The sequence below is a fragment of the Drosophila subobscura genome, chromosome dot (genome assembly GCF_008121235.1).
Source record: "Drosophila subobscura isolate 14011-0131.10 chromosome dot, UCBerk_Dsub_1.0, whole genome shotgun sequence".
Taxonomy (NCBI): domain Eukaryota; kingdom Metazoa; phylum Arthropoda; class Insecta; order Diptera; family Drosophilidae; genus Drosophila; species Drosophila subobscura.
In genome coordinates this window covers 318,613-383,790 of record NC_048535.1, presented here as the reverse complement: position 1 = coordinate 383,790, position 65,178 = coordinate 318,613, and the positions used below count along the sequence as shown (strand labels likewise).

The 65,178-nt window shown below is 38.3% G+C and overlaps 3 protein-coding genes across 9 annotated transcripts in view; 1 reads left to right on the top strand and 2 right to left on the bottom strand.

Moving 5' to 3' along the window:
• The window catches only part of LOC117902949 (N66 matrix protein), a 2,787-nt gene extending 645 nt beyond the window's left edge, over positions 1-2,142 (top strand). The window contains exon 3 of the mRNA XM_034814571.1: positions 1,403-2,142. Coding sequence (XP_034670462.1) covers positions 1,403-2,115 — 713 coding nt within the window. The 3' untranslated portion in view covers positions 2,116-2,142. The remainder of the gene's footprint in view (positions 1-1,402) is intronic.
• A 3,228-nt stretch (positions 2,143-5,370) lies between these two features.
• On the bottom strand, positions 5,371-20,065 carry LOC117903002 (plexin-A2). 6 transcript variants are annotated; one of them, XM_034814738.1, is made up of 9 exons: positions 19,940-20,065; positions 15,254-16,766; positions 12,979-14,224; positions 10,577-12,910; positions 9,394-9,589; positions 8,937-9,323; positions 8,743-8,873; positions 8,512-8,657; positions 7,120-7,287 (listed from the first exon to the last, which is right to left on the bottom strand). In XM_034814738.1, the coding sequence occupies exons 2-9, from the start codon at positions 16,478-16,480 to the stop codon at positions 7,120-7,122; spliced, it is 5,835 nt and encodes a 1,944-aa protein (XP_034670629.1). In that variant the 5' UTR covers positions 16,481-16,766; positions 19,940-20,065. The 6 variants fall into 6 exon arrangements, with proteins under 6 accessions (XP_034670628.1, XP_034670629.1, XP_034670630.1 ...); XM_034814739.1 differs by having other exon boundaries at positions 19,928-20,056; XM_034814742.1 differs by lacking the exon at positions 19,940-20,065 and adding an exon at positions 19,751-19,896.
• Positions 20,066-25,735: 5,670 nt separating this feature from the next.
• On the bottom strand, positions 25,736-49,306 carry LOC117902945 (paired box protein Pax-6). Of its 2 annotated transcripts, none has more exons than XM_034814559.1 (9): positions 48,376-49,306; positions 48,066-48,246; positions 39,969-40,206; positions 35,220-35,390; positions 35,088-35,158; positions 27,884-28,147; positions 27,669-27,817; positions 27,003-27,211; positions 25,736-26,936 (listed from the first exon to the last, which is right to left on the bottom strand). In XM_034814559.1, exons 1-9 carry the CDS (start codon positions 48,627-48,629, stop codon positions 26,842-26,844), a joined length of 1,632 nt encoding a protein of 543 aa, XP_034670450.1. In that variant the 5' UTR covers positions 48,630-49,306; the 3' UTR covers positions 25,736-26,841. The 2 variants fall into 2 exon arrangements, with proteins under 2 accessions (XP_034670450.1, XP_034670448.1); XM_034814557.1 differs by having other exon boundaries at positions 35,076-35,158; positions 48,376-48,629.
• Positions 49,307-65,178: the final 15,872 nt, after the last annotated feature.

The window sequence follows — 65,178 nt, the reverse complement described above, 5'->3', positions numbered from 1 at the left end:
TGTTTTACTTATCGCTTGCTGGCTAAAAAGGACCCAGCTTCTTTTCACCAGCTTTCAACCGACCTCGACGTCCGCCTCAATAGTTGCCTTTTCAACAACCACGTCAAGCAATTTGCACTATTTCCTTCGGATTAACCTATTCAACCACATACAAGGCTTATGTGGGAAATTTTCGCGCTTTGTGGGGGCGGGGCTAATTTTTGAAATACACTGGTATCAGTGTGAGCATACAGCAGTCTGAAAGCAAAATTTGGTGGCCCTAGCTCTTATAGTCTCTGACAACTAGCCGACAAACAAGACGGACGGACGGACGGACGGACGGACAGACAGGGCTATAGAATCTGCTATTGAAGCTGATCAAAAATATATATACTTTATGGGGTCAGACGTTTCCTTCTGTGCATGTTACATACATCACCTTTGTGCATAAATACAATATACCCTATTTACTTTTCGAGTACCGGATATGAAAATAAGGTTCAGATATACTGCCTGAGTACCGGCCAGTGTGACGCGTACGAAGCGTCACACACGTTCCTACTCGTTTTATAATCCTACCGTGCCAAACTACACTTACTATTATAATACAAATCTACCATTTTTTGGAAGCTATACTTAGGTCAATATTAGAGTGTGTTATGTTCACTTCCGAAATTTTTCTCTGATTTCTAAATCTTTTTTGTTCCCCATTTTATCAGCCTTTCTGGAATACACGGACTTAAAAAAAGATACCGAAATCGAATTCATATCAGAGTCAGAAACATCGCACACATTTCACAACCGTTCTGCTCGGCAAGTTATATTGCCTAGGCCTATGCCAATGCCAATACCAGGACTAATGCCAATGCCAATGCTTATTCCTGGTCCAGCTCCAATTAATGATCCAGTTACAGGCCGGGTATATTATCCTCCTATTGGACAGTCTCAGTATATGGGGCAACCCATGAACAGAGCAAGGCGGCCTGTTGCAGGATTAGTGCCCATTATGCCAATGATTCCGCAAACTGGTATGGGTCCGGTTAGGACGGGTGGTAATAACATAATTGTTGAACCGTTATTAATTCTGCCAATGGGCATGGGGACATCACCTGGCATGGGAATAAATGCGAACCAATATTTTGGGCCTAGCGGATCATACCCAACATATAATCCCTATAATACTTACACCACCACTCGACCCAATTATGACTATGAAAATTATAACAAAAACCACATTAACTATACAAATACTGGAAACAACAACTATAATGATTATAATTCATATGGATAGAAATTGTACTCGATTTTCCCACCTCAAACAAATCAACCAATTAATATCTTTGATATAAATAATTTATTATAAGTATGTATGTCTTAAGTTGCGTGGACAGTTATTGACTTTGTACTATGTCTGGTTTTTTAGGTGTTACACTGGAACGTAGGAAACGTGAAGGCGAACAAGATCGTGTTGGGTATGGAATGGGCGGAAGTGTAAAGTTCCCAGGCAATGGAAATGGAGGTGGTACTAATGGGGCAAATGGAATGAACGGAATAGGTGCTCGAGGACAAAATGGTAACGGAGTTGGTGGGCCAAATAGAATGGGAGGACAAAATGGAATGGGCAACAACGGTATGGGACCGGGAGGACAAATGAGCAACATCGGAATGGCACCTGGAGGAATGCGTGGATCAAATAGAATAGGAGGGCAAAATGTAATGGGTAACAATGGAATGGAAAACAATTTAGTGGGCAATAGCGGAATGGGTAACAATAAAATGGGCAACAACGGAATGGGACCAGGAGGAATGGGTGGACCAAATAGAATGGGAGGAACACTTGGAGTAGGTAACAATGGAATGGGCTACAATGGAATGGGTGGACCAAATAGAATAGGCGGACAAAATGCAATGGGTAATAATGGAATGGGAAACAACGGAATGGCTGGGCCAAATAGAATTGGAGAACTTGGAAGGGGTGGTGGCAGCAATGGTATGGGTCCTGGAAACTGGCGTGGTAATGACAATGATAATAGGGGAATTGACACCAATGGAAAATATCGACAAGGATACCGAAGGGCCAATCCATCAAACCAAACCTATACATATATCAGCTCGCTATCAACTTCAGATATCTAATACAAATGAATTCTATTTGTTGTTGAATGCAGGCAAAAGGTTTTACTTTGTAGACCTTTTCAAAACTTGTTCTCTGTTAGAGTTATTCACGTTACTACAAATAAATTAATTGCTATGCATCCCAATTTCTACAGTTTAATTAATTTTTGTATAGTTTTAATACCCGGAACTCGAAATGTAAGTAGGGTATATTGTATTTGTGCACAAAAGTGGATGTATGAAACGCAGAGAAGAAAACGTTCTCGACCCCATAAAGTATATACATACATATGTATGTATATTCTCGATCAGCTTCAATAGCAGAGTCTATATCTGTCTTTCTGTTTGTCTTCTTTGTTGGCTAGTTCTCAGAGACTATAAAAGCTAGAGCCACCAAATTTTTCCTCCAGACTGCTGTATGCTCACACTGTTACAAGTGTATTTCAAAATTTTGCGCCGCCCCCTTCCGTTGTGAAAGTTGTGAAGTTGTTTAAATGCGCCCTGAAAACAAAATTTAATTTCTATCTACAGCAAGGAAGAAAGCAGAAGAAAAGAATTAAATCTGTGACGCGAAATTAAACATTGTTAATCTTTAAAAAAAAAATCGTCTTCTTATACTCTACAAATAACACTAAAACACTTTTTCTGGAAAAAAAAAATATAAGCTTTGATTATGCTTGCTTATTGTGGTCATTCTTTCTTGCTCACACACTCTGCCTCATGCAGTGTTCGTCACTGGGGGAGGGTGACGTGCTAAAACGGCGTGTTGGCGGGATGTATTTTTTAAAGAGTTTTAAAAGCCTATCCATAGATTCTAATGAGAAATATCTTAAACGAGGACGAACGAATACGTCTTTTCCTGAGTTTTTAAAGTTTAAATTTCGTTAAAAATACCTCAAAAAATCATATTTTTTTAAAACTAAACACAAAGTGTTTAGCTCCCATTTTTTTACAAGCAGATCTAAGATTCTTATGTTATGTGAAAAAACAACTTGCTACCTCTGAAAAAACAACAAAAAATACCAGCTCTTATAAATTTTTCAAAACAAAAATTGATATCTGATAGTCCTTCTCTACGGAATGGCGTTTTTAGTTTTCTCGTATCTTCAAAATTGTGAACACCGTAGATTTTTCGCGATTTGCGGGGGCGGGGCTAATTTTTTAAACACACTTGTAACAGTGTGAGCATACAGAAGTCTGGATGCAAAATGTTGTGGCATAAAATGTCAATTTATCAGCCATTTTAAGAGCTTTGAGTATGTTTGAAACCTGATAGGAATCTTATTGATTAGAAGAAAGTGCCAATACACTCGCATTTGGTTTTTGCTTTCCAGCTTGTTTAAAAAGTCTCAAAAAAAGTTGTGTAGTTTATAATTGTATATTTGAAAATATTTTACACGCACGTATACACACATAGATTCAAATACTGTAATCATAATTATACATGTTTTATAGGATACAACGGCGCAGCATCTGTAGTTTCCAGTGTTTATCGGGAAATCAATTAGTTACCGAATCAAGTCATATGTCCCATGTATGTATGTATATACAATAATGGATTCATATTTTTTTCATAGCTTTACCCTTGCAAATGACATTGAACGGATTTTGCACTAAAACAAATTAACCGTCTAACGTTGACAAATTGATAGATAAACTTTTACCATGTGCCTGTCCTATTTTGCAAGGATACATAAAAGTAATCAGCAATGTTTTCGTTGAAAACTTTTTGCACATTTGTCTAGTTACGACTTTTTCGTTGCCTGATGCACTCATTCTGCATTTTTATATAAACAATTTCCATGTGTACAGTGTAATCACGGAGTAATGCAGAACACATTCTCTTTAGAAATTCTCAATTCAATGCTTAAGACGTTTTTATAAATGTACAAATATTTGGTAATAATTACATGGTTCAGTTTTTGAGAGATATGTTGATAAAAGGTAGGGCTTAAATTTAATTAAAATATGCTGTCTACACTGCACGTGCTATTGCTTTTACTTCAAAGTGCAGTTTCTTCAAAGTGTACAATAATACCCGTGTTAGTACTACATTCAATATTGGAATCATGTATTTTAACGCACAACCACAAATATAGTATACATTTTAAGTTGTCAATATTGAAAAAAAAAAGAATCAGCAGGCAAATATAAATAAAAACATAATCCCAATCTTCCATAAATATTTACTGAGATATATATTATTGCCAGTCTATCTCAAAAACGTTCATATATTGGAATTTGCTGTAATGATACTCGGATCGGTGATCTGTGTTTCAACCATTGAAGCATTTTAAAGAGAGTGTTATAAGCCAAAAACCAACTTGACTTAAATTTAAAAACCAAATTTAATTGAATTTAGAATGATTTTATTAAAAACATGCATCGAAGGTTCTGTTTAAGAAAATTGCATCATTATCCGATTATTATTTCATATCAGTCTTTAGTCATTGTTTCAAAAATCTACAAATCATGTGATCAGTTCTATTGCATACCCTTGCAAAGGGTATTGTATCATTTTAGCTAAAATGTAGTATACATGGCACCAGCAATAAGCAACTGCTCGTAATTGTTTACATACGATTTATTTTCATAAATATTGACTGAAGTCTGGATTAATATTGTCTTTTTTCGAACTGCAGTGTTATCAGTAGATACGTACTAGCCCATGTCGTTTTATAAATAATACCCGTGTTAGTACTACATTCTTATAATCATAAGAAATTTGGAGAACAAATCAGCAGTTTAAATGTGAAATATATATATTTGCAAGGGTATTTCAGCTTCGGCTTGCCGAATTAAGATGTTGTTTTATTATACATAACTATATTGGGATATTGATTTGGTGGGCAATTTTTCAAATAATCCATTTTTACTAGTTATGGTAGTTACGATTATTAATGGGCATAATGGATAATGTGCTTTGATTCGGGGTTTTTCTGTATAGTGATTGCGGTTTCTTGCGGCTTAGGCAGCCTAACATAAAAAGTCTGTTCTAATTTTTATGTTATATTATATGTGATAGTGGACCGCTTCACAGATGTAAAGAACCCAATAAATATATACATCGTATATTTTAAATATTATTATTATTTTGCACACATAAATATTTGTTTCTCTCTTATTATTTGAAAATGCTAATTACATACATACATACACAGATACATCAAATATAGATTACTATAACATTTACGTATTACAATTGTCTTATCTGGCTATATACTCTTAATTTTTTTTAATGGTGTGTTGTTAAATTGACCTGTTGGAAATTTTATGTTTAAGAAAAGCACTAAAAACAGAAGCACAGAACAGAATAGAAGCACAGATAATACCCATACAGTTACTCCAATTTTTTTTAATACAATTGTTGAACTTCAAAATGACATATAAACATTTTAAAATCAACTATTAAGAGTCACGAACGACATGAAAAAATCAAGTAAAGACAAAGAAAAAAAACCTATTTGAGTATTAACAAATACTATCTTATGCCCTGGTGCTAAAGGTCGTCCTGTCCTAAAAACATTATAACATTAAGGGACATTTTACATATGCGTCGTGCTTACAGTTGGCCGCTAATCGTTTTTTTTTTCAGCAACATAATCACTATTTTCGTAAAATAACACAAAAATTTCTTAAACAAAATTTAACATTTGACTATTCTGAGGGAATATACATACACATTTGGACAATTCTGAATTTAAATTCTAGTATAAGAAAACGTTTTTATGTTTGTTTAGAAAGAGAATAATAAACTAAGTCTTGTAATAATTTAATCTGTACATGAGTTGCATATGAGCAGTAAATTAATACTAACGAAATACATCATAGTGAGGATACAAAGGATACAACTCTTGAACATTTTGCAAAGCCTGGGAACCAGGTAACATAGTATTCATTTGTTAACATAGGTGTTTTAGGTGTGTAGTACGAGTTGCAGTTCTTAAATATTGTATTAATTACATAAATTATAAATTATTTAGCAGAAGTTGAGCGACTTTACATTTCACTTCTATTATTCAGTACTGTTACTTTCAAATTGCACCAACTTTGACATCAAATGGGCTTATATGTTGTTGAATCTGTTGATCTGTTGGTTAGATATCTTGTCAAAATGGAATGTGACTTGTTACCATTTAATGTAGGGACAGAAACTGAACAGAAGAATATATAAATATCGTTCATCACCAATGTCAGCAATTTAAAAACAATTTATAGGTAAACATTATTTTATATTTAATTAAAATTAAAATCAGTCGATTTTTGCATTTGGATTATTTTATGTCGAATATCTGATCTTACCTTACTTATATCCATACATACATACAATACAGACATATGTTATGTAATTGTTTTGTTTAATGAGCAACGACATATACAAATTTTTATAGATTCTTCTTTTCAATGACATGAGAACTAAAGCAACTATTGGTAGTTTTCTTTGACTTTTTATCTGATACGTTGATTTTGCATTGTTTCATTGGCGAGGGCAAAACGAGTAGCGAACGATTCACGGCAACACCTACGGTTTGAAATTTTGTTTGTGTTCATGTGAATATAGGGCATATGGGCTTTTTATGGGACTGTTTAGGTTTGGCGGTTTTTTTTAAGATTTTACAAATTTTTGTATTGGTCAGATGGTCAGACGACAATAAATGTGAAAATTGGCCCTATGGCATATATTTATTGATGTAAATTAATTAATTAATTATCCATAATTTTTTATATGAATACACATTCGTATATGTTTACATCCACAATAGACACAAATTAAATAGTAAATATCATCTAAACATACAGCTTATAGCAAGGTAGCTCACATTCACATGGGATACACACACAACACACATAAATACATACACATGCACATATATATTTCCATATTGGGTTGGTATGTAGGGAAAGACCCTTTTTTCTGTTAAATGATTCATGTTTCTAATAACTAGAGGCTTATAGACAGGCCATTTCATAAATCATTTGCATCGCTTTGAGACATCGCCTTCAGGAGAACTCCTTGGGACTCTTCTATTCGGCTGACATAATGTTATGAACTTGTTCCAATTTGAAAGCCAATCGCTGCTTCTGCGAAAACTCATCTTCCTCTAGAGTAACAGTGAGCTGTTCATTGTATTTCACAGCGTAAGTGTACAGCTCATGCAGAGCACAATTGGTGTTAAACTCTGTCGTATGCAGCTGAAATAAAATGAACGGAATTAATTTTAAACGGAAAGGGGCGAGTGAGACGCTTCTTACGCGTCACAACTTCTATACCCGGTGCTCAGTACTACATCTGTACCTTAGCAGATTTGATCAAATTTAACATTTTTTCTTCATCTGTCATCCACACCTACAACACTTATCACCCCAACACGCTCTTTTAGCTCGCCCCCCTCCCCTAGACATACACAAAGCAGTGTGAATAAGAAAAGCTGTTGGACGGGGTGGGTTTAGCCACTGAAAAGTAATTTCTTCATTCTGTCTATAATAATGATCCAATCTGATCCCAATTCAGTGATCTGATAGATATGGCCATTCCCTACGGAATCTTTCTTTAATAAAAGTAAAAAAGCTAAAAGTTTCACGATGTCGGAAAAAAAGGTAAAGCAAACCCGAAACTTTCAAAATAGACCACGGAGGATTGAAAACGTGTTATCAGGTCTGATGAGTCCAAATGTAATCATATTTAATCAGATGGGTAGCAGTATTGTTGGCGTAAGCCCGAAAAAAGGCTTCAAGGACATTATATCAAGCAAACCGTGAAACATACCGGTAGATTAAAAATGGTGTGGGGATGTTTTAAATGGTGGTACGATGTCCAGACTTGGCCATCTAGAACAAAATTGATAGTATTATGCGAAAAGAGCATCTTTGGCTCTTAGAAAGTTCTTGTTCCTCATTTGCGACATAATAAGTCTAGCGTTTGGGTCCAAGGGAGGGCGACCTTGGACTTGCTGTTTTGGGTCAAAATTTTGCATCTCTAAAAAAAAGGTGCTGGGCGGGGTGGGGGTAGCCACTGCAAATTAATAATTATTCTGGCTATAATAATAATCCAATCCAATCTCATTTCGGTGATCTGATAGATATAGTCACTCCCTATGGAATGGCGTTTTTAGTTTTCTTTTATCTTCAAAATTGTGGATACAGCAGATTTTCGATCTTAGAGGGGCGAAATTTTGAAATACATTTGTAACAGTTTGTTATCAAAGCAGTCTGGAGCAAAATGTGGAGGGTCTAACTTTCTCTCGGCTTTTGATACTGATCAAGAATATATATACTTTATGGGGTTGGAAACGTTTCCTTCTGTGCGTTACATATGCATGTACATCCGTTATTCCCCACAAATACAATATTCCCTGTTTACTCTTCGAGTACCGGTTATAATAAAATATTTTGGTAAATTAAAAGTTAGTTACTTACCCTTGATTCTTCAGCAAGCATAGCGTTCATATCTTGGTCTGAGATAGGCGACATATCTCGAATATCTCTGTAGTAGCGATCTACCCACTTGCGATACTCTGGAATGTCTTTAGCATATAGTAGTTTCGAGCTTGGAGAGTCTTTGCCTGCAAACAAAACAGAGTTTAAAAGCATTCTCTTTTTCTTTTCCTTTCTTCTTTCTTTTCTTTCAAAATCTTTCACAATTCGTACCCAAACGATGATCTGAAGTAGAGCAGGAGTCCATGAATGTTTGTGCAACAACTGATAGGCAGGAATCTACAATATTCGACTTGTGTATGTCGAAGACGAAGTTTGGATTTTTTATAAGGTTTACCCAAAAACTGAAAGAGTATCAGAGTGAGTGTCTCCCCTCATAAAATTATACCAGTTATAAGCATACATACCGCAATGGTAGACTGTTGCTCTTCCACGTATGCACCACCTCAGGATCAGTTATCCCGTGCAATTGGGCTTGATCGTCAAGGAAATCAAACATGTATTTAATTGCCAATGGCAGAGCTGATCCACGATGAGCAGTGCTGAATATTGTCTCAAAGAGATCGTCCACAAACTTTTGCAGCGTGCCCTTAGTGGCCAACAGTCTGGTTAGATAGATCTCGGACACCAGTTTATTGACTCGTTCGCCTTCTTTCTGCATATCACTGTCGTGATGTTTCACCAAATGCCAGTACCTTATACCGCTATCCTGCATATCGTTGTTCAAAGGGCTGCCGGCGCGGCTAAATGTCGGAGAGGAGGAGGTGTACTTCGATATATTAAGAGTTTCATACCTAAGATTGACAATAATATGTTAAAATAAATGTATTTGCTGAACGATGTTTGAAAAGTTGTTGTGTTTACTTGTGAGATTTCTCATTTTTATCCGATAATATACTGAAGTTATAGATTGAGCTCTGCTTCGGGACCAAGCTCAATCCAGCACCATCTGGAACGTTGTAGTGCTGCAATGTGTTTAACTTCTTCCACTCGCTCTCAGTCTTTGAAGTGACGTCTTCATCGTACAAAATTACTCGTCCCGTAGCACCTGTGCGCCACTCTTTTGCAGCAAGATAAGGTAATTGAAAATATTCGTATTTATATTATTTGTATATTTCTTAAATTTCTTAGTCATTGATCCCAGAGTAATCTTTTTGTGCAGCGATTGATACTACAGCAGCAGCGTGCACACAGCAAGTCGAAAACGAGAAGGGACGTGTAAGACGCTTCTTACGCGTCACAACTTTTATACCCTGTACTCTGTCAGTATATCTGTACATTGTTTTTAAACCCGGTACTCGAAGAGTAAATAGGGTATATTGTATTTGTGGGGAATAACGGTTGTATGTAACGCACAGAAGGAAACGTTTCCGACCCCATAAAGTGTATATATTCTTGATCAGCATCAATAGCCGAGTCGATTGAGCCATGTCTGTCCGTCCGTCTTGTTGAGCGCCAGGATCTAGAGCCACCAAATGTTGCATCCACACTTGTGTATGCTCACACTGTTACAAGTGTATTTCAAAAAGGAGCGAAAACCTACCAAATCTACAATTTTGAAAATAAAAGAAAACTAAAAACGCCATACCGCAGGGAATGGCCATCAGATCACCAAATTGGGATCTGATTGGATCATTATTATAGCCACAATGAAGAAATTAATTTGCAGTCGCTAAACCCACCCCGTCCCGCAGCATATGTTTTTTGCACATTCACTCATTCACACTCTGCTTCTGCCTCTGACACGTCTCTGCCTCTGCCAATGCCGCGTCTCTGCCCTGACTCTGCAGTGTGCGGCTCTAGGAAAGGGGGGCGAGCTAAAGGAGCGTGTTGGCGTGAGCAGTGTTGTTGATGTAGATGACAGATGAAGAAAAAATGTAAAATTTTACAAAACACCGCTAAGGTGCAGATGTAGTACTGAGTGCCGGGTATAAAAGTTGTGATGCGTAAGAAGCGTCTCACACGTCCCTTCTCGTTTTGGTTTACAATCTCGGTTCGTTTTGAAAGGTGTCGAATAGTCGAATAAGCATGACTGCGGTCTACTTACCTAGGTCTAAATCTTCTTTGCGAGGTCTCTGGCTGGATGGTATGTTTCTGTAGATTGTCTCCAAACATTTTTCCTTTACTTGACCAATTGTATCGCAGTCCAAAACCTTTACGGACACGTTTTCGGTGTGGGAGGGCAGCATGTCAAGGTTGTTGCAGAAGATTGGTTGCTGTATAATGCTGGCATAGACATTCATTGGCCGAAAATCGATGGACTGCCGTATGAGTTTCTCCTCACTAAGTGAATATCTGGCTTCGTGAGTGCATGCATCCACTGGCCCCTTATCCACTTGTCCCTTCACAGCACGGAAGAGCATGTATAGAGGCTCTCCTGCGCACTCTTTTAAGAACTTGTAGAGCAGAAAAGTAAACCAAGCACTTAGCATTTTCTCAGCCACACTTTCGGTTCGCCGTAGTAACAATTTGGGATGACTTTTCCCTTCTATGCACTTCTCGATTAAGTCGCCCAACAAGGTCTTCAGAATATCTGTGCAGTATTCAAGCTTTGACTGTAATGTAACCATTATCAACGAGGCTACATTGACTCGTTCTCGCATCGAGAAGTATCGATTCGACTCAAGAGTACGGATGAAGAGTAGTAGGAACGTTTTGTTCATTATGAGTTGCCCGAAAATACGCAGGCCCTTTTCCTTGCGCAGGAGTTCTGGTCTTTCCCACTGCAACACAACGTGATCTTCGTGGTTGGGAAAGAGAATCTTCATGGCATACGATCGGTAGTCCAGGAAAGGAATGCCTCCAGAAGTAAGATCACCTGTGAGGTCAGTCATTTCAGTCTGGAGTTCAGCAAAGGCTTCTTTGCATTCGGCAGCCACTCGCAACTCCAGTATGTCCATCTGTTCTTGCATGTTGCGCAGTACTCGGTTCGACTCTGAGCTCTTTTTCTTATAGGCCACCAGCAAGGCCACGAAGATGAGCAGCAGGATCACAATGCTTGCTATTACCGCGAATATGACGTTCTCTCCCCAGTCCAAAATTATGTTGGAAGACTCATAGCTCAGTATCCCAATGCGGTACTCCAGTGAAGATCCGATGCGAACAATCACTTCGGGTCCGTTGGGGCTCTTAGTCGCGGTGGCTTCGGGCGGAGGTCGACACGTGAGTTGCTGACGGGAGAGAGACGTGATGTTGCAGAAACCGTTTCCTATTCTCACCTCCACATCGCTCTCCTTACAGGCGCGGTCCAAATTTCGACCGTTTATGGTTAGGTACTCGCTCTTAAAGTACTTGACCCTCTCCTCAAACACGAAGTACTCTGGGTTCGGATACAGCTCGAAGTGGTTGTTGTGTATCTTTGACAGATTCTGCACACGGAGCACATTGTCCATAAGAAAACCGTACTCCAGGAGCATTGGGCTTTCGGCGTCCAAGTTCTTGCTGTCTGCCTCAATAATCGGTGATGCACACTCCATTTCTACATCCGATTGGACTCGGCACTGGCTTGCATACATCTCCGTGTTGTACACCACATAAATGCTGGGAGACTGTATGCTCGTGAATTGTGTGCCAATCACCGAGATGCGAATACCCCCGGCCGGTATGCCCTTGGGCACTTTGATCTGACCAGTGGGTCCAGAGCTGACGTGCTCAACAGTGGGATCCAGCACATATTTGAAATTGTAATCGTTGAACTCGCGGGGGCCGTTATCAAACGACATCTTCAGTCGCCCCTCGATTATTCCTGGCGACGGGGAGGTGCGACATATGGCTTGCGAAGAATCTGCGCTCAAAATTTTACAGGGCAAATGGTCGTTGATGGATGCTTGAATGCGGGAGCCGGCATTCAAGTGCTTTCCAGAAATGTGCACTTCGGTGCCACCGGACGTAGGACCAAACTTTGGATTAAAGTCTAGTATTTTCGGATCAACAAACTCGTAATCCTCCTTTGACTCACCGCGGTAGTCCCCTATTTGAACCACTATTCTTCCATTTCTGTACATCTGCTCGCCTGGACTATCTACCGTGCACACAATTTGCTTTGTGTCGATGTAGAACTGCGGGAACGGCATACAGTTGATGCCAGCTATACGAACTCCCGAGTAGATGTCGTTATAGTTCTTGCCCAGATTGATTCCTCGTATCGTTATGTTTGTGCCGCCTTCCCACGGACCCGTTTTCGGGTCAAATGCGTGAATTTCTGGGTTGGGGCAAATTTCGCTCCGATTCAACCAATCCGTTTTGCCCTCATTGTTCTTATTGCACTGCTCCTCTACCTCACACGTATTGGTGGACGAACACCAGCCGCAGTTGTATTTGTCCGCCAGTGCCAAGCAAATTCCACAACTGTCGGCCATGTCTCGGCATCGATAAATTACAACTGAAACATGATTATTTTAATATCGTTTGAATACATTTAAATTAGCCCGAGTTTGGTTAAACGCTTACCATGGATATTGTGCGGATTATCAAGGGGCTTCGATCCACCCCAAATAACAGCAAAGGTTGCCGTCAAGTTAGGCGATCTGGAGGTATACTGAAACTCCATGCTGTCACAGTAGATGGTGTCGCCAAGCAACTGAGCATTTAGGCTGGTTACACGCCCCTCAATATTGAACTGGCAAACGAATCGGGTCTGCACAATAAACTGTCCGATTATGTGGACTTTAACCTTAATGGATTTACTCGTTCCCGCAGCCACAAGCACTTCGCTTCCGTCACCCGTTGCATTAATCGTCGGACAGAATCCAGGTCCCGACCTATAGCTTGGACCTATCCGGCTCACCCCAGTTACTAGTATGTCGTTGCGGCAATTCTCAGCGGTGTCATGCGTGCACCTATGTGCCTCAACGCACCAATCGCATGGGAACTCTGAGGAAACACAGCGGGTGCAAGAAGAGTGGGTACTGCAGTCGAAGAAGGTGAAATCTGTGGACACCAGGTCCGGTCCGTTCCTGGTGCGCACAGACAACTTGGCTGTGAAATGGTGTTTTCCCTGCTCAATTTGTGGCAGCATGTCTGTGCGGGGTGTGGTACAGTTCACTCCGTTGCGTTTCTTGGTGGCGTTGGTAAAGAGCGCCTTGTCCTCAGTGGTAAAGGCACATATTAGATTCTCCTTTAGCTGTGGCAAGTGATCGATGATTAGCTCTAGGGTACGGGCGGTAGTGCGTTGCAGTTGATGCGGGACCACACTCGTTATCGTTGTGCACTTGCCAGTCTTGTAGCTAACCCAATACAGCGGATCGTTGGCATCGTCCTGGCAATTGGAGCGCGGACTGCACTTGTTCTCCAAGGAGCACCAGCCACAGTACGGATCTCTGGCGCCCAAGCACTCTCCGCAGGTCTTATAGTCGGAGCAGTCGAAAACTTTCACCTTGCTCACTCTGCGATCAGACATGGCGTAGATGTAGAGATTTTGGTTGTCAAACTTCATGTCTTGATTGATAGCCGAGCCGACATCCACGGGAAAACTGGCGTACTCGTTTGCAACGGACGACGATTCGACGACAACTTTCTTAAGGTATCCGTCCACTGTTCCAACAAAGACAACAGTGTATCCGCTTGTGCTAGTGGACGCCACTGAGGTAAGTCTTGTGCTGAACATTGCCACGGGTACGGAGGTGATTGGGTTCTCTCCTCCCAGCGGAGAATTCACGTCCAATCCACAGAAATCCTCTCCAATAGTTTGCAGCTTCTGTAATTGCCAAGCAACAAGTTGTTACATACACAATAATTCTTATAATTATAATTAAAAGAGGAGTGTTGGACGTGTGCAAACGCTTCACAATTTTTAAAATTCCATTTTAACTATCACACAATTAGGAGTGAATGTCAAAATTTCGCACAGGTATTTCACAAATGTCTGGGTGCAAATGTGTTTGCTCGGATCGAAAAATTTTGCTTCTGTGTGTTATATAATTCGACCAAAAATCTAAAATATCCCCAAACTCTTTGAGTATCGCGTATAAATACGGGTGCTGTGGCACGAATTACGAATTTTTCGCACACCAATTTTTCTGCCTGGCTCTAGCGCTGGGTCCAGGCTCTCGAAAAATGATCGTTCATTTATTTTAGATCTGCTCGCATGTGTAGATTTTTTTACAGTGCTGTCGAAACATACCCTTGACTTTATGAGTCGCAAAATGTTTGCCCCCAATACTATATGCTACATGCAAGCGCATTCTATTTTTAAATTTTTACGCTCTCAAACGTGAGCGACCGAGACAGGGGTTGATTTTATGGCTTTTCGTCGCTCGTCGCAATTTTGCTTGCATTTTGGTGTGACCATTTCATATCAGTAATACTGCAGCGGTAAAAGTAAATAATTAACATTGTTCTTTATTTGCGATTTTTAATTGTCAGCCACTGCCATTGCCGCGACTCAACTTTTAGAATCGATACTCAATCAGTATGTACGTGAGCTTATGGCGAACTTTCAAATATTTTATATGTCCAAATTTTGCTAACTCTACTCTACATCTACATCTCTCTCTTCTCACCACAAAACGCTAGTCTAGCACATTCTTCCTCTCCTCCTCCACGGTAGGTGGAGGCGGTAGGTTAGCAAAGGAAAATTTAATTATTCGTTCTAACTTATCATTCAATAATAATCATTCTTTATGATTCTACGTTTTCGATTTTCGTGTACATACATATCTTCAAAATTGTGGACGCACATAAACTAAGGTTTATTTTACAAACATAGTAGAGATGTTGTACATACCGTTAAAACGCACGGCATACTTGGCGAGATAAAGTCCAGTCCGCGCATTCCATTGCCATTGAAGCACGATTTTATATTTTGCATAAATTTACGACGAATGGATTTCAAGGAGTATATGCAGAGGGCCGAACTGTTGGTGGGTGCGTTTCCATCTCCTTTTGAGAACACAGCAAACAGAACGTCGTCTTGGATGGAAATTCCCAAGCTTTGGGCCAGATCCGAGCTGGGCTTTCCCAAGAAGCCCGCCTGCACCAGGTTGAATTTAGTGCCGCCCTGGGCCTCGCTGATGCACTCGACCGGGATCTCAGTATACGAATAATAGTTGGAGTCCTCTTGACATATCCGGACTAGTTTCGTTATGTACTCCTTCGGGGACGAGTGGTGGTTGTGCTTTAGTTGGGTGGTCAGAAAATACGAGAACCGCTCCGAACTAAAGCCATACACATAGTTCACGAAATATGATTCTCGTGCGTACGAATTGATGAATGTTCGGGTTCCAGTTGTTACCGCCGATGAAGCGATCTGGAACATCTTGGTCTTTTCGAGGGATCGTGACGCCACAGCTGGGATTTCACTGCGGTACGGGGAATTGTTCGTGTAGGTAACTCCGACATACATTACATTGGTCACGGGATGCTGGGGAGGCCCTGGTGCTATGAATGCCACTGTTGACGACTTGGCATCGTTTGCCACCACTGCATCTGGTACCTCGTGCTCAATTATACTGACGTTCTGAAGATTGCGCACTGTGCACGTGCCTTGGAATAGGGACCCGCACGCGATAAGGCGCGAAGTGGCTCTATCTATTAGAAGTACTTTGTTATAGTTGTCTGTAGGACTGCGAACGGCGTTTAGCGGACAGTCGAGTATACTGCACTCGACAGAATCGTTCTGGGGTCCGGTTTTCACTGTCTCATGGAGATCCAAGTCCGGCGACAGCTGGTACAATCGATTCACTCCGCCGACAAATACTCTGCCCGTAATTGTGTCCACCAGAAGGTGGTTTAGCCGTGTGTCGAATTTGGCCACATTTGTAATGGTTGTACTCAGGTTTTTTGCTTCACTAACGGCGGCATTTGCATCTGTCAAGCTTATGGACTCGTTCTGAAAAGCCGCAACCATTCTTTCAGCACGGAAGCGAGCAGCGACGGTCCGTGAATATCGTGATTTTAGCCAGTACTCATCTCCTAGAGTTGCTAGTAGCAGAACCCATAGAAAGAAATGCATCTCCTCAATCGCTCGTTAGCTCGGCGACTCGATGCTCTTTTTGTATTACAATTCCCAATTATCAAATGATAATATTCTTCAATTTAACTGGTCGCTGGTTATAATCTCAGATATTGTTCGTTAATATATGCAAAATGTGCTTGTACTATGCTTTGTCTGTGGGTTCCTCCTTCAAGTGGCTTCTTCTTATGTGTCATCCATTTGTAATCGAGTTGAGCACTCAAGTGTCTTTCATGGAATTTTGCCGTTTGTTATTAGCGGCAACATAGTTTAATCTTGTTTATAACTATTAGAGGAATAATTAAAAATAATTAACATTAGTATTTTTAATTTTTTTCTCAGAACACTTAAGTAAAACTGAAAATAGCTTTTGAAATTATAGAATTAGGATGGTTTAAGTTTATGTTAAGTTTAATATGTAGTATGTGGTATCCATGTATTTTGGATGATATTTATGCATATACATGTATATGTATGTATTTATACGGATATCCCTAAAACATTTTTTTTCCTAGACCGCTTCCGCATGATCTGCGACGCGTGTAACCGAACCGGTAGGGTGTATGCAGGAAATGTAGATGATTTACTCGTAGTAATATTGGAGGAAAATGATAACCAAACACAAGTTAAAGAGCTAAGCATGCATTCAAAATTATAAATAATTGTTAATAATAAGAAAGTTAGTATTTGTAATTTAAGAGGAAAGGAACTAGTAGTAGAATAGTACATACATATATGTTAAGATGGATTTTAATATGAGCATAAGACACTAAACGAGTCATTCAAGGAACTTTTCGATCTACAAAGAGGAAGGAACCAATATATTTACATGTTTAGTTGTTATGGATATACTAGGAATTGTTAAGTTTATTGGGAAAATACGGGCGGTATCAGAAATAAACAACTCACCCGATGGGCATAAATTGGAAATTCAGCGACGAAATTTGGGGATTGGAGGTCGAATAAACTAGTGTCCAGGTTATTTGTGTTAAAAAGAATGTACATATGGGTGCAGACAAGGGTTACAGTCTTCACATTTCAACACACATGTCGACATTAAGTGAAGTGGTCCGCGAAACATCATTTTTAAAATACTTTCCAAAAAATGAAAAAAAAAAAAAAGAGTAGTTATTGAGGAATGAGCCACATGGAGGAGAACACCCTAAACTATTTTTACATTCAGTGTACAACTCTCTTTCAATCCCACTTCAATTCACCGCAAGGTGCGGTGGCACAACCTACACGCCACCCGAATACTTCATTCTCTACGAGCACATGGGCTAACTGTGCCCTTCCTCTAGTTCAAGCAAGAGGAAGTGTTCCGGCGAACAATGGTATTTAACATATTGTTTGACCTTTGCAGAGGGCCCTGGCCTCATTAGAAGAAGATATCTGACGAGGCAGCACTGGTCAGCGCGGGCCTAATCCTAAGAGCAGGACTACTGAGGGGAAAAAGCTGACATAAGGGGTAAATGACAAATTCTGAGGCACGGTGGCCCAGTTGGATCGCAACCCAAGGACTAAAGAGAAGGGACGTGTGAGACGCTTCTGACGCGTCACAACTTTTATCCCCGGCACTCAGTACTACATCTGCACTTCAGCGGTTATTCGTCAAATTTTTTCTTCATCTGTCATCTACATCAACAACACCACTCACGCCAACACGCTCCTTTAGCTCGCCACCCTCCCCTAGAGACACGCACTGCAGAGTCATGGCAGAGTCGCGGCAGAGACACGGCAGAGGCCATAAGCTGCGCAAAACAGAGTGTGAATGAGAGAATATGTAAAAAACAAATATAAGCTGCGGGACGGGGTGGGTTTAGCCACTGCAAATTAATTTCTTTATTGTGGCTATAGTAATGTGATCTGATAGATATGGTCATTCCCTACGGAATGGCGTTTTTAGTTTTCTTTTATCTTCAAAATTGTAGATTTGGGAGGTTTTAGCCCTTTTGCGAGGGCGGAAGGGGGCTGGGCTCATTTTTGAAATACACTTGTAACAGTGTGAGCATACAGAAGAAGTATGGATGCAAAATTTGGTGGCCCTAGCTTTTATAGTCTCTGAGATCCAGGCAAGACGGACGGACGGACGGACAGACAGACATGGCTCTATCGACTCGGCTATTGATGCTGATCAAGAATATATATACTTTGTGGGGTCGGAAACGTTTCCTTCTGTGCGTTACATACAACCGTTATTCCCCACAAATACAATATACCCTATTTACTCTTCGAGTACCGGGTATAAAAAGCAGTACGGTTACTTATTTTGAAAATAATATTTTTAAATAATTTGCGGCAGAGTTCGACGATTCAAAAATGTGTAATCAGAATGCGATCGGAGAAAGTAAAATTTCTGCAGAAGAATTCGGACGAATGGAAATATGTGTGCTCCAGATTTTCCAACTATTTTCATTCACTTGACTTGTTTTAATAACAAAAGAGTCTTCGACTTTGTTTTGAAATTGATTTATGTATATAAAACCAGAAGAATACGAAAAAGTCGTGAATTCAATTCGTATGCCCGAAGAACAGTTCAGAGTCGACAAGGGCAAGCCAGTGAAAGTGTAAATGACTGCTGAGACTATGGCCATATCAGATTCTGGGTTAGATGCAGCATCTTTAGCCCCAAGTCTGGCCATGCCCAGAATGCTTTGAATGTATGTATGTTTAACCCTTCTTTAGTTAAAGTTTTGTAATTCACGTTCATTAAGTTCGAAAAGCTGCCATATTTCTGGTCGCGCCATGGGGATAATATAAGTTAGCTTATATAATAAAACTATTATTACTATAATTACTACATGCAATTATATGAGTCTTTTTACGCAGTGATGTATGGTTGTGGGGAGCCGGTGAAGTGTTAGGCGAGCGCCGCCCCGAACCCCAACCAGAGCTAGCACGAAATATTTTGTACCCTACAACAAAAACAAAAGACAATCACAAACAAAACCACGCCCCTTACTTGTGGAGTTTTTTTTTCTATGGAAATTATGTACAACTATGTACGTAGATTCTATGTATGATGATCGATATGATGTACGCCTTTAGCTACAGTCTAGAGCCGTTTTTAGACGACTTTTTCAATTAAAAACAAAAATTACCAAAAAATATGTATGGACAAACACACATACACACATATGTACATACATATGTATGTGGATATGTTCACATATGCATAGCTTTAAATACGAATACGTACTTTGACAACACATCATTTCTAACCGATTAAACTAAAAAGTTCGATTAAATCAAATTATCCGAGTAAATTACTTTTTTTCTATACTCTCGCGTAGACTTCGATTTTCACTTTTCACAAAGGGTTCGGGGTTCGTTCGGTCTTTGGTGCACTTTTGTATGTATAACTGAATCAAGGGAGGATAAGCGGTGCTTGCTATAACGCGGTTGGAAATCCGCGGATACAATACCTACAATACTTAATCTACTCACATTTAATCGTACCTATTAAAACTACATCCTTGGACAATAAATACATAACTTCTTCGTTTTTATTCATTTATTTTTTGCAAATTTACACATTTTACTCTGAGACAGTGTGACCGCGGAATTATCAAAAAATATACCGTCTGGCCCTCAAAAATATACCAAAATAAAGCTTCCCATTTTGAATTTATAAGCCTAGTACTCAGATCGAAAAAAAGGGGTGGCAAAAAAAATCAGGGATGATATTCGTATGGAACCGATAAGAAAATGTTGTGCGCACAAGTTTTTTTCTAGCGGCTCTTCGCCAGACATCTAGAAAGTCAGACGATAGTATTTTGTGGTATCGATAGTATTCGTATTGGTATGTTGCTAGCAGCTCGAAAAAAAAAGATTTCTTTTATATTCCGAAATATTTTGTACCCTACAACAAAAACAAAAGACAATCACAAACAAAACCACGCCCCTTACTTGTGGAGTTTTTTTTTCTATGGGTACCTAGCAAACACAGAGTAAAGTCTTAATCAAATGGAGGCAACAATGCAGCTGAAGTTGAAAGATAAATTACCACCGTGCTTCTAAACCTGCTTAAGGCCATCAAACGGCAATTATTATAGATTAATGAGATTATATTGAATTTATTTGCATTTTAAATTTGTTTAACTTATTTGAACGCCAGTATCTTCATGTTGCCAACACACAGACCCGGCTGGGCTGTTAACAAAATGTTTGAAGTTGTTTTCCTTTTGGGACCAAGTACGGCTCCACAGGGTCGTGCCAAGGGGCGATGGCGACAATCTGGGCTCGAAACTATCCAATTTTGAATAGGAAGGGTGCTTGGAGGCGCCGATTTACAACTTTATAACCGTGGCGGTCGCACATATTCCTTGGCACGGCCTAGCTGCTCCACCAATCAAGGAAGTCTGCAGATGTTATTCCCAGGCATATGCAAATTCTCTCAGTCATATTTTCAAACTGGGGTATATGCAAAGGGTATCGTTTCATGGGTTTCCATAAATGTACACATATTTATATGATTTATAATACTTAAATGTATAGACAAATGACCGTCCTGGTTTCTTTCCAGCAGATATGGGTTTAATCAAAGTTGTCGGCACTTATTTCGTTGATTGACCTCCTCCTCCGATCATGCAAGAGCCGCCATCCCACTAAAAGCAATCTCCTACTTGGATCCATTTTGCATTCATTGTTCTATTAACCTTTTATTCAATCTGCACACATTTCAACAAAAGGATTTCACCTTTGGTGACACTCTGCCGCTGGAAAAATATATTGCACCGTTTGCTGGCAAACGTGTTTTTTTATCTGAGTACTATATCTATACTTATCTATAATATATGGTTAGTGATTCGAGTCGACTTCAAGTTTTTAAATGTGTCAATTGGGGGTACTCTCAAAAGAAACTTTTGGTGAATATTTCTAAGATACTTTAAAGCAGAGCTTGCAAAGAGCGGTCCCTTTTTACAGGTAGTCACATAAAAATCTGTTTCCCGAGGCCACCTTTTGGAACGGTCTGGAATAGACAGTTCATCTTCGGATCGTCTCAGCGCGCTTTGCTCGACCAACGATAGAGTTTGTCGCTCACTTTATGAGTTCGATCAATTGAGAGCTGAGACCTGAACCAATTATAAAAGGAGGTTTTTTTTAATATTAACATATTAAAAATGCGTTTTCAGTTGCTGCATCAAGAAAACACGAAATTCTTTTAGAATTAAGAGCCTAGGCAGAAAATTCGACTCAAATAAAAATAAAAACATCAACTATTTTTTGTAAAGCAACTTTAAGCCCCTGCCATCCGCACACTTTATTTTCGTTTCACTGTTACGAGCCAGTCATCCCAGGGCTGAGTACTTCTTAAGCACAAAATACCAGCTGTTTGGACATCCCAAACAAATAGCCAAAACAAGACGATAATTAAAAAAAAAAACAGGCTATGAATTTAAATGGACATATATTTATTTTGTATTTATTTATTTCATGTCGGGGCTTTGCATCTGCCCACGTACGAGAGGCCAGCCAGTCCTATATATTCCCTATGGGTTTTACAATATTGAATCTGGGATTCTTTCCCTTTGGAATGGACCAATTTTTGTTCGAATCAGGGTCTTCTGGCTCCCACTGGTTAGCTATGTCTTTTTCTCCGATCTGGTCCAGGTTTTCTCGAATCCTTATGTCCATTATTCTCTCTCTTTCTGTCGATAGCCGGCATAGGTGGCGCCACTGTAGATCGAATATTTGAAACGAACCTCACCTTTTCTTCGAAAAAAATAGGGCATGTGTAATTTTTCGAAAAATTTCGAAAAGGTCTGAAGAAGTATTAAAAGTATTTATTTTCGATATAGATTTTCAAAGTACATGGCGGGAATGGAATGTAATAGGAAGTAAATAGGAAGAATCTTTAATATTAAGGTCTTCAAGGCAAATGGCAATGTACGTACTTGATTTCAACCAATAAATTTGAGAGGGAAAATAATCGATACTTATTTTATTTTAAAATTGAATTTTATAAAGTTATCTGTTATTTAAATTGAATAATACAAGCTGCACAGCCGTTTGTCCTTGCATAGAGGCACTAGGCGAGTCCGGAAATTTGTTTTGCATTCTCTGCGCAAAAGCCACACTGTAGGCATACGTACGGCTTTTGAGTAAGGTTGCAAGCCGTAGTGTGTCGTATTTTGTTGCTGCGGAACTTGCCGCAATGACCGCAGTGTCCTGGGCACTGCTGCGCATAGACGAACCCTGGCGCATCTTCCAATCCCTGAGGGAGTTTGATAAATCTTTCGAAGTAATTTCTTATTACAGGCTGTTCGTCATGTTCTGAGCAGAGAGAGTTGATGTTGGTGTTTTTTTTTGCTGCCCTGTGTGTCTGTGCGGTGTTTGAGGTGGCGGCGTTGAACTTGCCACTATCCACTGGCCATCGACGGGTCCGGCGGTATCGGTGGGATCAAAGGAGAAAACTTTCGATAGCGGGTTTTTCACACCTGAATTTCCAGAGCTGAGACCTGAACCAATTATAAAAGGAGGTTTTTTTTAATATTAACATATTAAAAATGCGTTTTCAGTTGCTGCATCAAGAAAACACGAAATTCTTTTAGAATTAAGAGCCTAGGCAGAAAATTCGACTCAAATAAAAATAAAAACATCAACTATTTTTTGTAAAGCAACTTTAAGCCCCTGCCATCCGCACACTTTATTTTCGTTTCACTGTTACGAGCCAGTCATCCCAGGGCTACAAGTGTTCTGGTAGAATTTCCAAACTGAATCGAGTTTCTACCTACATTTTCTTGTATAATTAGTGGACCAGAATAGTATTCAGTATTCAGTTTTCGAATAGCAACATGGATCTGAGGACACTGCGGACTATCTTCCTTGATCTGGACATTTTCCGGGGACGAGGAAGGGACATCAACCGGACTTTCAATCACGTTAGACGGCCGTCTCAAAAAATCAATTAGTGCAAGGCAAAATCAACCGATTTAGGGACCTAGAGGACTACAGGCAGCCGTTTTTCTTGGTCATGGACGAGTACCTCTTCCCTAAAATTGGCAGAGCGGATCAGCACAACGTGTGGAAGAGATATGAAGCATGGAGATCCTCGGCGCCCTGACGAAGGTGCTAAATATGCTGGAGATCCATAACCTGGATCACAATTTGATTGCCGTTGTCGCCGATGGCCGCTTTGCAAACGAGCAGGCAATGATGTACGCCGTGCAGAGATATCCTGTCCTGTACGACCTCCATCATTTGAGGCTCAGAATGTGGCATCAATATCGCCATGGGGATGTAGCCATCACGGGCTTGACATGTCTTGGCATAACTCTTTCGTCATAAAAAAGAAAACTAGCCTTTGAAAAAAGCTAGAAATAGTCAGACAATTTGATGGCAGCTATCTGTCTTGGCATGAGCGTGCAAATCGCTGTTTTGCATTAATGCTAGATTTACATACAGCAGGAACTCGCAAACTAGAACCAATTTGTTCCTGGGGTGATGCTAATTTCTGAAAATATCTGAATATGCTATGACTGAAAATGCTAAATAAGCCAATAAAAATAGTTGCGCCAGCCATATTTTAACGTAAAACAAATTTGATTTATAAATATTTCACTAATAGAATTAAAAAATGTAAATTATTTTACTTAAATCATAGAAAATATTTTAAATTTTCTTCACTTGTTTAACTTAAATTGTTTCATTTGTAAATGGACCTTCAGTCATAATTTCAAAGCGTACCAAGCGTTTACTCTACTCTACTGTCTGCTCCTAAACTTAAGGATTAAAAGCCACAACATTTGTGAATGCGGGATCTCGCATGTTTCTTGAAATATTTTGTCGTGAGACTAAAAAAATTGATTCTTGTGATAGTATACAAATCGATTCAATTAAATGCTCTTGTGACTTATCGATATTTTTTTACCATTCTAATGGAAACGAGAAGGGACGTGTGAGACGCATCTTACGCGTCACAACTTTTATACCCGGTACTCAGTCTAAGAACCTGTCCCATATTGTTTTTTTTTCGAATTTAACATTAGAAATGTAACATTTTTTTCTACATCTGTCATCTACATCTACATAACTTCTGCAAATTATTTATTATTCTGGCTATAATAATAATCCATTTTGGCCGTGGGAAATTTTCGCCCTTTGTGGGGCCGGAAGGGGGTGGGACATATTCCAAAGTGGATAAAGTGCATGCTCTCTGGGATGCTCTGGATCCGATTGGATCATCATTATAGCCATAATGAAGATATTAATTTGCAGTGGCTAAACCCACCCCATCCCGCAGCATTTTTTGTTTTTTCCACATTCTCTCATTCACACTCTGCTTCGTGCAGTGTGCGTCTCTAGGGGAGGGGGGCGAGCTAAAGGAGCGTTATGGCGTGAGAAGTGTTGTAGATGTAGATGACAGATGAAGAAAAAATGTCAAATTTGATAAAAACCGCTAAGGTACAGATGTTGTACTGAGTACCGGGTATAAAAGTTGGGTTCGGACTATTTAGTAGATGGTTTAAGTGACGTTTGCACTAAATCAGTCGAGTGGTTCTTCATTTATCACATTTTTTGAAGAAGTGAATTCAAAATACGTACCATCAGTACATCGTTGATACATATGTATGTATGTACATACATATGCATGTATGCCAAAATAGAAACTGAACGTCTTAATTAAGATCCGAAGAATATATATGTATGTATTTGCAAGATGCGATAGCAAATGATGCTAATGGCATCGGACGTTTAACTATATTCATATATTCATCTTCATATATTGTTAGCCCAAAAAACATGGTTGGTTTCTGACTTTTTCGGCTGATTCTGTTGCAAGAAAATTTTGAGCATCTGAGTACTAGGCAAAACAAAAAAATATCATCAAACAATTTCTAAGTCCCAAATCAGTAAGAAGTTGGTTTGGTTTCTTGAGGAAAATTCGTGACGAGTAGTCGGGTAGTGCTATTAGCACTAGTGTACTTAATCTATGTAGTGCAGTTCTACCTTTTGTTAGAATATTGAAAACATTAAAAACATGTATTAAATTTATTTATTAAAATAACACTGAAACGGTTACTGTATGTGTACATTTGTATTATTTTATTAAATCTTATTATTAAACATATGCGTATGCATGTATGGTCATATGTACATGTGTATGTGTTAATAAGCGACATACATGTGTAAGTCCAAGGGCTTATTACAAACATCGACTTTTCTATATAAATTCGAACCATACATAATTTAAAACTGAAGACCTATTTTCTAGGGAGGTGCCGGTGTGTCTGTCTGATTAAGTTTTGTTGCGTTTTTTTTTTTATTTTTTATTGGAAATTAAGTTCGTTGTAATTAATTTCGATTATGCATTCATATGTATGTATGCACCAGATGCATTTTATTCTGTTGGATAGCATCGCAATCTAAGTAAATAATAGATACGTTATGCATGCATATGGATATACACATGAATGTATGGAGAGATCGTTTTTGAGGCTTCATGGCCAATGGTGTAGCATTACCATATACATATGTACATACATTAGATCTGGGAAAAAAATTGATTTTCGCAGAATTGATGGTTGTAAATTGATTGTAAACGATTAAATCGAAAAAACACATGTTTGGTTTCAATGTATTGCTCCAGAACCCATTGGTTCCTGGCTGCGTGGGTCTAACATTTTTCTAAGATTACACCACACGACCAAATCTAATTTTGATTCCTTAAGGAACCAGACAAACTTTTTCTGATAGGTTTTGGGCATTACATTTTTTTAATGAAAATCTCTGAAAATATTTTCTTCTTAAATATATGGCATAAGCAACATTTTATGAATTTTCATAAATAAGTTTATGGGCATCTCTGCTTAGTTGGTTAGTGTGTATTTATGTTTGTAAATTGTGTTTCCAAAAATAATAGATGTATGTACTAGGGCACTGATCTGATCTGATCTACTCAATGTGTTCATCGCCTAAATTAGGGAAGATATAGTGAATGGGAATGTTTCGACTTGCGCATTTGTCATATTATTTGCCATCGACAGTCTGGATGGTAATTCGGTTCAGGACCTTCCGGATCAAAAATCGGTGATGTAGCAGAGACTAATGCTTAGGGCGATGTTGGCGGCGTAAGAGCTTGCCCTGATATAACTTCACTTAGTGAAATGCATACACCCATTTTCATTATACCCATACCCTTCGTTTTACCCATGCACATCTTCAAGTGTCTTGATGCACATATGTAGTGTCATTTGTGGAATCATAATTGGTGGGCTTTCACTATCGCTGGTCTTTGCTGCTTCGACTTGAGCTTGCTGATGCATATTATGCTCCTCAACTGCATGTGCCGCAGCGACAGCTGCCACTGCGGCTGCAGCCTTGGAAAAGAGCTCAGAAGGCAAATTCAAAATTGACGATCACTGAAGTCGCGGCCAGTAATTACTACCCGCTAGATCTGATACATTCTGCGTTGAAATCTGCACTGGAACAGAAACACCGGCAGAGATAACACCTGTAAAAAAAGGGAGACTCTTAATTAATAAATGTCATAAGTTTAACTATAACAGTTATATCGAACCTGTGTTAGTCGTCATTGAAGGATTGTTACCATAAACCCCGTGTTGAGGGGGTTGTTGGTGCGCAGCAGCTGGATTGCACGGCGCATTTCGATGGTGAGGCGGAGCATACGGAGATCCAAGAGATAGCGGATCGTGAAAAATATAGGGATAGCTGTCTCTTTGTTGCAGGCATGTGGGCGTCATCGAGCCTAACGAAGAGGTCATTGAGCTATCGAAATGCATAAGTTTCAGTAAATACGTTTGCTAATCACATTTCACAAAATGATTTTAATAAAACCACACTTCGGCTTTTCCGGATTGATATATAGTACATAGGTATGTATATTCTTAAATTCTTCTGTTCTAAGGCGTGGTGTGACTGAGGGAGCGCGCGAGGTCTCAATTCTCTTTTCGCCCGAAGGGTTTGTCGTTTCATCAATGCCTTCACAAACGTCGAACCCGGGCAAAAGTATCGACTCTCGAGCACCAGCCCAGTCGCACAGTGGGCAATTTCAGCTTACTAAATTAATAAGTGATTGAGTGGTAACCACAACGGGAATTGCGGAGATCTAACTATACGAACTCTTTAAACCGGTTGTTATCCACAAAATACAATCAAATTAGTGAAAAAAAAATATATTTACATGCCTACAACTCGTAAATGTATAGAATTTTGACCAACTTACTTGTAATTTTCTGCCATCGTAGCTATGGGCTGCGGGATAGATGAATACATTGCATTGAAACCGGTGTTCAGGGGTATCCGTGGTGCTACGGCTTGAAGTGGTGGGCTTTCCGAAGTTGTATGCGTGGAATTTGCATCTCCTCCAAGAACCTATCACATATGTTTGTTAACAGAGCTAGTGTTAAAGGGTATTATTAAGTGGTACCAACAACTTACAGTTGGGGCATTGGATGTATCGGGTAGGTTGTTGTTGCTGATTATGGCTGTCGACGCTCCCTCAGAACCGATGCCGTTGCCCGATGAGCTGCCAATACCTGGCGTTGAGTTGCTCGACGGTGTGACGGAGGAAGATGCAGCAGTACCAGACTGATTATTTGTGCTGGCTCTACCACCACTGCCTCCTACGTGATCTGCTGATCGTCTTTGAGTGCGCATCTTTTCCTCTCGCCGCCACTTGGCTCTACGGTTAGAGAACCATACCTGTTCATGGAAAAAGCATATTGTATTTCCGGTTAGCATTATAACACAAATAGACTAAAACTATACGCCTACAGTGTGATTAAAATAAACAAAATTCGAATAAAAATAGGCTTCCAATTAATCCTTTAAATTCCACGAAGATAGTTTACCACAACAAAACTAATTACGCAATGTGAAAATATGTAAAAGCGTAAATACATTAGCACTCGATCAGCATCAATAGCCGACACGATATTGTCATGCTACTACTATAGTCTGGCACAAGCAATGGTGCTGAGCGTTAAACTCTCATCTGGCTGCCACAACCGAACCGATCAAACGTCAGTGGTTCAAATGCTAGTAATGATAATTACATATCCAGCAGCCTGCTAAGGATTTTCGGACTCAACAACCGATAAAGATATCTGAAATAAGATTGCCAATTACCTAAAAGTAAGAAAATTTAATAATTATCTGCGAAAGACAGACTTAAATAAAATTGAAACACGGCTCAAAAAAAAACGAGAAGGGACGTGTGAGACGCTTCTTACGCGTCACAACTTTTATACCCGGCACTCAAAACTACATCTGCAACTTAGCGGTTATTTTTCAAATTTAACATTTTTTCTTCATCTGTCATCTACATCAACAACACTGCTCACGCCAACACGCTCCTTTAGCTCGCCACCCTCCCCTAGAGACACACTTTGCAGAGTCACGGCAGAGTCGCGGCAGAGGCAGAGACGTGTCAGGGGCAGAGGCCATAAACTGCGCGAAGCAGACTGTGCTGCTATAAGCTGCGGGAAGGGGTGGGTTTGGCCACTGAAAATTAATTTCTTCATTGTGGCTATAATAATGATCCAATCGAATTTGATGATCTGATAGATATAGTCATTCCCTATGGAATTGCGTTTTTAGTTTTCTGCTATCTTGAAAATTGTAGATTTGGGAGGTTTTCGCCCTTTTGCGGAGACTGGTTTCAGTGTGAGCATACAGCAGTCTGGAGCCAAAATTTGGTGGCTCTAGCTCTTATAGTCTCTGAGAACTAGCCGACAAACAAGACGGACGGACGGACGGACGGACAGACGGACAGACAGACATGGAACAATTGACTCGGCTATTGATGCTGATCAAGAATATATATACTTTATGGGGTCGGAAACGTTTCCTTCTGTGCGTTACATACAACCGTTATTCGCACAAATACAATATACCCTATTTACTCTTCGAGTACCGGGTATAAAAAAAAAAAAAAACTATAGTCTACCCGTCCGTCTTGTTTGTCGCATAGTTCCAAAGAATAAAGAAAAAAAAAACATAATTCATTAAAAAAGTTTAATGCCCAAAATCTAACAGAAAAGAGCTTAGTTTCTTGAGGAATAAAAAGTACGATTTTTTCGAGTAGTGATAAATTAAGAATCATTAATTCCGCTCAATGCTTAGTGTTTAGGGAAGAAACCTTAAAATGTCTTATGACTACGAAAGCAGTGTGAAATTTTATACTGTGGACGGAGATGATTTGCAAGGGCGTATATTTAAGAGAAAGCTAACCAAACGAGAAGGGACGTGTGAGACGCTTCTTACGCGTCACAACTTTTATACCCGGTACTCAGTAGGACATCTTTTACCTTAGTGGTTTTTTTCAAATTTTACATTTGTTCTACCAATGTCATCTAAGTCTACATCTACTTATGTACTTCTCACGCCAACACGCTCCTTTAGCCCCTTCCCCTAGAGCCACACACTGCAGAGGCACGGTAGAGGCAGAGGCACGGCAGATGCAGAGGCAGCACACTGCAGAAGCAGAGTGTGAATGAGAGAATGTGCAAAAAACAAGACAAGCTGCGGAACGGGGTGGCTTTAGCCACTGAACACTTATTTCTTCATTCTGGCTATAATAATAATTCAATCTGATCCCAATTCGGTGATCTGATAGACATGGTTCTTCCCTACGGAATGGCGTTTTTACTTTTCTCGTATCTTCAAAATTGTGAATACCGCAGATTTTTCGCGATTTGCGATGGCGGAAGGGGGCGGGGCTCATTTTTGAAATACAATTGTAACAGTGTGAGCATACAGAAGTCTGGATGCAACATTTGGTGGCTCTAGCTTTTATAGTCTCTGAGATCCAGGCGCTCAACATGACGGACGGACAGACGGACGGACAGATAGACATGGCTATATCGACTCGGCTATTGATGCTGATAAAGAATATATACTTTATACTTTGTGGGGTCGGAAACGTTTCCTTCTTTGCGTTACATACATCCACATTGTGCACAAATACAATATATCCTATTTACTCTTCGAGTACCGGGTATAAAATAGATCAGCTGTTCGTGCAAATATCCTTAGTTTCTGAGCCGATTGTATTTACTACGTCGCGATGGTAAGGTATGGATCTGACGCGTTAGCCAGGACTCAAAACTCGATCGCTGCAATGGATCATGATCGGTGATCAAATTGATCCTGATGAACGCGCCCAATTTTTACGATTTAATATATCAGCGAGAATCGGAGTGGAGATGCTGCAATACTGGAGGGCGTGTAAGAGACACTGAAAATTCACTTCTTCATCCTGTGTATGGCAAACCGATACAATATAGATTTTACAATCAGGTTATTATTTATTTATTTATTTAGTTATTTATTCCCTACACCCTCATGCGTTTTTGTATTTTTCGTATCTTTGAAATTGTGAATGTCACTGATTTTCATCTTTTGTGTTGGCGAATGAGCACAAACCAGATTTAATGTGATATCACATGAGTCTAGAAAATTAGGTTATTCTTGCTCTTAAGGTGTGTTACATCCTTCGACCATCCTTCTAAGAAGAGAGGTATGCTCTTGTATTTAATCATTCTAATGAAATCATTTGGTTAATTTTTCTAAATTTGCTAGATGTGCAGATGAAAATTAGTATATGACCATATCGACTTGGTTATTTATTTTGGATACTCGTGTCGTTAATCCAGCAGTTCTGGTTTCCCGGTACGGCCCAAATAAGACAGATTTCCAAAATTATTTTAACATTATGACAAATATAGTAATGTCAATTTCTGATAAATGTGGTACATTTATATCTCTATAAGTGGCAATATATTTAATTTTATATTTATATTTATTTAAATTTAGAAACTCGTAAAGACTCGCATGGGACCAACAATTCCATGATTTTTAACGGTTAAAACGGTTTTTAAATTAGAAAGACTTATATGCAAATCTGTTTTTTTTTACATATAATTGTTTGGCCTTGGTCAAAAATCAAGTTTGACAGATAATACGAAAAATGATTTCTGTACATTTTATGTTTTCGTAGAGAGTTCAGAAGAAATATAAAGTTTTTTTTTTGTTTTTGCTAACAACAATAAATTCACAAAATCTCAAGTGTCACAGGGGGTGACAATTCGTTCAAGTCCTCGCGTCAAACGAATTGATTTGAGTACTTTTGCGTCGGTGTTTGAAAATTTGCAGCTGAGGCAAACACTTGAAGTGTAATGAAGCTATTACTTTGGTCATGCAGTCGCGCTCGCGTTTGGCTTCTGAGACACACACCCTTCACATAGTAGTAGTTATGAAGAGAATTGAAACTTAGCATTTTGACAAAGGGGTGAATGTGAATAAGGATACAAATATTTGTTGGGCCTTAATATTTACACCATGACATTTATTACTTTGCGTTATTGTTGCCGCTTCCACTTCATCCGACATGTTTCCCCTTAAGCTCTTCAGTGTACTCCAATGTGCCCGCGTCATCGGCTACTCAAAGCGAAAAAAGACAAGGACTTTCAAGTGTTTTTACAGTCGAATTGTTTTTATTCACTTACACAAAGAATCAAGAGCGAACTAAGAATGATTTATCCGAATGGCCACGACGATAAAAATAAACAAAGGTCGCAGGGTGCATTGTAGTGACTGTCTGATTTTGGTCCGTTTAGTCAAAATACGTCAAAATTAGTTACATTAGGAGCTATGTAGATATGACGAGATTCATGGTCTATGCTTTAGATAGATTTCAAAATGAACACAACCTATAACAAAATGTACCGGCGCTAAGGATAAAACCAGTCGGGTTGTTATTTCCCGGATACATTTCTGCGAAGAGCTACTGTGGAGACAAAACGTTGTCACAAATATCTCCATATAAAAGGGATGCAGCCACAGAGAAGACAGCAGATAAAACAAATTACGAACGAGAAGGGACGTGTGAGACGCTTCTTACGCGTCACAACTTGTATATCCGGCACTCAGTACTACATCTGTACATTAGCGGTTATTTGTCAAATTTAAAATTTTTTCTTCATCTGTCATCTACATCTACAACACTTCTCACACCAACACGCTCCTTTACGGAATGGCAATTAGGAATTAGTTTTCTGCTATCTTCAAAATTGTAGATTTGGGAGGTTTTTGCCCTTTTGCGGAGGCGGAAGGGGGCGTGGCTCTTTTTTGAAATACACTTGTAACAGTGTGAGCACACAGAAGTATGGATGCAAAATTTGGTGGCTCTAGCTTTTATGGTCTCTGAGATCCAGGCGCTCAACAAGACGGACGGACAGACAGACATGGCTCAATCGACTCGGCTATTGATGCTGATCAAGAATATATATACTTTGTGGGGTCGGAGACGTTTCCTTCAGTGCGTTACATACATTCACTTTGTGCACAAATACAATATACCCTATTTACTCTTCGAGTACCGATTTGCATTTAGTTTGTAGCGTGTATGCCAAGTTAGCATTACTTAACATTAACATTGAAACTAATTTTGTCTATTCTTTGTGGCTCGCATTATTTAACATTAATATTAAAAATAATTTTTCCTATTCTCCTGTGGCTTTTGCCAATTATAATAAGGTAATTACCTGAGAAGAAAAATAAAATACATATAATAGTAATAAATAAACAAAACGAGAAGGGACGTGTGAGACGCTTCTTACGCGTCACAACTTTTATACCCGGCACTCAGTACTACATCTGCAACTTAGCGGTTATTTGTCAAATTTTACATTTTTTCTTCATCTGTCATCTACATCAACAACACTGCTCACGCCAACACGCTCCTTTAGCTCGCCACCCTCCCCTATAGACACACTTTGCAGAGTCGCGGCAGAGGCAGAGACGTGTCAGGGGGAGAGGCCATAAACAGCGCTTAATCAGAGTGTGAATGCTGCGGGACGGGGTGGGTTTGGCCACTGAAAATTATTTCTTCAGACAGACCGACAGACATAGACTCGGCTATTGATGCTGATCAAGAATATATATACTTTATGGGGTCGGAAACGTTTCCTTCTGTGCGTTACATACAACCGTTATCCGCACAAATACAATATACCCTATTTACTCTTCGAGTACCGGGTATAAAAATTGTTTTCAAGAAATTGACAGGGTTCAGAACAGTTACTATTCTACATCGAATATTTTAAAACAGACAGACGGGCTACTATTTGTATGATAAAATCAGCTGATGGGGTCGGAAACGTTTCCTTCTGTGCGTTACATACAACCGGTTTTCGCACAAATACAATATACCCTATTTACTCTTCGAGTACCGGGTATAATCAACTAAACTAATATTTTGTATCAATGCTTTATAAATATGATAAATTTCTCACATATGTATCTACATATACATGTGTACATACATATGTATGTACTTGTTTTTAATCGATTTCCTTACGATTAAGGAAGTGCACTTCTCAAAAACCATTAAACTTAATATGGTTTAAGCAGCACCTCTCGTTGAAGCCCAGTCCACGTCCACTTTAAAGTATTACTAAGTATTAAATCCACGGGCCTGTTTTGCCAACAGTCATGAGAATAATCATTTAGTGTTGTGGACAGCATCATCTTACAGTTGGATGGCTGGTGTGTCAAACTCAGTTTCATCCGGACTGACAGATTCGTCCCCTTTTACGTCAAGGCAATGACAATGCTGAAGTCACTTCTAAAAACAACCCTAGTGTGCGTTTTGAGGGGTGGAGAAGCCAAAGCTCGAAGAATTCCTTAAGAGTAGCCGAATATATTGGCTGCCTGCAACACCAGCAACACAACTTAGTGGCTATACAATACTGTTCTGTGGAATACCCAGTAAAATTTCAGACCATGGTTCCGTGCATCTTCCGGTACTGTACCTGTAGGACAGCCACAGAGCAGCTCCTACCGGTCGCCCCAAAAAGAGGGACTTCGACATCGTGAACATTTTAGCGGGATTTATATTAAGGGACTTAAACTAAATAGAGTTCCATATTCCGTAGTGTGATTTAGAACGTGTGTTTCTGTACTTAAGAGCTTCCGTAAAATATTTTGACTAGGGCGTGGAGATGACGAAGGCAAGCACGGACAAGTAGTTAAGTCTATATAATCTTCAACGTTTCATTTAGATAGCTCTAGGCTTACATGAGATTCATGGAGAAACTGCTTCCTTGTTTGCGTTACAAAGATCTAACCAATATTATAACAACCTGCAAGGCTATAAAAATCTCTTTAAAAGGTAAAAGTCTGGTTCCAAAAGCATTTTAAAATCTTAAAATATCTGATATCAAAGCTTGCGACGAAAGCAAACATCCAATTGAATATATAGATGTATAGATCAATAGATGTACTATCAAAATCATCCAACAATTTCGGCGTCTGACAATTTATGCAAAAGTTATTTTTAAAGAAAACAAAAACGTCACGAATTATTATTCTTAACTATTTTCTTAGCCGTCTCTAAAGTTGAAGGAGCTTGAACAAATGAACGAAAGTAGTAGCGCCACATTAGAAGACTAATAAAAAAAAAAAAAAAAGAGGAAATCGCTTATCAGAACTATTTTTAAAGACCGAATTTATAGTTTTCATCTCAAAATTAAATATCAGAAATTTGTTGTCTAAAAATGAATTTGTTTCCATACATTTACATCTTAAAAAGGTTTTTAATATAATTAAACAAAACTGAAAGACAAACCTGAATACGTGCCTCTGGCAAACCAATTTTTTCAGCAAGCCGCTCTCGCGCAAAAACGTCCGGATAATGTGTTCGCTCAAATTCTGTAAAGTTCAAGCATATTAAATATGGGTATCCCATACTATCAATTTCATTAACATTTACCTTTCTCCAGACTGTCGATTTGTTCATTGGTAAAAGAGGTTCGATTGCGTTGAAGTTTTCTTTTCAGCCGAAGTCGCATTTGAGAGTCCTCATCCCCAGATGAATTATGATCGGAATTGCCATCTGACGTGCTCTCGTGAGAGGGGTGAGAGACATCGCCCGGGTATATATCTACAGAAAATATTAAATGGAAGTCAAATATGATATTTGATTTTGTGCGGGGCATGGGTGGGACATGGTCCTTTCTGAGTTGATTCTGTGTTTCCTCTTGTCTTTTTATACCGGTACTCGAAGAGTAAATAGGGTATATTGAATTTGTGGTCAGTGCAATGTGCGTAACGCACAGAAGAAACGTTTTTATACCCGGTACTCGAAGAGTAAATAGGGTATATTGTATTTGTGCGGATAACGGTTGTATGTAACGCACAGAAGGAAACGTTTCCGACCCCATAAAGTATATATATTCTTGATCAGCATCAATAGCCGAGTCGATTGAGCCATGTCTGTCTGTCCGTCCGTCCGTCCGTCCGTCCGTCCGTCCGTCTTGTTTGTCGGCTAGTTCTCAGAGACTATAAGAGCTAGAGCCACCAAATTTTGGCACCAGACTGCTGTATGCTCACACTGAAACCAGTGTATTTCAAAAATGAGCCCCGCCCCCTTCCGCCCCCGCAAAAGGGCGAAAACCTCCCAAATCTACAATTTTGAAGATAACAGAAAACTAAAAACGCCGTTCCGTAGGGAATGACCATATCTATCAGATCACCAAATTGGGATTTGATTGGATCATTATTATAGCCACAATGAAGAAATTAATTTTCAGTGGCCAAACCCACCCCGTCCCGCAGCATTCACACTCTGCTTCGCGCTGTTTATGGCCTGGCCCCTGACACGTCACTGCCTCTGCCTCTGCCGCTGCCTCTGCCCTGACTCTGCAGTGTGTGTTTCTAGGGGAGGGTGGCGAGCTAAAGGAGCGTGTTGGCGTGAGTAGTGTTGTTGATGTAGATGACAGATGAAGAAAAAATGTAAAATTGGACAAATAACCGCTAAGTTGCAGATGTAATACTGAGTGCCGGGTATAAAAGTTGTGACGCGTAAGAAGACGCGTCTCACACGTCCCTTCTCGTTATATGTATAATCAGCATCAATAGCCGAGTCGAATGCATAAAAAAGGCATAAGGTTAAATATATATGTACACATACTTATGCGCATACATACATATGTACATAAGCATGTAATTACTGTCTCAGAATGTTCTTATTCATTTTTTTTAATACCCGGTACCAGAAGAGTAAATAGGGTGTACTGTTTTTGTGGGGAATAGCGGATGTTTGTAAGGCACAGAAGGAAACGTTTCCGACCCCATAAATTGTATATATATTCTTGATCAGCATCAATAGCCGAGTCAAGCTAAAAGAGCGTGTTGGCGTGAGAAGTGATGTAGTTGTAGATGACAGATGAAGAAAAAATGTAAAATTTGACAAAAAACCGGACAAAAAAGGGTACAGATGTAGTACCGAGTACCAGGTATAAATGTTTTGACGCGTAAGAAGCGTCTCACCTGTCCCTTCTCGTTGTTCATTGTGCGGGCTCAAGGGTTGCGTGCCAAAATTGGGAAATAAAGTCTATATCTGGTCTGCCCGTTACTAAATGGTCGTAAAATTAAAATCTTCTCCTGTGTCTTTGGGGAATAGAATTCGTTTTATTCATTAAATCGAGATCTTAACGTGTTCAATAGACTTAAAATTTTTCCAGATATGAACCAAAACTCGGGCGGGATTAGAAAAAAGAATTCATTCAATTAATTTTCCTGATTGTTTGTCGTATTTGATAAAAATGCTTACATATGCTGTAATGTGTGTCTGTGTGTGTGAGGTTGATACAGCAATCAAGTTGATTGGAAGGGATAATATTAGATAAAATGAAATGGATAACGGAATAGTATTGGCGCATTGTCGGATGGGCGGGGGTATGTTTATTGGAAAAAGGACATATGTCATTCTAATTCATTGATCGCAAAATAAACAAAAACAATCGAAGTCAACAAAGGAAACAGAAGCCAACGCAAAGTAGCGAAATAGCGTGCATCAATTAGATTTAATGGCAAACAACAAATGACCAACAAATGAACTTTTTGTTTGGCCTGCTGTTTGATCATCTGTGACAAAATGCTTTCAAGAGAGATTTGAGATATTGCACTGAAATTTTAGGGTTGCTGTTGCTTTCCTTATAACACACCCTGGACTGTATGTTACTAACTTATTTTTGTTGAATATAAGTATACATTTTAGTACCTTTTACATCAGTTATTTTACTATAACTAATAAGATTAAATTACAAAATTACGTGAAGAGCTGATTCTACAAAAATTAATATTAACGGGAGCCAAAATGTAGAGGGGCCGCTTTGGACTCGAAACTATAAAATGTATGACATTAATGGTATTTATTTATTAATTATTTATTAATCAATTATAATTTGTTATTATTATTATTGTTATTATTAATAATTATTTCCATTATTTGTGTTTTTAAAAAACATGTCATTATAATTTTTTTTTTAATTTATTCTGAGTGGATATCTGAAGTAAAGATATAGTGGATAGTCGATATCGAAAAATCTGAATAAAAAGATCTATGATTTCCTTCATTTTAAAATGGCTCGAACCCACTGACCCAGAGGTCTGAGTGACGGCCTATTACACCAACCCACACTTTGATATAATTTCGGCCGGCATATTGCAAGTTTTATCTAGTTGGAAATAACATAAATATAATAATTTAACCTAGTTCTGGTACATGGATCGAGAAACGGTTCGTTAGCTGACATCCTTGGCCCAACAGCAACAGTTTACAACAAAAATCAAGTCGTTACAGCCATTGGTGTATTCACAAATTGTTCAATGTAATTGGTTGCGTTGAAAATGAGCACCTACATAAAAACTTACATATTTGTATGCTGCAATATTACAATTGAAATGAGAAGCAGAAGAGGAAAGAAAAGCAGGTTTACCAACTTTCTTTCAGTGGGTAAAGTATGCCGAAGGTTATTTTAGTTATGGTATAAAATCATGAAAGGATCCTGTAGGTCGTCGATTGGGAACTGCCAATCAGTTTGTTCAAAAAGAAATTGAGAGCCAACAAAGCTAATTAAGATATATGCATACATATACATTTACATTGTATGTACAGTCCATTAAATCAAGTTAGTTCGAAATATCTTTATCGCAGATAGAGAGTGTTTTTTAATTACTTTACGCAGATCAAGTATTCAGCCCTAAAAATTTTAAAGATATTGTTTTCAAAGCAGTGCGGAATATTGTTGTTTGACCAGAACCAGAAGAAACGAGGAGCTCGCAGTAAATTTTACTGCTTTTCTACATCTGTCAACTACATCATCACTTCTCACGCCAAAACGCTATTTTAGCTAGCCCCCCTCCCCTAGAACCGATCAGTGCAGAGGCACTGCAGAGACAGAGGCCGCGCACTGCAGAAGCAGAGTGTGAATGAGAGAATGTGCAAAAAACATATAAAAGCTGCGGGACGGGGTGGGTTTAGCCACTGCAAATTAATTTCTTCATTCTGGCTATAATAATGATCGAATTGGATCCCAATTCGGTAATCTAATAGATATGGTCATTCCCTACGGAATGGAGTTTTTAGTAGTTTTGGGAGGTTTTCGCCCTTTTGCGGGGGTGGAAGGGGCCGAGGCTCATTTTTGAAATACATTTGTAACAGTGTGAGCATTCAAAAGTCTGGATGTAAAATTTGGTGGCTCTAGCTTTTATAGTCTCTGAGAAGGAAGGACAGACGAACAGACGGACGGACGGACAGACAGACACGGCTAAATCGACTCGGCTATTGATGCTGATCAAGAATATATGTACATACTTTATGGGGTCGGAAACGTTTCCTTCTGTGCGTTACATACAACTGTTATTCGCACGTATTCAATATATCCTATTTACTCTTCGAATACCGGGTATAAATATCTGCTGGACGGGGTGGGTTTAGCCACTGCAAATTAATTTCTTCTTTCTGGCTATAATATTGATCTAATCTAATTCCAACTCGGTGATCTGACAGATATGGTAATTTCCTATGGAATGGAATTTTTTCTCTTCATAATTGTGGACGCTGCAGATTTTCGACTTTCATATAAAAATGTTTCTCTCTGTGCGTTACATATTTACATCCAACTATGTGCATACAATTATATATTACAACATACCCTATTTACTCTTCGAGTACCGGGTATAAAAAGTTTTCTGGATTAGATTCAAGAGTAAGCAAAGCGCTTCCGACTCCATAAAGTCTATGGTATGTATGTATGTATGCACTTATGAACATGTGTATGGCTTGGCTGTCTGTCCTGATTGACACAGATGTTCCAACAGACTATATGTACATAAGATAAGATCTATACTCTAGATTCTAAAGCAACCGGATTTAGCAGACTCCTGTGGTTTTACACATGTATCGTTTCCAACGAGTGGACTGGTTTTATACTAGATTGATTTTATCAAACGGCTCCATCGTAGGATTGGATTGGAAAATTGTACACGGGTCTAACGTGTAGCAGCGTGAATCTTTTATTCCGAAGATTCTTCATACTTGGTTTGTGCGGAAAAAAAGTTGCAAGCTATATTTACACTTTTAGTACCCACTACACTACCACTTCCACCACTGACTGTTTTGGAAATTTATTAGTAAGTATTTTATTTGTAATTCAGAAAAAGCGGGCTCAATTACCTCGTTTTTGAACCTCATCCCGACTAATTTGTCCAGATAAATTCGTTGGCGTAGGCAAGGCCGTAGATGTTGGCGGTAGGGCCAAGTGTGCTGTTGTGGTGTTGCTTGGATACCATGCCCAGCCACTGGTTTGTCCATTAAACATACGGAGCTTTTCATAGACTGATTCGTTTTGCTGTTGCGCCTGCTGCTCCTTTTGCGATGCCAAATTGCGCAAGACTCGATTAATGGATGAAACCTGCAATTAAGCACAGTTTAAAAAACTTACATACATTAAAACTAACCATATACATACATACATTTACAATTTTAATATAAAATATATGATAAAATTATACATATGCACATACTCACATGTAAATACATATGTACATATACATATGTACCTACATACATACATACATATGTATGTAAGTACCAGACTTGCGGAACTGCCTGCAGCATTGCATTGATTCATTGAAGACTACATGGATTATGTACATGCGTACATTTGTACATCCTTACATATGTAAGTACATAAAAGTGGTGTTATTAAAATTAATTCTGTTTATTATTTAATTAATTAATTATCCCACAAAAATATATTCAGCTTTCGTAACATCTAGAATCTAGATACATACACACATGCATATATAGGTAAGTACGTATTGCTACACTCTGATGCACCGTTATAAATAAAGTGTGAATGAATAGAATATAAAATTGTGTAAGAGAGATGTACGTACATACATGTGTATTGTGTATATTATTAGGTTTCATACAGAAACTGTAATATTGTGTTCATTGGCTAAAAGTCTTTTCCTTTTTATTGGTTGAAAAGAAATGAGAGAAAACCCAGGGCTGGATTTTGGTTTGCTTGCGCTAAGGGTTGATACGCAACACGCGCGCGCAATTCAAATTTTGTAGAAGAATCTTGGAACCTCCCCTCCATTGCAAGCATTTGAGAACGGGAGGGATATATCTAGAGCGCAGAAAGCGATTAGTATGTACAGCCACTCTTCTTTTAATTTTCCTCAATTATGAAAGTAGAAACCAACCGGCAAAAATGACTACACCTCAAATGATTTTTTTTTTTATATGTATGTGAAATATGCATATTTACATAAATACATACACATGTGCATGCAAACATATGTATTTACATATATAAATACATACATATACAGTGTGTTCATATGTGCATAGTCTATTAGTCTCTCTTTTCGACTTGACCTCCGCACTACTAACATCTTTACAAAGTAAAATTGAATGGTTGCAATATTATTAAAAATAACCACATAAATCTATACATGTTGTCAATCTGAGACTTGGTGAGGTTCAGTTTCTTTGCTAAACTCGTGCAAGTGGATTTAATTAAAAAATTTCAAGCGTTAATTAAGATATCTCTTTATAACCAAAGTATTATCAATAATTTTAATTTGCTGGTGGAGAAAATATGATGGCCGGTACTCAGTGAATGCGATGGAGGCTATTCATGTAGTACAGGATTTTCATAATTTTTGTTCGGTGAGGGCAGACAAAAGTGCAGAAAGAGAAACTGCAAGAACAAGAGAGTCATGAGAGCTCCAGGTAAACTTCAATAGCTTTGACATGTGTGTGTCGGTTTTCAAGTACAAGTTATTTTAATTTAATTAGGTCCACAAAAATCTTATTTTTGAAAACAACATGAATCATGCAGGCGGCATTGGACAAATAGGTAGGGAAATAGGTAAACAGCTAATATATTGGTTATTATGTTGAATGAAAATATAAAAATTAATATAAAACTCAGATCCTACTTGCATATTTTTCAAATTATACTAAAAATGTATGTACATACATGTGTACATACATACATATGTACACCTGCATTGGATAGCAACAAAACTAATAAGTAAGTAGCGACATAGCCATGTTAACCAAAAAGTTTTAAATATCTTCACTTCTTGTATTATATTTCGACACTTATATGTAATGCAATGAGCAATTTGGGTGACATTTTTCAGGAACCGCGAATGTATCATGCTGCCATATAATGGGAAATAAAACCCTATTGCTTCTGAAGACCCTGTGGCCAGATAAATTTACGGGGAAGTGTATAATATAAACTTTCATAATGATATACCCAAAGTCATTATTACAAACATACAAAATGCCACTTTTGCAGTTGCTTTAAGTGTCGCCACGTGCCATGTACAAAACATTTCTTTGGACACTTTTCTCCTCATTTAGCACAGTTGAATTGACGTTGGGCTGTTGTACAAGTACGAGCATGGGTCCAATGAATTACTGGTCGTTATTATTTGTACATAAAAGCATCAAAGAACATCAAAGAAATTGAATCAAGAGACCAAGAAGCTTGCTATTTTTGTAAGCAGAGTGTACTTACATTTTTTTATATATATTTCAAAGCACACAACAAAGCATATCCCCGACGCTTAAAAATACGTTTTTACATACATACACGTACGATACGAATTTATATTCAGTACTAGTAAAATTATCGTTCCATCTGTTTCTATACAACTGATTTAAAATTAAAAATATCTGACTAGGATTCTGTACCAGGAACAGTTTCCGCCTGTACTGAATTTATCTAGATTACAATTACTATTGAACTAACTATTGAATGAAAACATATCCCATCACTAAGAAAAGGCTTCATAATGCCAGATAGTGCTACGATTTTAAAAGGGGTTTAATAAAAGTTTTTACGGCGATTCAGAACATCGGTCAAGTTTGATAGCCTCCTTGATCGAAGAAAATGTGTTTATCTCGTCGTTAAAAAGATTCAGAAAGTGACTCAATTTCTGGAAGATGCATGCATATCGTCCCAGTCAAAAAAAATGTATGTACTCATATGAGGTAAATGTTCTTTGTTTGGATTTGTTTGGAAAGCTCATATTAGGCTCCTTAAAACAACATCCCGCGACCCGAGGTGCTCTGTTGAAACGGGTATGCGTGGACACATAATATTGTATGGATTCTTTACCCTTTCGGTATTGGTTCAATACATTGGATTTATACAACAATGTGTGCCAATGTGTGTAAAAAGACTCATTTTTAGTGCTGTATAGGAAATGCCGTTTAAGTGGGAGTTCGAGCAGGATATTGACCCGAATCACACCTTAATGCTTATCAAGATCTCGCTATTGGGCACACAAATTTCCCGTGATGAATCATGAATCACCTTATGGATATCTCAAAGAAAAGGAATATATATCTCCGAAAATAGGAATGTTTTGCTTCAGAAATATCAGTCCGAATTCTAGAGAAAGGTTCTCGAATGAAATACCTATTTACGACAAACTAGGGGGCTCCGTTGGTCAATAGTACTGCTGTGAATCTACTAGCCTTTCAAGCTTAAGAACTTTTTTCCCTAGCCTTAAGCCTTCCGTTTCGATTGTTTTCTAGGCCTAAAATTCCACATTGTTGGTTTGATACATCCAATTTTGTTGAATTTTTTGTTTTGATATATTCTGATACATATTCAGATACACTTTCAAACCCAATCAATAAACTTTAAAAAAAACGAGAAGGGACGTGTGAGACGCTTCTTACGCGTCACAACTTTTATACCCGGTACTCAGTACTACATCTGTACCTTAGCGGTTTTTTGTCAAATTTTACATTTTTTCTTCATCTGTCTTCTTCATCTACATATACAGCACTTCCGACGCCAACACGCTTCTTTAGCTCGCCCCCCTTCCCTAGAATCACACACTGCAGAGTCACGGCAGAGGCGCGGCAGAGGCAGAGGCCGCATACTGCAAAAGCAGAGTGTGAATGAGAGAATGTGAAAAAAACCACAAAAGCTGGTGGACAGGGTAGGTTTAGCCACTGCAAATTAATTTCTTCAGTCTGGCTATAATAATGATTCAATCCGATCTCAATTGTGATCGGATAGATATGGTCATTCATTACGGAATGGCGTTTTTAGTTTTCTGTATCTTCAAAATTGTAGCTTTGGGAGGTTTTCGCTCTTTGGTGGGGGAGGAAGGGGCTCATTTTTCAAATACACTTGTAACAGTGTGAGCATACAGAAGTCTGGATGCAAAATTTGGTGGCTCTTGCTTTTATAGTCTGTGAGATCCAGGCGCTCATAAGGACGGACAGACGGACGGACGGACGATCGGACGGACGGACGGACGGACGGACAGACGGACAGACAGACATGGAACAATTGACTCGGCTATTGATGCTGATCAAGAATATATATACTTTGTGGGTTCGGAAACGTTTCCTTCTGTGCGTTACATACAACCGTTATTCCGCACAAATACAAAATACCCTATTTATTCTTCGAGTACCGGGAATAAACAATTTTAGTTGATTAAATGGAGTGTGTGGTTATATTTTTGTAGTGGAAGACAAGTTTAATTATTGTGATGGAAAAACTAAGGGATGTCTTTAAGCAGATCGAAGCAGCATGACTAAGAACGAATCAAAAGATAAGAACATTTTTTCAAGTTAAAGTTAAATGTTTGGATCATATGTACATATGTACATACATACATATGTGCTCTTTCTTTTACTGATATTTTGTTACCAGAATTTTATTCCTAATTGTATATCTTAACGGTATTATAAGTCTACCTTTCCGTTCTATTTTAAGATGAAGATTCCTCAATAACATTTTGAGGCCTAAGAAATCCTTACAACCTCCAACCACCTAATCTACCACTAGGAATGAGGGCTCGCTCATTTGTGGGATTAAACGAACAATGCGGTTGTTTGTTCACTGTGCTGAGACCACTGAAAATGAGAAAGACCTCCGAAACTAGACCAAGGTCTATGTATCCATTCCCTAATCCGTTTTAAGTGAGATGGATTCTTTTTGTTTTGAAATTATTTAATCCTTTGTGCTCCCTACTCTTTTGTTTGGAAATATTTTACTGCAATCTTGATCGCAACAATTTTTCTTGCCACAGGATTTAAATTTATTTTTTCTGCCAACCTCCAGACAAAATTACTGTGGAATTAGTATTTCAGTTTAGTAATTACCAAAATGAATATCTTCTGAATAAATATCCACTTGCTCTAACAGGCACTGTTAATAGGGTATATTGTATTTGTGGTCGGAGCAATGTGCATAACGCAGAGAAGGAAACGTTTCCGACCCCATAAAGTATATATTTATGTATGTATTTATGTACATATGTACATTCTTGATCAGCATCAATAGCCGGGTCTATGTCGGACTTTCTGTCTGTCCGTCTGTCCGTCCGTCTTGATGAGCTATGTAAGTATCAGAGACTATAAGAGCTAGTCACAAAATGTTGTGTGGAATACTAATGTGATATCACACTGTTACAGTGTATTTTAAAATTTCTTCCACAGCCACAATTTTAAAGATGAGAGAAAAGTAAAAACGCAATAGCGTACAGAATAGCTACATATGTACATACATATATCACCGAATATGGGTCAGATTGCATCATTCAGCCAGAAGGACGAAATTCATTTGCAGGGGCAAGCCCCCATATACATACATATGTATGTATCACACTTAGGTAACATACATACATATGTACATACATACATATGAATGAATATGTACGTATTTATGTTCATACATACATACATATGTACATATATGTATACAGACTGAGTACCGAGTATAAAAGTTGTCGCGCGTACGAAGAGTCTCTCAAAGTCTCTACTCGTTCGACTTGGATTTGCAAAGTATGGTTATACTAACTTTTAATGAACTAGAAATAATTCTTAGGTAAACTCATAAAATAACAAATAAACTTTTCCAGCCCCACAAAAACCATGTATTTCTGATCAAGATCTGACTTAAACTTTGCTAACTCTAAATCTTTTTGTGAGTAACTCTATACCAGGGCACGGCAATCATACATTCACGCGCCGTTCTTGCATTTGTGCGAGAAGAAAGCACGCAAAACGGAACATTGGAATGCATTGGTATGGGTATAGGTACATATACATACATACACCAATCATCCCATCTAACATTTACATTTGTAACAAAACAGGCGGATTCAGATTACTACGCGCGACCCCTATGGTAATATATAAACCGACGCGACAGTCGAAAAAGGCCAAGCAAATTGAGGCCTCATCCGGGGATTTTCAATGAAAACTTTGGGAACAGCAAATTCTAAATTTTTATCCACATACTGCATCTTCGAGGTAAATAAAAATGTAACCGTCTATCGTATAATCTTTGGAGTTTCTATCCGTTTGTATATTCATTCTTAGCAATATTCAATACAAACGAAAACAATCTATGTATGCACATTGTATGTACATATGTACACCTACTTCACTTCTCACGCCAACACGCCCTTTTAGCTTGCCACTTTTACCACTGTATGAGGCAGAGCGTGCGAGCGAGAGAGAATGATCACAAACTGGATGGCAGCTGGAAGGGGTGGGAGGTGGCCACTAGACATGAAGTGAGTCATTTAAACTATAATACTGATCCAATATGACCCTAATTCGGGGATCTGATAGATATGGACATTCTCTATTTTCTTGTTCATTCTTCTTCATTCTTCATTCCCTTATTTGTGGATTCAGAAGTTTTTAGCCCTTTGTAGTGGTGGTGCGAAGTTTTTAAATACATAAATTTGTAACAGTGTGATATCGAAGCAGCTTTGATCCAAAATTTGGTTGCTGTAGCTTTTATAGTCTCCTTCTGTGCATTGTACATCCAATCGAAATTTCGCACGAAACATAAGCAAAATGCTGCCAATGATGGGCAAACATTTAAATATGTACATTTCCCTTTTGAAAGGCCAAATGTAATATAGTTGTATATTGTACAATTTACCATTATAAGTTTATCATTAGTACAAAAAACACGAGAAGCTTGTAAGACGTTGCTAATACAACGTCACTGCTTTTATACCAGATACTCAATCAGTATATATGGACATATGTACATACATACATACATACATACATATGTAAAATTTGTAACGTTATTTCTTTTGTCTTTGAAGATAAGAGAAATCTAAAGTCTCGATTCCGTAGGGAATGACCATATCTATCAGATATTGGATTAGATATGATTATTATTTTATATTTATTATTATATTATATTATTTTATTATATTATTATAGCCAGAATGAAGATTTTGAGATTGGGTACAAACTCAACTCTTCGTGTACAGGGTGGTATAAAAAACTACAAGCAGGTGGCGGAATAATGTTCCTGTGATTGAGTTTATGTATTGAGCATGACCCATATATATTTTTATACACAAATCGACGGAACAGAACCTTTTTTTACTTTTGCCTATCCCTTGGAGTTTCTATGACAGCTTTATTATGCTTTATTAAGCTAAATTTTATTCCCTTTAATGCCCTTTAAGGCCAACGACTGGTAGTTAACCAAACAAGATTTTTGTTTCCAATGTAACAATCGCTATTTCTTTACTATTGCTCAATTTGACTAATTGGGATTGTTTCGTTGACTAAACAGATGCAGTGGCTGATAATGATAATGCTGATAATGCAGTGGCTTATTAACGTCTGAACATACATACATATCTCTATTCCTTATAAAAATATCGAAAAATATTGAATTTGAAAAAAAAATCTAGCCCCCCACTGTGATTCAATGTCTAAAAAACCTTACAATAAATTGTCACGGTTTAATAGAATATACTTAATTTGTATACCCAGTACTCAAAGACTTTAGTGTTATATTTCCTTTATGGTCGAAGGAATATTTTCTGACCCTGGCTCTCAGCGACTATAAAAGTAAGAATGTCTAAATTTTGTGTACAGACTAAATGAGTGATATCACACTGAATAAATTGAATCAGTTAATCAATATTTGGACCAGCTACCTTGCGTCCCCTCAAAGGTCGAAAATCTAGGGGTCAAACAAAAATTAATAATTGAAAGAGTATTTTTTAACTCCAATCCCAATTAAATATTTCCTCCTGCTGCATTTGTGGTACGGTAGTAAAATGTGAAGATAATGTGGGTTATGTTGCTATTTAAGTCAAAGTCTTTTTACAATTGATTGTCTTGGAGTGTACTTAGGTGTGTAAGTGACACAGACTGCTGTTATATTGAATAGAATAGTTTTTTCTTGCTATATGACGCCAATTTTCTAATTTAAGTGGTCACAGAACTTACACTTGGAATGTTATCACTATTGCAAACTTGCTCTGAAAGAAGTCGATCTCGAATTTCCCAAGCAAATATGCTGGGACATTCCCGCTTATAGTCGGCAATTTTTTGTACGACAGGCGTTGTAGCTACTCGTGGTTTGGAACCACCTATGGCTCGAGGTTTGATTGATCCTGTTTCATAGTATCTAAAAGAAAAAAAGAATAAAATATCAGGGCAACAATACTTGAATATACTTGAATATTCAGTCTAGGGCTATTGCACCAGTTACACGGTTTTTATGTGTGGGTATTATTATGTGGGTATTGTATCTCACCTGCCCAAAATTTTGCTTACGCAGCCATTTGAAACTTGAAGTATTCTCGAAATATCACAAGGACGAGCGCCCGAGTGAGCCAGCTCGACTATCTTTTGACGGGTAGAATCGGGCAGAGGACGCCCATTTACATAGACGCCGCCCAACTGATTGATACCACTATGACCCGCAGTGGAGCATCCGAACAACGCACTCTGACCGACCGAAGAGTGGGGATGGTGCCCATGCATGATGTGTTCAGTTGTTAGCATCATGATTGCTGATTTATGTGTTGTTTATTCCACTGACGATTTCGATGCCAATTTGCGCGTATATATGTATTTATGTTACTTAAAACAAAGTCAGTATAGTCTCCAGTTTGTCTCCTCGCGAATCACTGCGTATTGATCTCATTACAAAGGAGTGGGATTCCGTTTCGTTGTCGTTGCACGCATATTTTTTCTTACTTTTTTTTACTGGTGTAAACATAAATTTTTGTATTTTTCACTTGTTTAGTCAACATTAGATTATCATCACTATACGATAATAAATAGCTCCGTTTTTCTTTTACTGTAGCGGTAGTTGGCGGGGCTAGTTAGGTTTTCTTCAATTTGATCTTTGTACTCTTTGCCATCTCTTTTAGCTTTCGGTAGATTCTTACACTCTGTACATTTAAGTTTTTAGCGCAACAGAATATCCGATTCGAAAGTCGGAACTAAAACTGAGCTAAAAATTGGTCCCGATATTATCTGCCACAGGTGCAGGCAGGTGCTGCCGTGCCGTCAGCGACCCGGCGGCAGGCAGGGCCACGGCTGGCGTCCACGTTTATTAATCTAAGAACTGGTATGTTCATTCAAAATAATCAACGTCGGCCTTATTTTGCTCTGAACAAAATTTTCTTTTACTAACTGGTTTCAGTGGGCGAGGCGCGCACTTAGCCAAGCGAAACGTTAATGAGCTCTCATGCGAAAAAACTCTGGCAAGAGCAACAGTACAGCGCAATCATCATGGCCAGCCATTTTGACAGAGTTACACCACTGTCACACTATCTGTCTCTTTCGTTCTGCTTGCATCCATCGGGTATATTTAAAACAGAGATGGCTATAGGTACTCTGTTCCTCTGCCATCGCATCTCTCTTGCGTGGAGTTGAGAGGGATGGCCACAATAACATGTCGGTGTTAAGCTGTCCCTTTTTATCTTGATAACAAACTTTTGATTGGTTGTTTGGTAATTTAACTTTATGAATTCAGATGATAATACGATGACAAACAAAACTGCATTCAGTTCGTTCAAACATATGTAAGTATGTATGTAAACATTTATGTACATGTTTATAAGAGAACCCATTTTCTTTAGTTTCGTCTGCATATGCATATGTATGAACGCATGTAAAAGATTCGTTTTTTTTTTCGCTGTCCCTTACATACGCACTTGTACATATGTACATAAATGCATATGTATGTATGTATGTACCTAGAGGCATACCTTACGTTAAAGGCTTTTCCACATTCTCATTATAATATTGTGTTTTGTTGAAAAACAGAAACCACCTCGCACTCACAACCAATATGAGGTGGTGAGGGGTTGGGTGAGGGTGAGTCGCAATACATGTTACTGTAAAAAAAAAAACATATTTTAACATAACATAACTGACGATTAACTTTTGAAGCAAATAATACAAATGTATATACATATATACATACATGCATGAACATATGGAAATATTGGAATGCAATAGTTTGACCATTCATGTCCGAAAATTGGAATTTGTAAGTCTAGAAAATATAGACCATAAAATTCGAAATTTGTTTACTACATGCATATCGCAGCGGCCTGTCTAAATTTTTGGCTTGCCAATTGCCGTATATGTCAGTTACACAATTTCCACCACCAAGCACCAGCAGAGCAGTAACTAGTAGCATCGAAGAATTTACAACCATCCCCAAATATTCAAGCAGCATTCAAGAATACTCGCACTCAACATGCCGACCGACACGTTTTTGGGATTTTTGAAGTCACACGCACCAACGGATAAACCCCTAACCTGCGTCCCCGCCACCCACAAGTCACCATTCACACAACCTTTGGCCCCTTCTCACTGACGGCATCTAAGTAGGGTGCTTGCTCTTCAAAGGATATACTTATTCCCAGTTCGAATTTTTGTAATTCCTTCTGCGTGTGGCGAAAATTTCATGGAGCATTGTGGAGGTGACGAATTTGATTTTTCTGGAATGTGTGAATAAACGTTAATTTATTTCATATTGTGTTGCACTGGGCGAATACTATAAAAAAATATAAGACCACCACCCATAGAAATTGTATGGCATGTACATTTGTACAATGTATGTATACATACGCTGTGTTCATAAAAATAGTTTAGCCGCTCCTTACCATTTTCCAAGCCTTTTTTTTTGACCCATGAAAACGGATGTTCATAAAAAAAGTACACGCTGAGTGGAAATATTTTATAAAAATTACAAAAAAAACAACATATTTTTGAGGATGGTCAAAGATGGTTGAAGGCAAGACCAAGACTTCGATATCCTGAAAAGTTATGAAAACAAATTTATATCGGAATGTCAGCGATATGATAGTTAATAGACAACTAATAACACTTTATTTAATTACAAGAGGTCCCAAAAAGCTACGCGTTTGAGAATATAGTTTGAGAATATAGCACATGGGTACACGACTCATGTTTGGAAAAACTCTTTGGACTGGGCTCGTTGGACTGGCAAAATACTTTTGACTGATGAGAGTAAAGTTGTATTATATGTTAAGAAAAACCCAACAGAATAGGTTTGGCGATTACAGATATCTGACTACTACCCAAATTCTTGAAAAAAAAAAAAACAGTTCTGTGCATGTTGGGTTAAAGCCTTATGAGCCCTAACCCATTTAAACTTGTGTCTGATTCTCTATCGTTTGAGTATTGAACACACAATTTTGATGTAGTTATACTTGAGAATGAATAACATTCATGTTTAAGTTAAAAAAAGCTTCTGAAAAGGATCTTTAACAAAGATAATCATCCGAAACATTCAGGAAAGCTCGCTAGTAACTGGGTTTCATCGGTGTTTTAATAAAATACACAACTATTTTTATGAACAGTCGTTGTAATGTGTCAAAAGTCCTGAATATCAAACAGATGGAATGCAAATTTAATGGGGGTTTTCCCGATTTATATTGCTTTAGATTCTAAAGTTTAGAATATACAAAAATGTATCACTTGTTTAAATTGAAAGATTGGAAGTGTCTCAAAAAAGCTTTGAAAGTGGTGAGGTGCGGCACTACTATTTTCATGAACACATCTGTATGTATGTACATAAGTGCATATACAGATCATGTTGCTATTTTCCAGTGTGATATCCTAAAATATTGATTTTTTTAATCCTTCTATCCTTAGCTAACAGTAGAAAAATTTGTTTCTTTGATTGACTACTTTGATGACCCTGACTACTTGACCAGTATAAACTTCTCGATTCCTATTAGATCCACTATAACCTTTAATCTTTTGTATGGGATCCTTCCTAGTATGGGATCTTATTCTCGGAATATAATTTCCTCTACTATATCTAAAACGAGAAGGGACGTGTGAGACGCTTCTTACGCGTCACAACTTTTATACCCGGCACTCAGTACTACATCTGCAACTTAGCGATTATTTGTCAAATTTTACATTTTTTCTTCATCTGTCATCTACATCAACAACACTACTCACGCCAACACGCTCCTTTAGCTCGCCACCCTCCCCTATAGACACACACTGCAGAGTCGCGGCAGAGTCATCGGCAGAGGCAGCGGCAGAGGCAGAGGCAGTGACGTGTCAGGGGCCAGGCCATAAACAGCGCGAAGCAGAGTGTGAATGCTGCGGGACGGGGTGGGTTTGGCCACTGCAAACTAATTTCTTCATTGTGGCTATAATAATGATCCAATCGGATCCCAATTTGGTGATCTGATAGATATGGTCATTCCCTACGGAATGGCGTTTTTAGTTTTCTGCTATCTTCAAAATTGTAGATTTGGGAGGTTTTCGCCCTTTGCGGAGGCGGAAGGGGCGTGGCTCATTTTTGAAATACACTTGTAACAGTGTGAGCATACAGAAGTCTGGATGCAAAATTTGGTGGCTCTAGCTCTTATAGTCTCTGAGTACTAGGCGCTCATCAGGACGGACAGACGGACAGACGGACAGACAGACAGACAGACAGACAGAGACTCGGCTATTGATGCTGATCAAGAATATATATACTTTATGGGGTCGGAAACGTTTCCTTCTGTGCGTTACATACAACCGTTATGTGCACAAATACAATATACCCTATTTACTCTTCGAGTACCGGGTATAAAAATGAACATACACATGTATGTACATCTATTATATCTACTAACAATTCCCTTTCTATTCTTTCTGCTGCTCTTATCTGGCCCTATTGAACCTACCTTGTGTGAAGGTGAGATCATGGGAGTTCCAATAGGCTGACCAATTGGATAAGTCTGTTTATATATTCTTTCATCTTGAGGCCATAAATGAAACATGAAACGTACTCGTACGATCCATTCTATTTTCATTAGGCGTGTGTCATCAACAAACAAAATTTTACGGGCGGAATATTGTTGAACCAAAAACAGCCGGCACTACTACTACCTCGATGGTTTGCAATCTCATCAAAAACATGAGCCTGTTAAGAATGTCTGATGCCCAAGTTGGCTCACGAAAAGTCGTCAGGCCACTGAATAACTCGCATTCGAAGAGTCGAACAAAACCCGACAGAATAGGACAGACAACAATTGAAGAGAGGAGCAAAAGGACGAGAGTGTAATTTAGCTTAGATAACAAAGAATCGGGGAGACAGGGCCAAAACCAAAAAAAAACCGCAGTCGATGCCGACAAGGTTTTGTAACGAACAAAAGAGGTCAAAGTTGCTACACTAAACAGACGAGCAAATACGAGTGCTTGGCATGCCGGCGAACTCCCGTCCCGTCCCAGAGTATGTTAGACAAATAGAGGAACACGAAAATTTTGACAGTCAACCCTACTTAGGGGTGCTCTGCTCTGCTCTGCCCTGAGCCTACCCTTGAAGTAAACAATTAAATAAAATGATGCATTGTATGTGGATTTGCGCTTGAATAGAACTGCTTGCTCCCGACGTTGTGGTTGTTTTTTTTTTTGTATTTAAAGGGCGCGATATATCTTTATGTGTAAAATGTGCATACACACTCGTATGTAAGTTGTATATATACTATGTACACATTGAAAGAGATAAATGCTAACATTCATAAGTACATACATACTTATGTATGTTTGTACGTATGTACATACATATGTACATACATACATACATAAGCATATGCATGTTAACAATGTCATCCAATCTATAAATACATACGTATGTATGTACATGCATACATACATATGTGTGTTATTTTTTTAACATACAATTTGGCAGCCTTATCGAAAAGAAAAAATAGCAAAAAGCCTGCAGTTAAATAGTTTTTTTTTTTACTGTTCGGCACAATTTTCACTTTCAATCCGTACTGTTTACACATTGTGGAGTTAAGGCTGCAACCGGTTGAGGCACGGCCAAAAGCACTTTTGGAAATTAGGAGCCCACTAGGAGCCAATAGATGTTTTAATGTTTACATCGGACATCTTTGGCTCTATGATCGGGAGAGAAACGTGGAATGGGCTAGTCAACCCATGGTATGGCAATTAGTGATATGTGCGATATAACACCAAAATTTAGTAATTTAGTCACTAAATCCACATACTTACCTCTTTATCAACGAGTCTTCGGCCAATAATATCGCAGATTTGGACAGCAAGCGGGTGATACTGATCTGAGCATTGTGCATCATACATACATATGTATGTACATACATACATGATTGTCATTATTGTTCAATATTAATAGTGTTTCTTTTTCTTTTCAGTGCATTTTGTGATTTACCGTCATTTTTAAGCATGACATAATTTTTAGTATGTCCCTTGGAAAAATGTCTGTCAAGCCCAATTATTACACCCGTCATGCTCAACAGTTATTGACACCCTGGTTCTTGGTCATTAGCCAAATGCTTTTTATTATTTGCTTTTAGCCAAATCAACAACTGAACACACCTAAATTTGATTTTTAAAACATAACTACTTCACATACAAGCCTTGTGATTGGGAGGAGCAATGGAATAATTAATTTTTGTATTTTTCACTACACACCGCTCATAATGGATAATCATTATGGGCTATAGAATATTACCTTGACGAATGAATGTTTACGTTAGATAGTAAGAAAGAATAAACAGTGTCTCATCGATAAAGATTTTAAATCACTCTTCCTGTAGGGAAACATTATTGATTACGTTCAATTACAGTGATAGAATCGGAATTACTTGTTGGACCACATGGGCTGGGACTGGGACTAGGACTGTGTTAGGCACAACACATCTCTGCTCAGCACAGCGCTCGTTGGCAGCAGCACGCGTTACGTATTATTTGCCGGATGCGGAAATATTATTTTAAATAACTGCGCACCAACACGAAGGACAAATCAAGGCAAGCCAAAGCATAGAAAGTTAATGCAGCGGCTGTGGGTTATTCAAGGGACTGGTTTTGAGGGTACATCAGTACCATCGTATCGTCCTCAACTGCTATTGCGCTTATTAAGTGGCATTGGTATGAGGGACGAGGAAAGGGAGAGTTTGACTGAGCGTGTGCACGGGAAATTAACAAAGGAGCGTGCAGAATCTGATTCGTAATATTTGCTTACCAAAAGCTACCATCGTTTATTAATTTATTGTTCGAGTTTATAGAATCTTATCGTGCGTTCCCCCGTTTCCTCCCAAAGAAAACCTAACTGAACTGAAGCAGAAGCAATAGTTAGTTAGTTAGTTATATATTTACAGTTCAAAACTGCCCTTTTTTTCAGCCCTGCTGGAGTAGTACATTGTTCAAAATTAGTTAATAACCGTTGCGATAGCCAGCAATCTCATTTTTCCCGGTACTCAGTTTGCATAAATAAATGAAATATTGGGCTTTAAGTACCTGTAACTACATATGTACATAATAATAAAATATGTATATTTAAATGTGTTTTCATAAAGTGGATGTGGATGGAAAGTGGATGTATCTAACGCAAAGAAGAAGACGTTTCAGACCCCATAAAGTATATATTTTTGATAAGCATCAATAGCCGAGTCGGTTTAGACATGTCTGTCTGTCCTTCCGTCTGTCTGTCTGTCCGTCTTGTTTGATGCTTGTTTCTCAGAGACTGTAAAGGCTAGAGGCACCAAAAGTTGGTGACCCCGTCGACTTTAATTTTCGACTTGTCCTGAGTTTTTAAAGTCAACATTTTATTAAAAATACCGCACGAAAATGATAAATATCATAACCTTCAGTTATATCACTCTCTGTCCCTCATCAACATTTTGAAATAAACTTAATTCAGTATGATTTCGCAGAAGTCTGCAAAAAAATGAGTTAGCATTGCTTTATTTTCCTAGATCTAGGCGACAATCAAGACGGAAATGGCCATAGCGAGTCGGCTATTGCTGATCGACAATAAACATATACCCTTTATGGGTTAGGAAGATCATTTTTCTGACTGTTAAATATGTTTACACTGTTTAGCGGCTTGGCCGATTTTTATAAAATATTTTTTGTGAAATGAGCAACATACCTGTGTTGGACTTTGACTGTACGATTGGTCTTTTTTAATGAAAAAATGAAGAAGGATGTAATAAACTATATTTTGAGTGACAATTGACATCCGGGTGTCATTCCATTTGGTCATAATTCGATGTCAAACTTGTTCCAACCAAAAAAAAGTTACACAAATTTGAATTTTTGGATAAAATCTGGCTCATTTAAAGCTGCAACAAGCTTAAAATTTCACTATGGTTAGTTAACTTGAGTTCCATGAAGCCCGTGAAGAAACATTTTTAAGAAGGATACGGAAGCCCAACATTTCATCGATGAAGTTATTGCAACTGCTCCAACTTCATGGCGCATAAAATACCAATGGGGGAAAGATTCTTTCTAGGTCTCTTAGTCATCATAAAGACTAAATGAAGCAAACAACATTTTTTTTGTTCATGTATATATATTTTATATTTGAATTTTACTTAAATAATCGGACGGCTGAACGAATAATTTATGTGCGAAAAAAGTTTTTGCTTAAGTTAGTTTTTATAAGGATACCATTGAAGAAAATTAAAAACTTTCAAAACATATAGAAGATATGTTGATCTTTGATATAAAATTAACTTTATCTGTATACGTTGACCGTACGCCCTTTTATAGAGGTTCAAACTTGGGTGATGAAGGTGTACGAATAATATGTGTGCTTACTGTACATAGACAAATGGCATTCGAGTAAACCCCAAATATTGTATGTTCCGCCAACTGGTAATTGCTGATTATCCACCCCATGCGCTCAAAATTAAAACAAGAGTTAGATGGTATGTACATACATACAGACATAAATACATACATATGTATATATGTATGTATGTATGTATTTGTTGCGTATCAGGACTCTAGAAACTACCTGAAATTGAGAAACGACCAGAAGCATCGGCACGGATAAAGATTTAAACCATTTCTTAATGTTCATTCGAACATTATATTCATGCTTCCAAATTCAGCCCAAAATTAAGCACAAAATGTTAAGTAGTATTTTATATCCATAATTTGATTTGAATAATTTATTATTTAAAATTTGTTCCACTTTAGGTACATATGTAAGTATCTAAACTACTATTTTCCATCATTAATTTTACGAACGTAGTGATAGTGACAAAAGGGATAATTGAAGAAAAATATATTCCAGTGAGCGTGTGATAGATACTGAAGGGTTAACTTTGTTCTAATGTGAGATGAAGCTAAATGACGATTCCCAAAGGAGGAATCAAGGAAGCATACCCTTAAGTTAAGGCGACGCTCGGTTTTTGCAAGCCCTGCTGTACGGTAAAAGAATTTTAGCAATTTAGTTTACAATGAATGGGTACGAATGGGTATTGCAACTGAGCCATTGTCGTTACGTGGCGTGGCGTTGCGTTGCGTTGACAACGCCAAGCGGCAAAGTGGCCAGCCAGCCAGTACGGGCGTTTAAATCTCTATTTACTGCACCTCGCATCCAGCTGTGAGCTGTGAGGGTGTGGGTTGGTGGTGGCTGTTTTTGAATAGTACTGACGTTTTACATCATCATCATCAGCATCGGCACACGGCCGGGCCGGCCCTCGTTCTTATCCTCTTCCTCGTTTGTAGTCGTTGCTCTAACTGAGCCAACGTCACCGCCACCGCCTGCTGTTGCCAGCGAACTCGAAAGGCCAACAGCCGCTCTGCCACGTGTCGCTGACAAACTGCTTAAACACGCCATTGATGAATTCAAATACGCCTGGTTTCTAGGCCTGGGTCGTACCTCTCCCTGCTCATGTGCTCGACAAATTACACTCTTTTGCGGCATTTTGCGCTTTTAACAATTTTATTGTTATCGATCGGGGGGTCTGGTCTGGTCGCCTGGCTGCCAATTACCAAGTGCTGGACCAGACGAGCACCAATTGTGCATCAGTCCGACTGGCTGCTGAATATCTTCCGCAGAGGTCCTCTCAATGCCACAGAAATTTTGAAAAAAAGATTATGTTGCGACGGCAAAATTATCATTGACATTTTCAGGATGTATGTACATATGTATGTAAATACATAAATTATATAGAACAAATGTGATTAATTAAATATATGGACGACTGTGCGAGCCCACGAATTCGTTTTACTAGACCCTATATCATCGACCACTCAAGTATATTTACAAAACATGTGAAGATAACATGTACATACATACACACATGCATAAGAGAATGCATAAACACTTACTCTTAGACAAACATGTGGCAATACTCGTGTAAAAAGGGATTAGTAGGTGGGCGGTGGTGGTCAGCAAAGCTAAGCCCAGTTGTATTTAGATGGGCGTTAAACGCAGGATTACAGGAGCTGTTTTATAATTGACAAGTTCCAATTTACTTTTACCGTAAATAGGAACACTCAACCCCTTGCCTTTAAACATCTGATTCATCAACCTTGCACAACTAACAATATTATATTAGGTAGCCTTTAGCTGCACTTGCGCATAAAAACGACGGGAAGATTGACTGATGCCCGAAGCAACTCGACTGAATGTTGATCCCCTAAAAGAATATATTTTGAGTCGAGCACCTGTATTGTGTCCATGGTTTGCCAACGAAACTCAATTGACTTGACTGATGGAAAAGATCACTTTATCAGGATCTAGCTCATGGTAGAAGAAACCAAGGCCTCGATCATCCATCATTTCTAATCATTGACACACTAATTCTTTTGTACCCTTTGGTTCATGTACTATGGCTGTCAAAGTTCTATCATCTGCGCTCGTAAGATCTCTTTTGTAACCTTATGAACTTAAATGTATCCACGCACACATCACATGCATAGACTATTACATCGATTAAACCGATATCTTTGTAACGTAACAGTAATAGGCGATTTAATATAGACATGTTGTCTATATGTACAGTATAACGTGGCTTTTGTTCAGAAAACTTCCCGCAACCCCTTCATAATCAGTAAGATAAACACAAATTGTTACTTTTGAATCCTTATTTAGAGCTCGCTAAAGACATCAAAATTATATTAAACTTAAGTATTAAACATTTCAATAATGATTATCATTCGAAATTTCTGATAAATACATATTATATTCATAGATTTCTGTCACTCACACTGCCTGCATTTCCAATAAGGACACCAACTAGTTATAGTTTTCATGAAAACTATATTGATTAGGAAAGTGTGGAAAACAAACGATAAAAAGAAAAGAAATATGTAAATATGTGTGTATATGTACATATGTACGTTTGCTGGAAAGTAACAGCAGAGTCCGTGGCAAATTCAAATCTTGTCTGTCCCTCGTCATAGGCAGCAAATTAAATTATTGTATAACAAATGTTTCGGCAATTTTCATGAATTCGAAATCATTGAGATGAAATAATGAAAATCCCAAAAAACAATCAAAGGGATATCCAAACCCGAAACTTTACCCCTCTGGTGCAAGCAGATCCGACCACCCTTCAATGCTTCATACTTTCCACTATGTTTTTACATCTCTTCTCTTGCACTACCAATACATTTCGTTTCGCCACTACCCGACCTGACCCTTTTTGTATGTTTGACTGACTTTTCGTGGTGGGGTGGTGTGGTGTCGTCTGCGGACGCGTGCGTGTTTGTTGGTGAGCCACACACATTTGCGTCACTTCAGCATTAATATGAAAAGTAGGCGTTTCTCTCTTGATGAAGTTATACTATTAGCACGCCCATCTTCAAGTCCAATCTAAACTTTAAGACAGGGATAGCATGAAACAAAACGATACATACATTGTATGTGTTTACGGCCAATACCAGTCTCAGTCTAGTCTAGCCACTAACTTGTAATTTCAAAAGCGTTTATACCTGGTTTTTTGGATTAATCTTGAGGTGGGGAAATACACTCCGACGGTTGGCGTAAGGATAAGTAACAGTCAAGCTTTCGCAATAGATAAAATTGTTTTATTTTTCGGATTTCCTTAAGCCACGGCTTAATCTTAACCATCTTAATTCGAATTTACGAGATATTATAAGGTCTACGCCCACGTCTGTTGTATTTAAATTCTATCAATTGTAGGATGTTCTGTGAGCTGAAATGAACAAATGCTTGTTTCATTATTTTTACTGCGGATGCAATAATGAACAACACAGAAATCATTTAAGTAACAATACAATGCGCCCCCAGTGAAAGATGAAGACGATGACGACAATTACAACGAGAATTTAGCCGCGGCTGCGGTGGATGGATGGTCGTCCTCATCATCAGGGGCACTACTCTACTCTCTTTGGCTTTGTTGTAGCCGGAGCGGAGCGAAGCTGCCACTTCACTGGGCAATTAGCCACTCGTCCGGAAAAGGAAAAGGGGAGCTGAGCTTCAGCAGCAGCACCAGCATCGGGCAAAGCTGCTCAAAATACATTTTGTGAGTTCTGAACCCTAGCCTAGCCTGAGCTGAGCCTTACCAATAGCCGTATTAACGCCAGACATTTCGCCATTGCCAGTCGCTCTTTCAATTTCACTGCGAATGGCATCTCCATCTCAGATAGCAGATTGAGGCTGCAGAAAGCCTTCCCACTTCCCTTCTCCCAACCAAGTCCTATTCATTATAACAATTCTGTAGACGAGAACATAAAAGCGCTATATATGTATGTATGTATGTCATACATATGCACTTATGTACATACGTGCATACATACATATACAGATGCGGCGAAATTAACAGCACCGCGAGGTAAAACAGTCTTTGTTGTTTAAAAAAATGTGTTCCATACAACATTTTTTGCACTTTGCAGTAATATAAAGTAGGTTGAGATGTCTTCTATCTGAGAGAAGTCCTTACTCTTACAATTTTAGAGGCTCTCAAAAATGTAGGCAATTTTTCGAAAAAGAAGCGAAATTCAACAACAAAAATAGCAACAAAAGTTGTATTTTATATAAACTTTTACTTTTCCGAGCTTTTTGACATATTATGTTTTTAATTGATACTAGCTGACCCGGCGAACTTCGCACCGCCTAACAGTCAATGAATGTCGTGTTACTTTTTAGCTGAACTAATTTAGGCTTTGATGAACGTAAAACAATGATACAAAATAATATGTTTATATAGATAGAAACAAAAAAGTACCAACTTGATAGCGCGTGATTTCATCGTTAGTATTGGATGTTTGGATACCAAAAACCGCCATGTCGCTCCCTTTCGTGACATATTTGCAAATGTATTTAATTGACTTGACCGAATTGCAATCACTAGGCATGCGCTCTAAAGCAGTCTTGAACAGCCTGACCAATGCATGATGTTCATGAAACATTTGCTGCAGATCTTGGAGAATTGCTCTCTTCGTAGCTGTGTTGATATTTTATAATTTTATAATTGACTCGCGATATTCCGTTGCCTAATTGCATTAAGGCTTCGCTGGGAAAGATTAAATCTTCTAGGACGCGGCATTGTTATCAAAGTGATTAATACAAAATTAAACAAATAAATAAAACAAATATTAAATATGATTAAACAAATACAAATGAACAACAAATGAACTTTTTAGACAAATTTCTGAACACACACATGATGTCTTCAGAAAAAAATAAAGTTTTGGCTTTAAGGACGCAACAAACAGGCCAAAGGTTTTTTTTAAGATGTATTCTGGTATTCGCGACGGAAACAAATCCAATAAATCAAAAACCATGGCAATCGGTCCAGCCGTTCTCGAGTTATAAGTGTTGAACAAAATACGACTTTCTTTTATGTACATATATATGTATATGTAGATAATAGTCGTTGCTTTAAGTCGTTTGTAAACAGATAGTTACAAAAATTAGTTGTTATGGGTCGTCGAAAAGACTTTAGGGAAGAAAAAAGCCAAAGGATCAAAACTTTAACTCCAAAAGAAGAAAGCTATCCTTATGTGAGATAAATATTAGGTTCATCATCTAAAATGATTCGTAATGCTTTAAAACATGTTATCAACAATAAACTCGTGAAAGAATTGGCGCAGTATCCACTTTTCGGTTGAAAATGCTAGTTTCTTTTTTGGTTGCAAAAACTTTAGATCTTATTTAAAAAGAATGCCAAATGAAAAACACAACCCTTTGACACATATTTATATCTAACAATCATGCTGAGACAAGAATCATGGTATGTGCATGCCTTTCGTATTATGGAGGAGGTATAGTACCCGTGCTGGAGTCGATGATGAATCAACATGTCTTTGTTATTATATAATAAAACAATAATGCTTGTGTCTTTTAATCAGGGAAATGACCCAAAACAGACCAAATTAGAGAACTCTAAGGGGTTTTTAAACAGTGAACCCCAGATATGAACTATGGTGAAAATCTTTGAGGAACAGTTAAAAAATATGCCATAAGCATTAAAACAAATTATTATCCTTTGAATACAATTAAAGTAAATTATAGTAAGGAAAAATAGGGAAATTTTCTTATAAATTTGAAGTTCTTTGAGCTTTTCTGAAATTGGTGCTATTGGTGAAGTTGGTGAAAGTGGGATAATTCCTTTTCTTTCCAAATATTTCCAACTGAAGCCTCAAATGAATTAAGCCTCAAAGTTGATATAATAGTTTTAAAAACGTTCATTAGAACCATTGTTTTACCAAAATATCTCAGAGAAAAAAAATGAGTGTCATGGTGCTATTTTAAACGCCGCAGCTGTATGTACATATGTATGTACATACATATATGCATACGTATTTATTTTAGCTTATTTCAATTGAAATGGTATGAATTAGTAAATTATACCTTCCGACAGGTGACAGCGAGCAGCAGCTAGGCTAGTTCTTTAAAATAAAGAAAAAAAAACATACATGTATGTACATATGTTTGTACATATTTACGTATGTATGTATGTATATATATAAGTAGTCGTCATCGGAATACGTTTTTATACCCGGTACTCGAAGAGTAAATAGGGTATTTTGTATTTGTGCGGATAACGGTTGTATGTAACGCACAGAAGGAAACGTTTCCGACCCCATAAAGGATATATATTCTTGATCAGCATCAATAGCCGAGTCGATTGAGCCATGTCTGTCCGTCCGTCCGTCCGTCCGTCTGTCCGTCTGTCCGTCTTGTTTGTCGGCTAGTTCTCAGAGACTATAAGAGCTAGAGCCACAAAATTTTGGCACCAGACTGCTGTATGCTCACACTGAAACCAGTGTATTTAAAAAATGAGCCCCGCCCCCGCAAAAGGGCGAAAACCTCCCAAATCTACAATTTTGAAGACAAAAGAAAACTAAAAACTCCATTCCATAGGGAATGACCATATCTATCAGGTCACCAAATTGGGATCCGATTGGATCATTATTATAGCCACAATGAAGAAAATAATTTTCAGTGGCCAAACCCACCCCGTCCCGCAGCTTATAGCAGCACACTCTGCTTCGCGCAGTTAATGGCCTCTGCCCCTGACACGTCTCTGCCGCTGCCTCTGCCGTGACTCTGCCCTGACTCTGTAGTGTGTGTCTCTAGGGGAGGGTGGCGAGCTAAAGGAGCGTGTTGGCGTGAGTAGTGTTGTTGATGTAGTCTTGGTGTCCGTTCGGCAAACAACTCTTTTTGAGTTAAAATTATACATCAAAATATATATACATATGTTTATATTTTTTTTAATATTCCCTTAACATAAACTGAAGTACCTGGTCAACGCAGACTCATCGTCGTGCGACCATCCAATTTCGCTGTAACGATTAAAAACCAAAAAAAATAACCTTGCTGAAATATACAAACGTCAGAGCATTTGGCACGAACATTTGTTAAATAGACAAGAACCATTTGAACCTGTGTTATTATTTCCGAAGCAGCATATACAATATTCAACGGCATCCACTGAGTAGTAGATATCCGTACCTCTTTGTTACGCCACTCGACATGGTTCTGATCTGCCTTGTTTTTCAATGGCATTGCTTCTTCATTCCAACCCAATCCAATCCAACAAGTGCTGTTGACAGCATCACTTTCCACATTTCATTATGTGTCATTAATTTCGGAGTCGGAGCAACCGCATTGGGAAAAATAACATCTGATCCCTCTTGGCTTTGTATTTTTTTCTCGACGTGCTTGTTCGACTCCTCGACTGGAACTAAATTGTGACATGTGATAAGAATTTTTCAGATAAATCTCGATGCGGAGGCGCTCAAGAACAGTGGTGGGATCAATGTGTTTAGTTCTCATTGTCGTTGACATTTGCTTGCTGTAAGTATACAACAGAAAGAATTCTTTCAAAGTTTAGATACTTACATATGTATATGTATATACATACATACATATATCACCATTATCAAAGCTCCGTGCTTTGCTGCAACCCAACCCTGCTGCTTCTGAAACAATAGCTAAAAATAACCCCATTGATATACACATTTCATGGTTATCACAATTTTGCATGGGAGTTTCTGCACTTGTCTTGACTTTATGCATGTTTTTGCTTACAAGGGACACTTTGAGCGAAATAAGCAATAAATGCAGATAGAGAGGCAACAATTGACTCAACAGTTAATTTCTGTGGATGGTGGGCCTCTGTGTGCTTGGAAATTTTCACACGCTCTCGCACCTTAAAATCAAGACAATCCACAATAATTTTCTAGGGTGCTGGTGTTTACTTATTTTCTGTTTGAGCCTCCAATTAAGCGGGTAATAAAACAGCTAGGATTATATGGAACGTTTAACCAAGTTATTTGTGCCACAATGATTATTATTTCCCAGTGAAATTGTTATAATTATATTATTTGTTTCTAAAGTTCAGTTTAAGCATACAAATCTTTTGAAAATTCTAAAAACCAATAATAAATAAACAAAGCAATAAAATAGGGTGTGCCTCTACACTACCTAATAAGAAAATATCGTTACAATGTCATACCATTCATTTTAAACAAAACTAGCCCTAATTGGGCTATCGATAGATAGGGATGGTGATAGATATCGAATATAGTTAAAAGTATATCGAGTGTTTGACTATCGACTGGTGTAAAGGTTCTTAGCTCGGCTAAAAATTAGAAAATTGATTTTGCAGCCCTTGCGGACATTTTTGAAATATTTTGATTGGTTAAATACCATAAAAGGATAAAAATACCTTACAAGTCGGCATTTAATGTATTAAAGTATTTAAATTGTTTATTTTCAATCTCGAATCCCGATCTGGCTGGCTTATATCACTAAGCAAACAACACATAGAGACTGCAAATCAAGTAAAAACTGGCTGCCTAATCAGTATAG

Coding starts and splice junctions, on each gene's coding strand:
- LOC117902945 (XM_034814557.1), bottom strand. CDS start 48,629: ATGATGCTAACAACTGAACACATCATGCATGGGCACCATCCCCACTCT. Junction 48,247..48,375: donor GTAAGCAAAATTTTGGGCAG/GTGAGATACAAT, acceptor TTTTTCTTTTAG/ATACTATGAAACAGGATCAA. Junction 26,937..27,002: donor TTCAATGACGACTAACACAG/GTTCGATATAAC, acceptor CTTTTTTTACAG/GTGTTATCTCTGCCGGTGTT.
- LOC117903002 (XM_034814738.1), bottom strand. CDS start 16,480: ATGCATTTCTTTCTATGGGTTCTGCTACTAGCAACTCTAGGAGATGAG. Junction 12,911..12,978: donor TAATCCGCACAATATCCATG/GTAAGCGTTTAA, acceptor ATCATGTTTCAG/TTGTAATTTATCGATGCCGA. Junction 7,288..8,511: donor TGCTTGCTGAAGAATCAAGG/GTAAGTAACTAA, acceptor ATTTTATTTCAG/CTGCATACGACAGAGTTTAA.